This window comes from Cyprinus carpio, chromosome B22, assembly GCF_018340385.1.
Source record: "Cyprinus carpio isolate SPL01 chromosome B22, ASM1834038v1, whole genome shotgun sequence".
Lineage (NCBI taxonomy): Eukaryota > Metazoa > Chordata > Actinopteri > Cypriniformes > Cyprinidae > Cyprinus > Cyprinus carpio.
Window position 1 is genome coordinate 26,210,004 of NC_056618.1, and position 72,089 is coordinate 26,282,092.

Sequence of the window (72,089 nt, forward strand, 5' to 3'; positions counted from 1 at the left end):
GATAGTCTAGTATGTGTGCAAAGAGTAAACCATTTCAAATGCACTGAGCCTGTCACTCATCTCAGTTCATAGGTTCAATAGATGTGTCTGTGATTAGCTACACTGCTCAATGCTGAAAATGTAAACAGAAACATCTGATGCTCTCCAGAGCTCAAATGCAAATATGCACAGATGAGTTTGCCAAATATGTTATTATTACAGTTTCAACTAAGGGTTCTCTTATGGCTTTTCAGGGGAAAGTCATGGGCTAATGGTTAGAGAGTTTGACTCCTAACCCTAAGGTTGTCGGAGTCTTGGGCCGGCAATACCACGCCCTTGAGCAAGGCACCGAACCCCCAACCGCTCCCCAGGCGCCACAGCATAAATGGCTGCCCACTGCTCTGAGTGTGTGTTCACAGTGTGTGTGTGTTCACTGCTATGTGTGTGTACTTTGGATGGGTTAAATGCAGAGCACGAATTCTGAGTATAGGTCACCATACTTGGCTGTATGTCACGTCACTTTGTCTTTTCACTTTGTCACTTTTTTTATTTTATTTTTTATATTTATTTTTTTTTGTGAGAGTGATTAGCTCCCTAAACTGGGCGTGACATGATAAACTTTCATGTTTCAGTGTGGTGATATTTCCAACTGAAATGGAATATTGAATTGAGGACAGTGTTTTATTTTTGCACTCCTCCTCTCATCTCTCACTCACAGGAGACTAATGGTTGGATGTATGTGGTTAAGCATATTTTGCCCAAGCCGTCAAACTGATGTCATCAGAGAAGGCATGCCATTACAGAGAGGTAGCAAATGATCAGATTTTGATTAAAGATTACCAAAACAAATGTCTTGCACAGGTTAATTGTTGACTTTAAGACTAGCAATGCATCCTAACAAAATGAAAAATAATTTCATATGGACTTTAACATCTCAGGTAATGTCCGTGGTATGATGACAACGATGGTGTTTACATATACATACATTTTAATTGATAAAAATTATTGCTAGAAAACAATTTAGTTGCGCCCCTACTAAATTCTTTGCCCTTTGAATTGAAGGCATTTTTTTTTTTTTTTTCAAACAAATTTGAGAAAAGTTCACAAAGTCTAATGCAGGGGCGATTCTAGGAATTTTTCAACTGGGGGGCACAAAAGGGGCCACAGTTAATACAGAGGGGCCAATCTTATGTTGTGTATTTGGTCACACTATATTTTAAGGTACAAATCTCGCTATTAACAAATCATTAACTACGACTTTTGTCTCCATAAACTCCTAATATGATGCTTATAAATTGTAAGCAAGGAAGTTGTTAAGTTTATGTATTAGGTAGGATAAGGGAAGTAGATGGTCATGTAGAATAAATGCTTTATAACACACAATATGTTAGTAATAATAGGCATGCTAATAAGCACTAAAAGTGAGAACTTCTTTAAATATACTCTTTTTAATAATAATATGTAACAATAATTTAATTATTTTACAACAAATGTAGAACACCTGCTGAAAAAGCAAAATTGTGATGGATTATCAGTTTTATATTGCCATATCATGCTTATCATATAATAATAACAGAGAAAACAACCTTTCAAACGTGTTGACAGATTTAATTCATGTCAGTCATTGACATTGTTTAGGTAACTGGTTTACTCTCTCCTAGTTATCAAGCAACATGTTCATTATAAAATAAAATAAAATATAAAAAAAAGACAAATGAAAAAAATGTCAGTTAAATTAAAGTTTGACATTCGTCACAAAATTGAAAGTACAAAACATGGTATTAATGATTATAAAAAAGGTTAATAATAAATGGGGATCTAAAGACAATCACAAAACAAGCTGCATATACAAAATATCTCTATATATTAAAGTCAAATTATTATATATGTGGTGAATGAAGTTGGGGTTGCGGTGGTCATGTTCAGGTTGCGAATTGTGCAGTCCTACTACACCAAATTTCTTTTTATGAATATGGTCCATTTTGACATGTTTATATCCAAGCAAACAATATTCGTAGATTCTCTCTACCCCTGTATTGTTCTGCGCTTGCACAGCGCCAAGCAACCACAGAGACTCTGATCAGAGGCACCAGTGCCGCTGCTTCCGTGGCTTACAGTTTTGATAGGCTATTAGTAAACAATAACAATTATTTGATTATGTTAGGTAAAAAAATGTTAGCCTAAATGCACTGTAAGTTGCTTTGGATAAAAAGCATCTGCTAAATGCATTAAATGTACATTTAAATGTAAATGTATTAGTTAATGTCGCACTGATTTTTTTAAATTATAATTCTTTTTTTTTTTAGGTTTAATTACATAGATAAACATCGTACAATTTAATCAACCATCTTGCTTGCAATATCAATTGTGTGTTGTCAAAAAAAAAAAAAAAAAAAATGTATAGGAACCCCTAAAACATCTTTGCTGCCTTCAAAATTCGATCATAGGAAGGTACCTCTGGAGACAGGAAGTAAAGCAGAATTTGGATTCGGAAATGCCTTCCTGCATTTTAGAGCTTTCGGACGCAGCAGAAGAAAGGGCGCGGCTATTTGCACTAATGTTTAAATAAAGTTTAAATAAAGTTTAAATAGCAATAGATGCTATTTACAGTAAATGAAAATAGCATATTTTCTTAGTGATAGATGCTATTTACACTAAATGCCAATAGCTATAGATTCTAATACACTATGTTAAAAAAGCAGGATTTTCTGCTATTTATAGCCTACTACTTATTGCAGATAGTGGCAATATCCGCACCTCAGTATTGTAGTACTGTACATTATAAAAACAGTATGCAATAATAACTTGAGTTTAAATTTTAATTTTAATTCAAAATATTTAAATGGATGCCACCTTATTGTGACAATAATGCCCTCCCACACCTACCCTTATCCTACCCAATACTTTATTTTCAAATTTTTGATTTTTTCATCCTTCATTTTCATTGAAAATAAATACATATCTGATGTGTAATTTAAAAAGGGAGAAATAAGTTCACCATTAAGCAGATTCGAACCCAGGTTGATCGTGTCAAAACATGACACAGGTTTTACCATCTGCGACACTAAAGCTGACAATAATCGATTGTCTTCTGTAATCTTTAATAGCTGAATCACACATTGGTGTGCGGAGTTAGTGTAAATAGCCTCTGGAAACAAGGTTGATGCTCAATCCTGGTTTTTGAGAAGCATCACAGAATCATTAATTATTCAAATGCAAAAACAAATTATTTTGTATTTTTTATTTATTTTATTTTTTTTGAGTGACGGACACGTAGAAGGGTGGGGGCTGGGGGCCCAATCAGTTTTCGGGGGGTTGGGGGGGGGCATGGCCCTCCCCTGTCTAAGCCACTGGTCTAATGTAGTCTGAGATAGATCATGTTTATCTGCCTCAGGCAACGGCAGCATGGAGCACAAGTTAAATGAACAATTCTTCACTTTAATACAAGTTATAACATGAATGTACATCATAGGATATGTTGAAAAATTAAGTACAATTTACAATCACGCATAATTTCTGTGCCTATAAGTGGTTTTTAAACAGGGAAATCTTCAGTATAACAGCCTGTGAAGAATGTGTTAGTCACGTGACATTTACCTGAAGAAGATAAAAACCGTCTTTTATTGCCAAAATTATAAATACATTAGGCCTATACATTTGTGCAGAATATAAACAAGTTTTTATAACAACCATTTAAATGACTATCCCTGGTTTCACAGACAAGGCTTAAACCTAATGCCAGACTAAAGTCTGAGCTGTTGCAACTGAAAGAAACTTGCACTGACTGACCTTAAAAATTGGTGCCTTTATTTTGTCTCAAAATGCAAACCAGTAAGTTTTTTTTTTTTTTTTTTAATTTTTTTTAAGGTACGTTTAAAAAAATTACATAAATGTCCTAATTGAACTATGGCCTAAGACCTGTCTGGGAAAACCAGGCCGATATCTCAAAAAATGAAGCATGTCATAAAAAAATTAGTAAGCTTTTTAGAAAAAAAAAAAAAAAAAAAAAAAACCCATGTAGCCTAATCGCCTAATTATTATTATATAATGAGGTCAAGATATTATTACGTTTTTGAAAAAAAATTACTACATTATGAACATTTTATTACAATGATAATGTAATATTCATTACACGTAGCACGTAGCATTATATCACTTGTTGTTTGCGACAAACAGTTGTTCTGTCATGGTACGTTACAAGTCCTTGTGGAGATTGAAAAAATGCCATCTGGTGTTCCGTTGTCATCTCTATTTTTGTAGTTTTAAATAAATGAATGTTCTTTTGATATTAATTTGCTGCAGTCATGGCTGATGCTTCTCTGACAAGCTGCTGCTTCTTCTTCTTCAGCTTTAGTTGTGGTACTGCAGGTTTACACAAGCAACGGTGGAGGCGAGGGGAGCTAGGCAAGCCGAGGTGGTGGAGCCGCTGGGTCTACGGCCGAGGTGGAGTCCGGGCCTCAGAGGCTGGAGGAGGAGGTGAGGGAGACTCCGACCAGGGTGACGCTAGAGGATGGCAGTCCCGTGGGGCTCGCAGCCTCGCACCACAATGATGTGGCAGTTATTATTTTTATGATTTGCTACAGACAGGGCCATACACTTTTCTTTCCATTTGGACCCAAATTTTGTAAAAATGCTGTCTAACCACATCATGATGAAGAGCCTAAGCATATAATAATAAAGAGAGAAGAAGTGTGAAAGAGCCGTTCCACCTTTCAGATTTAGATTCACAAAAGTGGTTTTTTACATATACTATGAGTGTAATGTGTCCATGTGCTTAAAAATATTAGGCAAAAAAATATAAATTTTAAAAACATTAACCTTCCATACCAAGAAAAATACGGAGGGATTTCCAAAAACTGAATACTTTTTTTTGCACATTGGCCACTAGAGGGGGAAAGTTGGCATTTTTTTTTTATAATAACTGAACATTCTTTCTATCATCAATTCTTAAAATGTAAATGAGATGCCTGATTTTAAATGGAAAGTGTCAAAGAACTGAAAGGAAATGTATCTTTAAAGGCATTCATTAACCATTTTATTCTGTATGCTGAGAATGTACCAAAGTGAGAGATAGTTTCTATGATGCCTGAAATAGTAGCCTGAGCTTATTCTGTATAACAGGATATCATTGGCATATAGCCTAATGATATTATACTAACGATAACCGATATATAAAAAAGCCTCTGCATTCAGAATAACAATAACCATCTTCTGTATTTGTGTTGTGGGAGTATATTATCTTAAAAAGACATCTAAGATTTGAAAAGGAGTCCCTAATTTGAATAAATCCTGTCTTATCAGAGTAAATAAATGACCAAGTTTACAGAACTAAGCCTAATGGACAAAACTTTAGCCAAAATTTGTTGGTCTCCTGTCAGAAGTGAGAAGTGAAAATATTGAACCTATAGCTAGTTACTTCCTCGGATCTCTTTCTCTTTCTGCATTGAGGAAGTCACAGGTCTTCCTGAGAAAGAATAAGGAGGTCACGAGTATCCAATAAGTTTTTACAGCGAGGTCATCGATTACAGCCCTGGAGCAGAATAATACTTCATTGTTTAGTCTGTCATTGGTGTCTTGATGAGAATGTGTTTCTTAGTAAATTATTGTTAATAACCATGTATAGTTGGACTCTCAAAAAATCTAAATATTTACATTACTTTTTATGTAATTTTAAATAAAGGCACCATTTTTATTTTTTCTTTAGACATGCCTCTTGCAAATGCAATGTAATATTTAGCTATATCAAAGTGACAATACAAACTAGAATCTAACACAGAATTATTTTGAGATATGTTTTAATACTTGTTGAGTTACAGAACACTATCTTATAAAGGGAGACTCCGACCAGGGTGACGCTATAGGATAGGAAGTCCCGTGAGGGGCTCGCAGCCTCGCACCACAATGAGGGCAGTTATTATTTTTATGATTTGCTACAGACAGGCCATACACTTTTCTTTCCATTTGGACCCAAATTTTGTAAAAAATGCTGTCAACCACATCATGATGCAAGAGGCTAAGGATAATAATAAAGAGAGAAGTGTGAAAGAGCCGTTCCACCTTTCAGATTTAGATTCACCAAAAGTGGTTTTTTACATATACTATGAGTGTAATGTGTCCATGTGCTTAAAAATATTAGGCAAAAAAATAAATTTTAAAAACATTAACCTTCCATAACAAGAAAATACGGAGGGATTTCCAAAACTGAATACTTTTTTTTGCACATTGGCCACTAGAGGGGGAAAGTTGGCATTTTTTTTTATAATAAAGAACATTACTTTCTATCCTCATTCTTATTGTAAATTGAGATGCCTGATTTTAAATGGAAAGTGTCAAAGAACTGAAAGGAAATGTATCTTTAAAGGCATTCATTAACCATTTTATTCTGTATGCTGAGAATGTACCAAAGTGAGAAGATAGTTTCTATGATGCCTGAAATAGTAGCCTGAGCTTATTCTGTAACAGGATATCCATTGGCCATATAGCCTAAGGATATGATACTAACGATATAAAAGCCTTCTTCATTCAAAATAACATAACCATCTTCTGTATTTGTGTGTGGGAGTACAGTCTCTTAAAACGACATCTAAGATCTTTGAACAGGAGTCCAAAATTTGAAAAATCCTGTCTTATCAGCGTAAATAAAATGACCAAGTTACAGAAACTAAGCCTATATGGACAAAACTTTAGCCAAAATTGTTGGTCTCCTGTCAGACAGTGAAAAACTACCTATAGCTAGTTACTTCCTCTGGATCTTTCTCTTTCTGCATTTGAGGAAGTCACAGTCTTACTGAGCAAGAATAAAGAGGTCACGACTATCCAATAAGTTTTTACAGCGAGGTCATCGATTACAGCCCTGGAGCAGAATAATACTTCATTGTTTGAATCTGTCATTGGTGTCTTGATGAGAAATGTTTTCTTAGTAACATATGTTAATAACAATGTATATTTGGACTCCTCAAAAAAATCTAAATATTTACATTACTTTTATGTAATTTTAAATAAAGGCACATTTCTTATTTTTTCTTTAGACATTCCTCTTGAAATGCAATGTAAGTAATTAGCTATATGCAAAGCTGACCATACAAATAGAATCTTAACAGAATTTTGAGATATGTTTAATACTTGTTGAGTTTTTAAATTGTCATAATATATCACAATATTACATTTTTTTCTGTATTTTTGATCAAAATAAAATGCAGGCTGATGAGCAGGAGCAGAAGAAAATGCTTTCCCAAACATTTTAAAAATAGTACCGGTTTCCAAACTTTTGGAATTGTACTGTTATATATATATATTATATATATAATATTATATATATATATTAATATATATATATATATAATATACTATATATCTATATTATATATATATACACTTTGCTGCAGAATACATACAGGTCGGCTTCTCCCACAAAAATTAGCATATTGTGAAAAAAAAAGTTCATTATTTCCTCATAATGTAATGTTTAAAAAGTTAACTTTCTATGATATTTTAGATTCATTGGCACACCAACTGAGATTATGTTCAGAGACGTCTTTAGAAATTGTTTTAAAATACTGATGATATTGGCATAGCAGGTCATGAAAAAAACGCCAAAATTCCTACATCTCAAAAAATTTTGCATATCATGGGGAAAAAGGTTCTCTAAACGAGCTATTAACCTAATCATCTGAATCAAACTAATTAACTCTAAACACCTGCTAAAAGATTCCTGAGGCTTTTAAAAACTCCCAGCCTGGTTCATTACTCAAAACCGCAATCATGGGGTAATAGGACTGCCGAACCTGACTGCTGTCCAGAAGGCCCGGGGGCGGCGCCATCATTGGCACACCCTCAAGCAAGAGTGAGGGTAAGAGACCACCACAGAAAGAAATTTCCTGAACGAATGGGCTGTTCCGCAGAGTGCTGTATCAAGGCACCTCAGTGGGAAGTCTGTGGAACTGGAAAAAGGTGTGGCAAAAAACGAGCTGCACAACGAGCAAAGAGGTGACCGGACCGCTGAGGAAGATTGTGGAGAAGGACCGATTTCCAGGACCTTGGGGACGTATGCGGGGACAGCGGAACGGCAGTGGAGCTGAGTCTGGAGAGTAGAAAGACATCCAGAGCCCACCGTGCACAGGCGTGCGACGTGCTTTTGAAACCAGAAACAGCGGCAGAAGCCGCCTGACCTGGGCTACAGAGAAGCCAGAGACTGGACTGTTGCTCAGTGGTCCCAAGTACTTTTTTCGGATGAAAGCAAATTTTGCATGTCGATTCGGAAGATCAAGAGGTGCCAGAGTCTGGAGGAAGACCTGGGGAGAGACGGACAAAAGAAGCCAAAATGCCTGAAGCATCAGTCCAGCGTCAAGTACCCACTCAGGTCAGTGATGGTCTGGGGTGCCATGTCAGCTGCTGGTGTTGGTCCACTGTGTTTTATCAAGGGCAGGAGGGTCAATGCAGCTAGCTATCAGGAGGGATTTTTGGAGCACTCATGCTTCTCATTCTCTGCTGAAAAGCCTTTATGGAGATGAAGATTTCGTTTTTCAGCAGACGAAATCGGCACTACCTGCAGCATGGCACATGTTGCGATTGCCAAAACCACTGGGTAAATGCGTTTTACTGACCATGGTATTACGGTGCTCAATTGGCCTGCCTGCCAACTCTCCCTGACCTGAACACCTAGATGAGAATCTGTGGGATATTGTGCAGAAGGAAGTTGAGAGAAGCAAAAGACCCATACACTCTGGATGAGCTTGTAAGGCCGCTATAGCGAAGCATCCTGGGCCTCCATAAACACCTCAGCAGCGTGCCACAGGCTGATTTGCCTTTCCATGCCACGCCGTCATTGAAGCAGTCATTTCTGCACAAAGGATTCACCGACCAAGTATTGAGTGCATAAACTGAACATAATTATTTGAAGGTTGACTTTTTTTTGTATTAAAAACACTTTTCTTTTATTGGTCGGAGGAAATATGCTAATTTTTTTGAGGGATACGCGAATTTTGGCGTTTTCATGAGCTGTTATGCCAAAAAATCATCAGTATTAAAAAACAATAAAAGATCTGAAATTATTTCAGTTGGTGTGCAATGAATCTGTAAAATATATATGGAAAGTTTAATTTTTTATCATTACATTATGGAGGAAATAACTGAAGCTTTTTTCACAATATGCGGACGATTTTTTAGAGAAGGACCTGAGTATATACTTTTTGTTGTTTTTTTTCCAAATCCGATTATATCATTCAACACTTCTGACATCTAAATTTGTGTTACATGAAAGGAAAACAAAATAATGCAGTCTATATGAAATTATGCATGGTGAAATACATTCTGGTATAAATGATGCATGGTAAAATCTATTCCTATTGGTCATGTTTGAAATATAATTCACGACTGAAACTAATAAAAGTAATAGTATTTACTTCAGAAACTGATGTAAACAATAGATTTGGAAATAAGGTTTTACTGTCTTGGTCCTGCATCCAGAGGCTCTATTAATCCTGTACAGTTGTGTCAGTCCATTTAAGAGCATCTTTAGGACGAAGCGCAGAATGTCCCTGATATTTAAACAGGCACATTGCTGTAGTTGGATTGCATTTAATGGTTCCATCATGGTGTTTGTTTTACGTAATACTATGTAAAGTCTAAGCTTGTTGCAGTAAGCAATTATTTAAAAAAAAAAACTTTGTTTAACATTAATAATACATGACAGAAACTGGTAATAGCATTTACATGCGTTCTCGAATTGCTCTGTCCCAAAGAGTATTTGGATGCATTAAATCACATTTGAGGGACGACAATCATAACATAGGTGTTAACCAAAAATGTTTTATTTTTTTTTTAAGTGTGGTTAACAAACGGGAACTTATCAATAGTGTGACCCCAAGCCAAAAACAACCTACTGTGTGCTGGTACTGTAAAGACATGTGAAAAAGTCCATAAGTTGTATCTCCTCTGATATGCAGTCATCTATTCTGATGGTATTTACTGGTTTTAAATTGTTAAACCCGTATTTGTCCATAAAACCTGCAGCCATGTCATATTCAACCAACCCGCTGGTCTCGTGGTTTTGTCTCCATGTCTGGGTAGCATGCATAGGTGAACATTTTCACATACACAACAATCTCATCTTATTTCTTCTCATGCATCTGTCTCCAGTCGCATTTTTGGTTGGGTGGGGAAAATTCATTAAGAAAACATTGTATGAACATTTGATGAGACGTGTCACAGAAAAAAATTGTGTCTTAAGAGTTCAAAGGGCATACTGGGATTTTACTGTGAGCACTGAGTGACCCGCATTTCTTCCGTTTTTTTGAAAGGTAAATATTTGAGAGCAGGGGGCCAAATAGTGCAACACTAATGCCAACTGATTTGTCACAGCCAGTCATGAAAATCCAATGAATCCAACGGCAAGTTTTTATCATTATCTGAGAATAGGAACACATAAAACGTAGGATGAATAAACTGCTTCTAGAGAATGTTCGGTATGCATTTAAAGGAGCAAGCTTTAGTTGTTTTTCGTCATAAAGGGTTTTGGGGCAGCAAGAGAAATCAATGCCATATCATCAGGCTAATACTAAAGATTGGGTTTTTGTACCAAAATTGTTGAGATCATGCTGTAGATCGAGCCATTTACCAGGCCAGAATACTCAATTTTAATAATCTTTTATAATAGCTAGCATCCCCCCAAATGTTGTTTGAACACTTTTGCTTTTGCAGAATACACACACACACCAACACACGACACACACCCACCCACTTGGATTATGTGGTTTACGGGGACTCTCGGCATAGGCGTTATGGGTTTTATTTAATGTACAAACTAGTAATCTATGCCCCCTACACTTAAGCCTACGCCCTAAACCTACCAATGTCACAGAAAACTTTTCACATTTTTTTTTTCAAAAAACACCATTTAGTATGATTTTTTTAAGGGTAAGAAGCGCGTATGGTTTATGAGGCGACAACCAGGATGTCCTCATAAAACCTATAGTTTTCGTGTTGTCCATACCGTCATGTCATTGAGGCACATTTGTGTCCTCATCAAAACATATTACAAAACACACACCACGTTAACAGCAGGCCCGGAACAGGAGGGGCCAGAGGGGTTGAAAGGTTACCAGCAGGACGGCTGATACAGTTTCCACACTGTTTGATCGAGCCGCCGCTGGCTTTTTAATAAGTCCAGTGGACCGAACAATCCTAGTGTGTAATAATAACATGTGGTGTACAGTGTGTGGTCATTGAACAAAATGTGTTCCATATAGATGTTCTATTGCATAAATCTTGTATTTATTTGTAAGTCGCTTTGGACACAAAAGCGTCTGCCTACTAAATGATATAATAAATATCTATTTCTTCACATGGCAAAAGATGAGCCAAGTCCCAACAGTAAGTTGCTCTGAGTTTAAAAAAAAAAAAAAAAACAACAAATAATTAATAGGATATCATTTGTCGTTTTGATGAAAACAAATGGAAACGGGGTCCAACAGACCCCGAACACTCATACAAGGGTATTGTTTTTTAAATGTAACTGTCACAAAGAGTTGCCATCAGGTTTTTATTTGTGTGCTAACGTAGCAAGCGCTGCGGAGTAGGTCATGTGATGGACACGTGTGTTGCCCATATCACCGGAGGCACATGATGGTCAGCAGATTGACAAGGTGAGTGTGGGGGTGTTCCCATCATCTCGCATCTCTACCGCCACCCCGACACATTTCATACTGTACAGTCCTCAAAGGTAGGTTAATGAAATAGAACACCGTCATGTTAGTGATATCAACATATGGCTAACGGGAACCTGAATAATAAATGTTATTTAGCGCTGTTCTACACCATAATTCGGCTAATAATATTTATCCACCATGGTAATTTATTAGGGATGGTGTCCAATGAACATATGGGTTTCTTTATTCCATGGCATTATATTAGGTCCACCACCGGCATGTGTTAACATTAGCTGCAGTGGCAGGCAATGTGCTAAGCGTAAGTCAGAATGATACGTTGAAAACTTTTATTGATTCGCAAATTCACATTGCACTGCCAGTCATGAATTCAACAGACTTGTAGGCTATGTAAACAATGGCAGTCCGGGTGTAATTGTTGCCATAGTCTCTGTAGTGAGGGGCTTGTGGCATATGGTACCCCCTCAAACGTCTATATATAGATTTTTTTTCATTGGCGGCCGATAATTTTCATAAGTCTTTTATTAATGGGCCCGCGGTTTATCGGCACCTGCACTCAAGCCTGCCAGCGATCATTTCAAACTTACAAAATCACTCAAGCAATGTCAGCTGAGCACCAGCTGACACACAGGTCATATTAAAATGAAAATTGGCGGCCTCCAAGGCCGCGAAAGTATAGTATTTTATAACGCAAAATAAACTGAGCAAATTCGATATTAAGATATCTGCGTTGCCGTATCACGGCGTTTTTAAAAAATGAATAACTCATTAGAAGTATTGATATTCTGACACTAGCCTGATAAGTGCTGAAATAGTCCAAAATAACAAAACATTTGTTAATGTTAACACTTAAATAAGGCAGCTTCTTTGGTCGCTTTGGTTATGTATAATGTTGTCCTGTTTTATATTCTAGTTTAGATGCAGCGAGGGTCAACAATAAACAACCTGGTGTGGATCTCGAAATGCAGCTATTGGTGTGGCCACTCTAAAGACCTGGCTCAATAGTTGTCCTAGTCAGTACAGCGCAAGAAAGCAAAGACTGGGCAAAAAAAGACTAAGAAAATTTGAGAGGAGCAGGAAAAGGAGATCGTGGTTAAATACACCAAGACAAAAACCAAACCGACCTCTCATGTATTGATGTAGCATCTGTGCTTGTGTATGTGTTTAAGCGGTCATGTAGCGCCACAAACTGTTTAAGACATTTTCAATTGCTATATATTGCTGTCTACTATCATATACGATAATATATAGATATAATATATCTTTTTATTTTCAGGTCGAAAAGTTAAATCACAAATTGGGGTACAAAGGGCCAGAGTCTTCGATTGGAAAGAATACAAAGATATACAGAAAACCCTGGTCCGCAGTAAGTCCATCTTAGCCACGAAATGTCCCCGGGCAGCTTTTCAGTACCATTCTGAAAAATGCTTTGACAGAATGAAGGCATCTCTATTGAATACTGTTAACTAATGTAATGAAATGTGGCAATTATTTACAAATCTTACTCCACAGTCAACAACTGCGTCCGGCAGAGTCTCCAGCCAAAATGGCAGCCTGTCAGGACCATTCGGCAAACTGCCCCCTTTGACAGAAAATGAAGGGGCTCTCTATGAGACTGTTAATTAATGGAAGTGTGTGCAATTATTTAAAATCTTACTCCACAGTCCAACATAAAAATAAATAAAGGTGCAACAGCAATTACAGTGGGGATTTGTCTTGGTACCGCTGCACAGGGAACACCACAGTGGGCCACAAAACTAGCTATTCATCTGTGGTGCTCATCAAATTCAGTTTGTCGTTCTTTCAGTTTTGGGGGGTACGTTTGCCGTCCCCAACCAGGTCCTCCTCCAATCCAGTCCACACCAGTCTCCTCCCATCCAGTTACACCACCAGTCTCCTACATCACAGTCAGAGTCGCAGGGGTAAGTGTGTGCAATTTATTTAAATCTACCCACAGTCAACTAAAACATAAATGTGACAGCAATTACAGTTTGGGCGGATTTTCTTTAGGTACCGCTGTCACAGGGCAAACCACAGGGGGCCCAAAAAATAGCTATCATCTGTGCTTCATCAATTTGGTCTTGCTTTATCCCAAATAGGTGTTTCTTTTGAGCTGCGACAAGTAATTGATATTTGAGATGATTAATCAAATTATACAATTCATCACCAACAATGTTGATAATTGTTAAAAAAAAAATCTTGCTTTTCAGGGTTCGTACATATGATTATATATAGATATATATATATATATCTAATATAATATATACTATATATATATATATATAATATATAATCTTTGACTTGGAAACATGGTCAGCCTTTTTTTTATTTTCTGAGGGTTTATGGACCAAAAACTAATCGATCTCCATTCAGCAGACAGATTATGAAAATAACCGTTGTTTCAGACCTCGGTTCATTTTACTAGCGGGAGCCCCATAGCTCATGATTTTCGGCACACATAGCAAAAGAGTCAAAACAGCAAGAGGCGCATTGCTCAAATCACTTCAAAAAATATTAAACACATATCTCACATTCTCTGAGATAATGAGATCCTACATTTGCACAGAGTTACAAAATCAGCCTCGGCTCAGTTTTCTTCAAAGAGCATTAGATTCCTAGGCAGCATTATAGACAGAAGCATACAAACAAAGACAAAAAGTTTACTGGACGTTTCCTTATGGAGCACAGTCCCTGCTAGAAAAAAAGGGGACATTTGTTCTTAGTACGGAGTGGTGAATAATTTCCTCTTTTTGTTACCATCCAGTCCACCACCAGGTCCTGTCCTCCTCCCCCCATCCAGTCCACCACCAGTCCTCCGCTTCCTCCCATCCAGTAACCCACCAGTCCTCCTCCCTCCTCCACCATCAGTCAACCATCCAGCCGACGACCAGTCTCCTCCCATCCATCCCCATCCAGCCCACCACCATTCCTCTCCATCAGTCCACCACCAAGTCCTCACCAGTCCTCCACCCCCGGCCCATCCAGCTCCACCCATCCAGCCCACAACCATCCCCTCCTCGCCCAGCCAGTCCACAATCCAGCCCAACCACCATGCCCATTCTGCTCCCCTCCCACTCCAAGCCCACCATCCCAGCCCAGCATCCAGGCTCCTCCTCCCATCCAATACCACCACACAGTCCTCCTCACCATCCAGCCACCATCCCGCCCAGCACCAATCCTTCCTCCCATCCAGGCCACCCACCAGTCCGCCATCCCTATCCCATTCCCACCATCTCCGCCCCACTCACCAGTCTTCCTTTCCCATCCAGTCCAACTTTCACCAGTCCTCCTCAGTGGGTTAAAAAGTGTACGTTTATTGATATTTTAAAACGTGTTTAATTGTGTTTTCATTAAAGAAACACCGTTGTCCCCAGGCCTTCCGTACTGTTTTTCATGCGCCACAGTGTGTTATACTTAGCCAGATGATCTGTTATCAAGAAATAACAGACGCGCATTATACAGTAGAATTTAACCAAGCCATGTAATAATAAATGATAATCAACTCAAAATATGGTGTAGCTTAGCGAGGCGCTTCATATCTGGTGTGGACTAGAGTCGTGGATTGTCTGTCATCGTAATCCAGTTTCTTATTTCTCAGTTTGTTTTATCTGTGTTTTATACACTTATAAATTAGGCCCCTGATGATCATACAAACCCCTATTCAGTGAAGTTCCTATGTTCAATGAATATACAATGAAGACAGATATTTAATGTTCAAACTGAAAAGCTTTATTGTTTTGTTTTGCAAAGATTCACATCATTTGAATGTCATGGGGCATGGGTATGCTCATGGACACTAACACACCACAATGGCTTTTGAACTAGTGCTGATAACATCTGGGTGGTCCTTTTCCTCTTTATCCCGAGGAACGTGACATCCATGATTTCCAAAAACTATTTCAAATGTGGACAGCACTCGTAGCACTTGTAGTAGCGACAAACTGTGTTAACTGACAATTGTCTTTCCAAGGTGTTCCTGAGCCCACGTTAATATCCTTTTACAGTAGTGATTCCCACCGTCCACATAGCATCCCCAGAAGGCTCAGTCATTCACAACCAAAAAGGATGACTTGCTTGTGAATGAATTCCGGGGATGTCCCCTTTTCTGCCTAATCATGACACTCACTGTTTTCCACTAAACCTGTTCACTGGGAAGTTCCCAAACTTCCAGTCCTTGATCTGGGCCCAGGTTTTTAGGAGTGTGCAGGCCTGCCAAATTCAAATGAGTTAATATTAGCTAAAAAACAATAACGTTTTTCAGCTTGGCTTGTAGAGTATCATTTAATATAGGTTGAAATGATTTGCAAATCGTGTGTATTTGGTTTTGATTTGTCGTTTTTCCCAGTTGACCCAGCTTCATGAAATTGGGGTTTGTAAACCCAGGAATCAGATTGACAAAATCGTCATACTAGGCTAAATACAGTCTGTGAGACACTGTGCTCTGTGATTGAATCTGGAAAACACATCCTCCCATCAATATTGAGGTATAGGATAAAGTAATATGTAGAGGAACTACATTCAGTGTTTTTTCCCCCTCATCTCCCAGCTTTTCCTTCAATTGGTCCCTGGTTACTCTTGTAGTCTATAAAAAACCCCCTTGGTAGAGCCGCAGGCAGTGACCATACAGCATATGGTTAACAAGTTCCAATGCATTTCAATTAGTGCCCTGCAAGATTACATCTATATCTTTCCATTGTAATGTGATATTAATATTTGTTATTGGAATAAGTATTTAGACCATATTCGCTTGTAATCAGCTCTTCACAGATACATTTCCTTAATCTCACAGATAGTCTTGCAAGACAATAAAAGGAAGCGAAAGAATTTGCAGCCTCAGACATGTCTACAAGGAAGAAACTGAGGGGGAAAAAAAATCACCCAAGTTTAGATTAAGCTGTCCTTTCCTAGATTTACTTCAACCATTTTAATCAAACTCAGACTTCAAATCGTGATTCTTTGCTAAGCCCAGATATACTTAAGTCATAAATATATCATGTGTTGCCTGTCAAAATCATTTTTTAATTAATTGATGAAGATGTATGAAGGTCAAACTCATGTACTTTTTTTGCTCTTTTAGAATGTAACCATGGGATCCTAGAAGGGGAACCTTACTACCCAGTGAAGAGGTGCATCTGCAAAAGTTGTTTTCAATTCCTCTAGGCAGATAAGTCATGACTGCTTGGTTATGAGGCGAACTTATTCTGTGTGGAAAGAGAGAAGTGTGTCATTAAATACATTTAAAAGGAATATGTAAAACCCCATAAACAGCATGGCCCACAAAGGCTAAATAAACATAGCAGAAAAACAGCAGTCTTGCCCAGTTTGTGGATCATATTTATGTGGGTTGTTTTCCGAATTGTGAAGGCGCCTTACAGCTTCCTGTAACATTGAATGAAAAACGCCTTAATACATGCACACATAACGTTACATTGGCTGGAAACAAAAGTTTTCAAACGACGTTGTGTAACTTACAGACGTGACAAAACTGTTAAAAGGCCAGACAACTACAACAACGAAAGGGTAAAAAATAATTGATTAGTCAAGGTGATGTATAATTTAACTGTTACTAATAGATATGTATAATAAAGGATAGATGTCTTACGATGGAGTCTCTAACCTCATCACCTGGCGGCCATCTTACCACGGGGAGCTCGCTCGCTCACTCGTAGCATTGTGTTTTAATGGTGCATGTACATTTAAATGACCATAACTTGCTCAATTTTCTACACAATACTACGAGTGAGCTCCCCGTGGTAAGATGGCTGCCAAATGCGGTGCGGGCCAAACATCTAGCCTTTATTATACATATCTTTACTACTATATTGTCCGCTAAAATAAAACTCAACTTAACGCAATGCCACGTTGTGCGCCCTCTTTATCCTTGTATGTAATGTCTCTTCCCGCGGCTCTTTGTTCCTCTTGCGGTCTATGCTTGTCAAACTTTCGCTCAAGAGCACAAAGACGCTGGATAGCATCTTCGAGAAGAACAGTGTTTGCAGCTTGCTTCTCCATCAAACCCTCAAGCTGACGAGACAAAGCGTTCTGACCGGAGATCAGCTGTTTCATTATATCATTTATGCTCAGTGGGCTTGCTGCTGGTTGCAAAGCCCTATTACTCACGGGAGTACTAAAACTCAGGTTTCTTTTACACGCCATCACAACAATAGTCAGTTTCACCAAGTCGCAATTCGCAAAAAAAAATGACTTCCGTACACAATGCCGACAATTTAAATTGTGTCCGCGCGAATGATACTGTAATGTCATTGGTTGCATTCCCTTACGTCACCGACATAATGGCCGGAACTCTGTTATGAGTGATACTTTACAAACACAACCTTCCCCATTGGATGCTTTCTGCGACGACACCCCGCCCACCGCTTCCATATGGTTTGTATTTATATCTGGTAGGAAAATGATACTGTCTGATATGTTTCATGTCATCATGGAAGAGCGTTTTGAGGTCGTCAGTGGATTTAGTGAGAAGAAAGAGAGCACGGCAGTTTTTTGTGATCACTGCAACGATTTTGTTTCACATGCCAATTTTTATCGTCACAAAAAATGTTGCTTGGCTTGTGTCGCTTGATATGATATACCATAAGTTATTTTGATATAGCAATTAAACTTACAATAAAATTAATAATATGTGTCCCTGGACCACATAACCAGTCATACGGTACAATTTTTTTTTTTTTTTTTTTTTTTTGAGTTTTACTTTATAAATACTTGGCAGAGATACAACAATAAAAAACTAAAAAATAAAAAATATTGAGAAAATCCCCAGTTGTCCAAATGAAGTCCTTAGCAACAAATATTAGGCTACTAATGATAAATATATTTTTGATAAATGTAGTGATCTTCACACAAACACCAATAAATATATTTACATTACTATTATTTTTATGGAACTTTTTTAATATCCTAATATTTTTTAACAACAGAAAAATCAATTATTTTGATCCATTTAATGTATTGTTGGCTATTGCTAATGCTACAAATATACCCTACATGTGCTACTTATGAGTTTACTTATGTTTTGTGGCCCAGGGTCAATGTGACACGGATATATTATAAAAGACCAACTTTGGCCTGCGTGCCCTAGTTTCGGCACCTCTGGACTAGAAGTACAGTAGCTGACAGGTATCTGCAGATATCTTTTACCCGAGTTTGTCAGTCTGTATCACCCAACATGTTTTGCATACACATGTGAAAGACTTTTAGATTATGACCTGTCTATTGATTTTCTTTTTTCTATTTTAAAAGAATTAATGAAATGTTAGGGTAGAATCATAATAACAATAGAAACAGTGAACTTCAAATCATGAGACATCAGCAAAAACAAGCAGCTTTAAATTTCACTGACTTATGAATATGGTACTGAATTTATCAACATCCTAGCTAGCAATATGTGTTACATGATGTTTTTGAAACAAAATGTCTCATTTTGAACTGCTTCTTTTATACAATGAATGCAGCATTGAGAGATACGTCCACACCATACTGACATAGGGCAGTTGGAGACATGTTTTCAAAGTGTTGAAAATATATATTCTGAAATAACATTTGTTGCATTCCTCTAGACCACATTAAAAATGAAAAGTCAGAGACATAATTTTCACATATTAAAATGGTAATTGTGTCCATTGAATTTCAGTTAATTTGAATGATGCTAAGTTTCTTAAATAGACTAATTAAATTATATTAATAATAAACGTATTTAGCAAACACAGTTTTTATGTTCCACAATACTGTATGTGCTGTCTTTACGAGACATTGTCCCCCCCCCACCCAGCTCTGAAAACAGAGAAGGCACCTCTACCTGGGGGTCATTAACATATAAAAAGCCCTTCACACCTCACACCCACCCCTCCTCACAACCAGCTGTAAGGATTCCTGGAAACTTCCACCAGTTCCTATATACATCCACATACGTAAGGTTTCTGGATGTTTCACGAGTTTACTTCGTGTATTACCTTTCCAAGCACTCTGCCTCATTTATCTGGCAAACCTACAGTTTAGCAGAGATTTTCCCATCCCGTATTTGTCTACGTGGTTGCCAGGGGTGGCACCGATTATAAGGGCACCCCAGGAAACATTATAAAATAATCAGAGGCATGTCTACGTGGTTGCCAGGGGTGGCACCGCCCCCCCCCCAAAAATTGGCTGGCCACCCCAGGTGCCCCCCCGCTCCCCCCAGAAGTCTTGCGATAGACTTGTTTTTAGTAAATTTCTAACTGCATCTGGCAGTGGTGGATCAAGGCATGTGTAGCTGCCTAGGGCCGCTTTGTTCTCCTCTTTATACTTAATTTTAGGCAGTTTCTATAGCGTGATATTTGACATATCGAGAGCGCATATTTTCACATATTTTCTCCTGTCTATTGCTTTGGTCAATCATTGTGTCAATCACTGCTACTTCGAGAGTGAATCCCACATAAATATGCAGATGTCATTCCCGAAACTTTGCAACGTGTGTGTGGCTGAAAACAAAGTTCTACATTTTAAATGGATCATAGACTAGAAAGCTTGCAAAGAGTGCTCATAACCACTAAAAATGCTGTCACTCTTTGTTTAGTGAGTGTATACACAATGTATTTTAACATACATCATGCTACAAACCATAACAATTCATGGCTGATGTAAAGACCTAAATTAATAACAATCTCTTTTTTCCTATTGTTTTGCATCCAAGTCACGTGACTTTCAAGATTCCGGCCGTGAGAACAAAAAACATGGCGGACATTTCTCTCATTTTTAGTGAAAAAATCAGTTTTATAGCCAAACACAAATTATGTGTCCTACTATAATGTATTTTTCAAGCTATTCATGATCAGATCGCTGTATTTATGTGAAACAATTCATTAAATTAAACTGTTTTCTTTGTGAAAATTCCAAAATTGTCAATTTGTGAAAATTCCACCACCTACTACGCAAAAACGTCTGCGGCGCCCAAACTTTCATTCCTCACATGTAGCCTATTTAATTAATAAAAAGTTCTTAAAGTTGAAGTGGGCTCCAACTCGTTAACATAGGCTAAGTTATATTGTTTTATTTTCTGAGGGAGCCTGTAGGCTATAACATGTAAGTGACTATTCACAAGCTGTATTATTCATGGTATAATACAGTAAATGATTGGACATAATATTTAACATCTTCCATTCATTATTTGTAGCACGCCAGCCACCCAGTAATCACAATAATTTTGTGCCTTGTTGCTTTTAAAATAACACAGCTCAGCTTTCTAATTCTGTCAGTTTTATCACGAAATACAAATTATAAATGTGTTTTTCCTCTTTATTTCAAGTTTATAGCAAGATACAAAAGTGAAGGAACATCAGAAGGCATGAAAAAACAGTAGCCTATATATCTAAATTTATAATGAAAATAATGTCTTATTATTGTAAATGGAAAGACACATGCCGCTTAAACTGAAGCAATCTGTCACGCCACATTAAAGAGCTTGAAAAACACATATTATTGTAATATATTGTTTGTATTTCACTATAAAACTGACAGATTTTGAAAGCTGAGTTTTTGGAATATCTCCCGGTGCTTCTAATCCGGGCCATCTGCATGTGCAAAAAGCCAGAATATACTCTCAAAATATGTTAACTTTAATCTTTTATTCTCGTAACATTTCGACTTTATTCTCGTAATATTTCGACTTTATTCTCGTAATATTTTGACTTTATTCTCGTAATATTTTGACTTTATTCTCGAAACATTTCGACTTTATTCTCATAGTATTTCGACTTTATTCTGGAAATATGACTTTAATCTCATAATATCAGAATTTTTTTTTTTTTTTTTTTTTTTTTTTTTTTTTTTTTAACATGGCACTAGAACGCTGTCATAGTTTTCAGACATTGCTCTTTAAAAGAAAAAAATATCAAAGTGACCCACATTTGGTTATAATTTAAGTTTACTCATGGAGCCACACTGAGAACCTCGTATCTCTGGAAACAAACCATATAGAGCCTTTAGAATGAAAATACCAAAGAAAAGTTTAAGTACCAAAATCTAAACAGATATTAAGATACAATTATTACTTCTAGATACAGGCATGCACATTTTGAAAAAAAATAAAATAAATAAAAGAAAAAACATTTTTTTTAAAATAATTTTTTTCTAATCCAATTATATTATTAGACACTCTGACATCTACATTTTTGTTACATGAAAGAAAACAAATAATGCAGGTCTATATGAAATGATGCATGGCAAATAATTTAGTAAATGATGCATGGTAATCTATTAATTTTTTGCAATTCCAATTTTGAATATATTCACTACTGAACTAATAAAAGTAAGTAATTAGTATTACTTCAGAACTGTTGTAAACATTTATGTGGAATAAGGTTGTAATGTCTTGTCTGCATCCATAGGCTCTTAATTCCTGTACTTGTGTCAGTCCATAACACATCTTTAGACAAGCGAAGATGTCCTGATATTTAAACCTCAGTGCTGTACTGCTTTGCATTTATGGTCCAATCATTTGTTTACATAATACTGTAAAGCAAGCTTGTGACAAACAATTAATTTAAACAAAACTTTAACATTAACTGCTGACAGAAAAGGTACATTTACACGCGTTCTCTCTTCTGTCCCCAAAGAGTATTTGAATGCATTTAATCACATTTAAAGATAACTATTATTTTATTTATTTATTTATTTATTTATTTATGTGTTAACAAACTGGAAATTTTCAAATGTGACTTAAGCATAAAAATACTTTTTGTGGTCACTGTAAAGAATGTCCAAAAGTTGTGCTTCCTCTGGATATGCAGTCATCTATTCTGATGATATACTGGTTTTAATTTTAACACAGTATTTGTCCATAAAACTGCAGCCATTCATGTTCACCCCCCGGTCTGTTGTTTTGTCTCCATTCTGTGTACATGCATAGGAACATTCACATAATTACAATCTTCATCTTCTCCATCTTCTCCATCACTGTGGTGAGAAATTCCATTAGAAACATTGATGAACATTTGATGAACGTTCACAGAAAACATTGTGTCTTAAGAGTTCAGAGGGCAGCTGTGATTTACTGTGACACTGACCGCTTTCTTTTGTGAAGGTAGAATTTGAAGAATACAAAGAGCAGCACAATTGATATCACAACACTCAGGAAATTCCGGAATCCAAAGACAGCCTTATCGTTGTCTGAGGAAGTAACACATGAAACTAGGCTGAATAAACTGCTTCCAGTATGTTGGTACATTTAAAGGTGCAATCTTCAGTTTTTTTCTTCATTAAAAAGGTTTTGCACAAAGAAATAAATGCCATATCAGCAGATATATTTACCAAAATTGTTGAGATCATGCTGAGATCCCATGACCAGCCAAATACTCAATTTATCTTTATCCTAGCACCCCCCATGTTTTTGAACACTTTTGCTTGCAGAATACACACACACACACACACACACACACACATATATATAGGCCAGCTTAAAAACTAATACAAAGTGCAACTTTAAAGCACTTTGGGAGAGATGGTATATTGAACAGATAAAAATGATAGAACTTAATTGAAATATTACACATCTCCTCTTGTTGCGCTGGAATGAGAAAAGGTTGCTCTTACATTTAGTAGCAGCTTCAGAAGTAATGAAAGCTGAATATCCTTCTTTATTCTCGGCTGTAATCTGAAATGAATAAATGTGAACTGTGAAACACTGCAATTCCAACCCATGTGACTCTTTGGCTTTAATGAATGACAGATGCTCAAAGACATTAGGTGGGATTCAAATACCTTAACATCATATGTTGCAAGGTAGTAAAGATCTGAAAATGTAAACAAGCATTTGTTCTGTGGACCTGCAGTGATAGTTTCTCCATTGTATGTGATTTCAGCTGTAAATGTTCCCTTTCCTCCATTCCAGACTATATCTGTTTCCATTTTTTCACAATTTATTTCAAAAGAATTGTGAGTAGGGTTATGTACTTTAATGTTTGGTCTAAAAATGGGTTCTATCAAACAGAATGAAACAAAACAAAACAAAACAAAACAAAACATATTTTAGTCAAACAATACACATTATAGACAGAAAATGCATGGGGGTAAAAAGTTCCAAAGCTGATAAGGACAATATCTTAATATTCAGAAAATAACCACAAAATGAAGAATGGCAGCGAGACAAGAGATATGAAAAAATAAAATAAAATAAAATATTAATACATAAACTTACTGTCAGAAAGTGTTACACTGTTACCAGTGTAAATTACATAATCTTTTTGGTTGACTGTTCCAATAATATTGCAGTCATATTTTTTATATGGCAATAATCCAGTAACATTACAGACTGTACTAGTACCACTGTCTTGTGAACAGCTCCCCTCTGAAAAGACAAACCATAACTGAATTAGACACTGAACATCTTTTACCTCTACTAATATCATAAAAGACCCTGGAGTATTATTACAGATAATGTGCTGATGATAATTTCAGTGATGCTGTATTGGTAAAACAACAGGAAAGTTTGAGCTCTTACTCTTTTGACTGTTTCCATCACTGCAGCTGACTGAATAACTTTCCCATTTAATCCCTGAGCATTTATCTCCCTCGAGTGAATTCCAGGAGATTTCCAATGAGGTGCTGGATAGGGGCTGAAACCGCCCATTCTTTTGCCAATCTGTAAGAAAGACAAATAGAAATCACAAATAATGCAAAACAAATCTTCACAATTCATGTTCGAGTGTACACAAGGCTCTCAATAACACACACCAAAAATTAACAGTGGTCCTATTTGGATTCCTCAGTCACACTTAAATACGTCTGAAGTATTAGATAACATATTAAATAACAAGTATCATATATTAAATAACAAATATAATTTTTTATTAAAATGCAAACAAACAAACAGAACACCAAAATATTTAGTTTAATCAGTGCCTTGAGGTTAAAGTGAAATCAAAGTGATACACGTTAGAGCGATACATTTCTTAATGAAAAGAACCGAGGTACAATGTAAGTCCATTTATAAATAGTTGTGACAAATTAAAGGGATGAAAACAAAGATGTTGTTACAATATAACAATGAAAACATTTAATCAGCATTCAGCATTTAATATTATACAGTTTTAAGTGCACCTTAAGAATCTAAATACTTTTTAGTGTCAATGTATTGTACATTTAACTACATGTAAACAACATGTTTTTTTTGTTTTGTTAGTCATCATGACATCATTGGAAAATATTCCCAGGTGTGCAGGAGAGAAAGAAAGAAAAACTTTGAACCAGTGCTGTCTGTATAACAGGAGCTCACCACATTTTATTTTGAAGGACAGCTCATTACTCTTGATGTGTTGTGTCTCATAAGGATATTCTCCAGTGCAGGTGTACTCTGTGTCTGGTAATAATGACACTGGGGTATTTAAACCATAAATTATGCTGTTTTCTGACAAATAAAGAAGAGAAAACTCATTCATCATCTGCTTGTCTGTTTAATCATCAATGAAAATATAGCATGATTACAATAATAATAAAAAAAATATATATATATATATATGATTATGGATTCACATACCCATCAAAACATTTCCAGTACTTACTGTTCTCATTATTAATGCAGTTGATGATAAGCAGTGCAGCATTACATTGTGCTGGTTTATTCGTCCATTCAAACTGAGAGGGAATAGTTTTGCTGAAGTTTATGTGAGGCTTGACTGAAACATAAACATTCAGTTGATAAAAAAAAATAAAAAAATACAGATCAAACTTTTCAAATAAAATAAAATTTGAATTAAGGTAGCAAACAAAATGTAGGATTAAAATTCAAGTAAAATTTAAATTATAACATTTGTTTTTTTTTAATTTTGTTCTGACATACAAAATATGTTGGATACTTGTACGCAAGGAAACAGATATTAAACAGATATTAATAATCAGTTTTTGAAATGCCATCTACAGAAATGTATAATGTATATCATTATATTTAATTCAGTCATTTTGCAATTAATGCCAATAAAATTCCAACTGGGAACATTCCTGTGTGTTGTGACCAATTCAAATTCACACTCATGAACTGAAAAACAGTCAATTCAACACCAAAGACATTCATCATTATTTCTAAAAAAATCAAAATTATTCTAAACACAATTAAAAATTAAACAAAAAAAAGATAAAATTGAGCATGTTTTTCACGTTGAAAACTAAACTGAATAATGATACATCTGTTTAGTTTATTAAATACCAACCTGGGGGCAGAGCAACATTCATTGTGTAGTTACATGTGTCCAGTACAACGGTGTGTGTGGAGGCACAAGAGTTTTGCTCCGTTATTTCAACACATTCAGTCAGATTCCATTGAATATCAGTGAATACTCCTTTCAAACACACTTCATTATCTGTCACGCTTCTCACAACAGTTTTTGAAACAGTTTCTCCATTTTCTGTACAAGAAATAAGAGACAAATATAAATAGATATTATTCACAATATCTATTCAGCAACATAATACAAATACACATTTCAAAAACCTCACATATAAGAATTGCCGTTGCTCTCTGTGCTGCCAAAAAAAAAAAATAATACAAAAATCACATTTAAAAATAACTATCATTGCATTATGTAACAAAATATCAATCTGTTACGTGTAAACAAACCACACAAAAATAACTGTAACACCACACAAAAATTTTGTAAAAACTAAACAAAAATAATGCAATAATTAAAATTAACTTTTTGTGGCAAGTAAAATTAACTAACAATGAACAACGCATCTGTTCAGTATTAATTAATCTTTGTTCATGTTAACTTATTCATATACTAATGTATTAGTTAATAGATTAGTTAACATGAACTAACAATGAACAACTCCACTCTTCAGGATTACTTAATGTTTTGTTAATATTAACTTACACATTTACTAATGCATCTCTTCACATTAACAGATTAACTAGTTAATGATGTGGTTAATGCATAAGTTAAAATGAACTAAAAATTAACAACACACGTTCAGCATTATTTTATCTTTGCTCATGTTAACATATTCATATGTTTCTCTTCACATTAACAACCTAATTAGTTAACGCTGGTTAATGCATTAGTAACCATGAACTAACAATGAACTATACCTGTAGACAGCTTTATTTAATAAGCTTTATTTAATTACACTACATACAGTATAAACACAAGTTTATTTAGCAGCTAACACACAATGGATAAACAATACTAACTCCCCATTTGGGAATTGATTTGGGCTATTGGTAAACTTGGAAACTATCTAAACTGATAACAACTGATAAAGCTTCTCATGTTTGTAGACTGTTTATTAACATGACTTACCATTAACTAAACATTTACTAAGGGGATTTGTGAACCTTATTGTAAAGTGTGCACTAGTCAAACATTAACTAACGTTTAACTAACATTTGTAGACTGTTTATTAACATGACTTAACATTACCATTACCATTAACTAACTATTAACTCACAAAGCAGTGATTATTGATTTTACTGGACCTTAAATGAGTGAAAGCCATTCATGCATCTTTTACATTTCCAGAAACTGCATTACATATTATATTATTACATAACAGTGGTATACATTGTATACATTTATATTATAATCAGTGTATTACATATATAAAGAAACAAACTTAGAGAAGAAGAATTCGATTCTCCTAACGTCAACTGTGGGAAGTCGTGGCCTAATGGTTAGAGAGTCGGACTCCCAATCGAAGGGTTGTGAGTTCGAGTCTCGGGCCGGCAGGAATTGTGGGTGGGGGGAGTGCATGTACAGTTCTCTCTCCACCTTCAATACCATGACTTAGGTGCCCTTGAGCAAGGCATCGAACCCCCAACTGCTCCCCGGGCGCCGCGCAGCATAAAATCGGCTGCCCACTGCTCCGGGTGTGTGTTCACAGTGTGTGTGTGCACTTCGGATGGGTTAAATGCAGAGCACGAATTCTGAGTATGGGTCATCATACTTGGCTGAATGTCACGTCACTTTCACTTTCACTTTCAACTGGAAGTGAGCAGGTCAGGATGATGGACAAACAGCTGGTAATCACCTTTGCGTTTTAAAGCTGCTATTTACGATGAATGTCACTGAAAAGTCTTCCAAGAGGACCACTTCTATCCCGCTTTCCAAGTCAGTTAATCCACTCCATCAAACGATGTTTTTGTAGGTCCAGTCCATCCTGTTCCAGCGAGCGTTTTAACCGCCGAACCCCGAGAAGAGAACTAATGCGCGCGCGCTCAGTAGATCGTCACGTGGAACGAAGCGATTTCCAAAAGGAAAACGGAAGCATTACTCTCCTCCAGCTCTTAATATATAAAGTTCATGTACACACTGTTTCCCCGACATCATCCAGACCCCCCCAACCCCCCCGCCCCCCACGAACTTTCGGTAAAAAGATATTCAAATATTACAATCGCCATTTCTTCTTCCAAGTCGTCATTTGTTTACTCTAAAGTCACGTTTGTCCGACAGTAATATTGTGAAATATTATTACAACTTAAAATAATAGTTTTCTATTTGAATATACTTTAAAAAAAAAATATTCCTGTGATGCAAAGCTGAATTTTCAGCATCATTACTCCAGCCTTCAGTGTCACATGTAACATCCAGTCTATCACATGATCATTAAGAAATCATTCTAATATTCTGATTTATTATGAGTGTTGGAAACAGTTCTGCTGTCTAATATATTTGATGAATAAAAGGTTAAAAAAAAAAGCATTTATTAAAAAAAAAAAAAAAAAAAAATTCTAATAATATGTGAGCGCAACAAGCCGACTCACTAGCTTAGGACTTCAAAGTTCTTTTGTACTCAACACAAAACGTCAGTGAATAAAAGTCTTGAATCCAAAGTTCTTCGTTTGACTGTTTAATAAATCTTAAAACATAAAAAAACTTAGGATATTTACTTTTCTTACAAATTAACTGTGCAGTTTTGCATAGGTCAAAAGACTGTGCTGCTCCAAAGTCCAGTGGCTTCTGACTGTTTTCGCAGGGTTCTATTTCTTTCATACTAAATCTAACAGCCAATCAAATTACCTTATGCTACATCACTGACTAACTGTTTACATTCCAATTTTTACCTTTCATTTGCAACACAGGTTTTTTCTCAGATTTTACAAAATAAACTCAAAATATTATTACTTCCATAGAAATGGCTTCAACATATCCCGGTCCCTAATTGACTAGGCCATAACATATCAATTACCAACTTAAATTTAAACTGAAGACATTTACACTCTTACATTTAACACTTTCTAAATTCCTTTTAGCAAGAACTTTCTTCTCTTCACAGGAAAGTATTTAAAGGTAAACATTAACTGGAAAGTATTAACAACTAAATACTTTTCACAGACTATTCAACTGATAGTTTCTATTCTATTCAAGTCTTTCTCTTCTATCTTCAGTCTTCTCCCTGCAACAAACAAAGTTTAGTTATGGGTCTTTGAATGATGCTGGTCTTTGTCTGAACTTCAGCACTTCTGACAATGCCTTTGGAGTCGGGCATCACTCTCTTAATTCTGCCTAACATCCAGGAGTTTCTTGGCAGGAATGAATCTGCGACAAGGACAACATCTCCAACCTTGAAACTTCTCTTTAAGCCGAGCCATTTTTGTCGTTCTTGCAGAAGTGGTAGGTATTCGTGAGTCCATCTTCGCCAGAACAGATCCGCCATATATTGTATTTGTCTCCAGCGCCTGCGGGCGTAGACATCATCCTTAGTGAACACACCAGGTGGAAAAACTAGGCTGTGTTTTCAATGCGAGCAGATGGTTCGGCGTCAGCGGTTCGAGGTCATTGGGGTGATCTGTGTTCGTGGTTAAAGGTCTCCCATTGATGATGCTCTCAACTTCACATAAGAGAGTGTGTAGTCCTTCATCTTCTAAGAGCTGTTGCTTCACAACAGAGCTCAGAACTTTTCTCACTGTACGAATTTGACGCTCCCAGATACCGCCGTGGTGAGATGCAGCAGGCGGGTTAAAAATCCATTGCACACCCTTTCTCATCATGACTTCATTGATACGAGACTGATCCAGGTCTGCCAATGCTTCACGCAGCTCTCGTTCAGCACCAACAAAGTTGGTGCCATTGTCGGAACGAATAATTGACACTTGACCTCTTCTGGCTTGAAAACGCCGTATGGCATTAATACATGAATCAGTGTCAAGAGAATGGGCTACTTCTATATGCACTGCCCTGACAGTTAAACATGTGAAGAGCACTCCATAACGCTTAACCTTTGCACGTCCTCTTTTGACCTCGAAAGGTCCAAAATAGTCTACACCCGTGTTGGTGAAGGGTGGTTTGTCAGGGAGCAGACGGTCTTGAGGCAGATCCGCCATTTTCTGCTCTCCTGCCTTGGCATGCAGTCTTCTGCAGAGGTTGCACTCTGAAATCACTTTTCTTGCTGCTGCATTGGCTCTTGGTATCCAATACCGTTGTCGCAATATGGCTAAGACATGGTTCCTACCTCCATGTCCACACTCTTGATGAATGTGGTGGAGAATAAGGTGAGCTATTCTGTGCTGTTTATGCAGAATGGCAGGATGCTTGGCCTCCTCAGGCATCGCCGATCTGTTCAAACGTCCTCCTACTCTCAACACATCCTCTTGCAAGTATGGATCCAGCTTAAAGATAGAACTGCTCTTTTTCACACGGGAGCCTGCCGGCTGCAAAGCTTGAATCTCCTCCATGTAAGTTTGTCTCTGACTGTATTTAACCAGTTCAATTTCAGCTCTGGACAGACCTTCCACGTTAAGTATTCTTTTTTCAAGGTTTTTCTTGTACATCACCATTTGCTGTTCAACTATAGATCTGCATTTCTCTGGATCATTCTCATTCTGCTGTACGTTCTGCTCAAACTCTTTTCTCTTCTCACTCAGGTGCTGCAACGTCCTTCTCAATTGCAAAATCCAGGCTGCTGCCTTTTTTAGCTTATGCCAACTGGAGTAATACTCAAAGAGCCGATTCAGTGGATGTGTGCACTCGTTTGAGTTTGTGTATGACACTGCAGCGGATGTCTTCACCTCAACATCATCTTCCGTCAGGTAAAGCCACTGTTCAGGTTGTTTTGGCCATTCAACTTCTTTTCACAGGAAACTAGGCCCCTGAAAGCAGCTCTTACTTTCCATGAAGCTCTGGATCTTCAAACCTCTGGAAGCCTGATCTGCTGGATTTTGTGAGGTGTTGACATACTTCCACTGAGAAGATGTAGTAACTTCTCTAATGAAAGAGACACGGTTGGCTACAAACGTCTTGAAACGAAGGGCATCGTTTTTAATGTACTTTAGTACTGTTGTACTATCCGTCCAGAAGACCGAATCCATCAGGGGAACTTCAAGTTCTTTTTTCAACATCCGATCGATCTTGACTGCAACCATTGCTGCTGTCAACTCCATTCTTGGAATCGTGATCTGTTTGAGTGGAGCGACTCTGGACTTTCCCATCAAGAATGATACATGTTTCTCACCCCGGTCATTTGTCAGCAAGAGATACGACACAACGCCATATCCATCTTGACTAGCGTCTGAGAAATTGTGTATTTGAGCAGCATTTGTGCGCCCAAATTCAGGGGGTTTAAAACATCTGTTCAGACGGAGTTCTGAAAGCTTGTCTAAGTCTGTCAGCCACTTCATCCATGTCCGACATTCCTTTTCATGGATCTCTTCATCCCAACCTTTCTTCTCTTGGCAGAGATCTCTTAAAATGAGCTTGATGGGTAATAGGAGTGGTGCCAAAAAACCCATTGGGTCATACACCAAACTGACTACAGATAAAATGCCCCGTCTTGTGCATGGCTTGTCCGGCAGATGTATTTTGAACCTGAAGCTGTCAGAACTTGTACACCACTGCATGCCTAATGCCCGTTCCACTGGTAACTCCTCATGCTCCAAAACGAGATCTTTGACTTCAGCCGCTCGTTCGTGGTCAGGAATGGAGCCCAGCAGGGCTCTGCTGTTGCTGACCCACTTGGTTAAAATGGAAACCACCACTGGCGCACAACGTCATCAGCTCCCTCACAAGAGCAACGGCTTTATCTTCTGTGGCTACTGACTTCAAACAGTCGTCCACATAGAAGTTCTTGAGGACTGTCTGTGTGGCTTCTAGCGTACTCTTTGATGCTGCATCTTCCGCTGTTCTTCTTAATGCATACGACGCACAACTAGGAGATGATGTAGCACCAAACAAATGCACACACATTCTGTACTCTTCAGCTTCCACATTCAGATTACCACCTGGCCACCAGAGAAAGCGTAGCATATCCGCGTCCGTGTCTGGAATCCGCACCTTGTAAAACATGGACTCTATATCTGCCATCATGGCTACAGGCTCCTGTCTGAATCTCAACAATACTCCGATGAGGGTGTTAGTTAAGTCAGGCCCTTGCAACAACTGGTCATTTAGAGACACACCTTGGTAAGTTGCCGCACAATCAAAGACGACTCTGAGTTTTCTCTTTTTTGGATGGTAAACCCCATGGTGTGGAATGAACCATACTCTTCCATCACTGCGAATCAACTGTTCTTCTGGAATCCTTACTGCATAGCCTTTTTCCAGTATGTTTTCCATAAAAGCCTTGTACTCTTGAAAGAAATCTGTATTCCTACTGAACTTCCTCTTCAAAGAGTTAAGCCTCTGTTCAGCAATACCACGGTTGCATGGCATCTTCACCTTGTTATCCTTCAAAGGCAACTTAATGCAGAAGTGACCATCCACGAGCTGAGCTGATGTTGTCACCGTATGCATGAACTGTTTGTCATGTTGCGACTGTTCTCGTCTGTCGTCACATCTTCTTTCTGGAAAATCTGCATTGTAGTGTTTCATCAGCATGTCTTCGACGCTTATCACAGAAATACGATTGACAAGGAAACTTTGTCTTTTGTCACCATCTGATTCCTTTTCTTGGCATCTGCTAATTGGCCCATTGACGACCCAGCCAAGAGCTGTCTTCACAGCATATGGTCCGTCGTTCTGGCTATTAATAATCTCCCATGGTTCCATGGCTTTGTACGCGTTGACACCAATGAGCAGACCAACTTCTGCTTCAAGTTTTGGGAGATGGACTCGACTCAGGTAAGACCACTTCTCCAAATCTTTCTTCTGTGGGATGTTGGCCTTTTTTGCAGGTATATCTGGCTGAGTAAACACATTGGGAAGTTGAATGTAATCTTGCTCCTCTAAGCCACAAACCTCCAGATCGGTGAGTTCATAGCTATTCACTTTCTGTTCTTGCGCTATAGTACGAAGCAGGAACTCTGTCTTTCTGCCCCGCATATTCAACTTCTTCGCCAATTCTTCAGTGCAGAAAGTCGCTGTACTTCCTTGATCCAGGAAAGCATAGGTCTTAATTATCTTTGTGTCTTTCTTGTGTTTTATCTGCACAGGTACGATGGGAAGAATACACTCACTGTTCACGGCCCCAGTATGGTCACCTTTTTTGCACCCTGCAGACACGAGAGCGCTTGTGACTTCACTCGTGCTTTGTGACGTGTTGTCTGCACTGTTGTTCTTTGATGAAGCATCTTCCTTAACAACATGCAAGATAGCTGGGTGTTTGAATGAACAATCTGGACAAGAGGCCCTTTTTTTACAGTCCTTGGACATATGACCTGCCGTCAGACACCCAAAACAAAGTCCGTTCGTTTTCAAGAACTGAATTCTTTCTTTCAGAGGCTGTTCTCGAATCTTGTTGCACGCATTCAGTGCATGGTTCTTCTGGCAGTAAAGACAGGGACTTTGAAAAACACTTGCTGACTTGGCTGCAAAAGGTTTCTTCTCAGGTTGGCTGTTACTGACATTATTTTCGGTAGCAGACACACTCACAGCAAAGCTGCTTCTTTTAGACTCACTTTTTCTAATGCTTGGTTGCTTTTTTAAACTGTTCCGATTACTTGAAGTGGAGTCCAGGATATCTCCAAACAGCGGGTCATTGGCAACCTTTGCTTGTCGGTACACATATTCCACTAAATCAGGAAACCTGGCTCTTTTTCTTGTTCTTTCTTGAATGTCATAAGCATAACTTCTCCATCTTTCTTTCAGTTTTAAGGGAAGTTTGGATAAAATGGACTTCATGTTGGTAGGATTGTTCATTTCGTCCATGTAGTCCACATCATTTATCGATTTACAACATCCAACCAAGAACAAAGCAAAAGCATTCAATCCTTTTCTATCTTCCGGCCTTATCTGAGGCCATTCCATAGCCTTCTTGATATAAGCTGTAGCGATGGTCATTTCATCTCCATAGTGACGATCAAGCAGTTCTCTGGCTTCTTTATAAGCTCTGTCAGGTTTCATGTGCTCACAGCTCCGAATGAGATCAAGTGGCTCTCCATTTGTGAACTGTTCGAGGTAGTACAGCCGGTCCTGATGACTGTCTGTTTTACTGTCGATAGCATGCTCGAATGCCCTTATGAAAGATCTGTAAGTCAGAGGATCTCCTGTAAATGTGGATATGTCTCTTTGAGGGAGTTGAGACAAACTCTGTTGTTTAATGAGCATCTCAGTGACTTCGTTTTGACGCTGTAACACTTCGTGCAGGCTATCTGTAGAAAAATCAGTGTGATCATGATAATTAAGATGTGGCGTACTGCTGATAGCATCAAACCTTGACGATGACTTTTTTCTATCTGAAGCACCAACTTGAGTGGCTGGCTTTGGATTGAATGTAAGGGATGTCTTACCAGCTCCACGATGCACATAACCGTCTACACTGTGTTTTTCTTGTCTACACATCAGGGGTTCAAATCTGGGTCCTGAAGGTAGCTTTGATAAATCACATTTAAATTAATGAACATCTTCAAATTCTTCGTACACCTTCAGTTTGGCGTCTGAAGCAGCAAGCTCAGTTTCAAGCTGCAATTGCTCTTTTCTAATTCTCAAGCGAATTTCTTCCTGTTCTATTGCTTCTCTCTTTTTCATTGCTGCAGCTCTTGCCAACAGTGCTTCACGTTCAGCTTTAATTCTCAGCATGGCAGAAGTAGTACTGGAAGTTTGGCTTACCACGGAGTTAGCTTTGGATACACTATCATGTGGCCTAATATCCTCTTCCTCATCTTTAAGGACATCTGCAATCCATTTGTTTGTGTCTTCTATAAACCGCTGAAATTCCGAAAATCTGTTCTCATAAGCATCTTGATCCACTTTCTTCTCATCTTCATCTATTAACTCACACAAACTCTTCATTAATCCGTTCATACTGTCTTAAGCATCTTTCCAACCGTAGCAATTCTTCATCTTTAATGAAATTAACATTGTGTTCATTTTCCTTCAATTTGGCTAAATCATTCTTCTGTTTGGTTATTTGTGCCAACTTTCCCTTGCGTTCTCCTTTCAGCCTGTGTATTTTCTCCTCTACAGCCTTTTCTGTGGGCTTTGGCGCCCTCTTTTGGTCAACACACGCAGCTGCGCTTTCATCTGCCATGTCATGTCACTTTAAAATCTTCACACAAAACTGTCACAATTCTTAATATTGTCCACAGCTTCCGATCTTCTTATGAACACTCGTTTAAAAGAGTCACTGATGTGCAGGATTTATTTATGCCAAGCTCTATGACTTTCAGGATGAAATATGCAGTGAATACTGTCACTTTTAGACGATGGCTAATAGAGTCATGAAGAAAATATCAGACCTGTTCCAGGGAATGTCTCATTCAGCCGACGACTCACTCTCTAGGTAGGCTACCTCTGGCTTCCTTTCTGTATTATTTTACTGCAACGTCGTTTTCGAACCTACTGGTCTGTTGTATTTGTTAGCAGCCGCTAGCAGGTTTCCCTCAGATCCGCCTGGTCAATTAGCTCGCCGTCATCAAGAGTGTCTTTTTTCTTTAGCGATTTTCTCACGCGGCTCGTCTTTCAGCTTCGTCGAGCAATCTTCTGAATTTGCTCGATATTATGACCATGTCGAGCAGTCTTTGACTTTGGATGTGAGAGCAACAAGCCGACTCACTAGCTTAGGACTTCAAAGTTCTTTTGTACTCAACACAAAACGTCAGTGAATAAAAGTCTTGAATCCAAAGTTCTTCGTTTGACTGTTTAATAAATCTTAAAACATAAAAAACTTAGGATATTTACTTTTCTTACAAATTAACTGTGCAGTTTTGCATAGGTCAAAAGACTGTGCTGCTCCAAAGTCCAGTGGCTTCTGACTGTTTCGCAGGGTTCTATTTCTTTCATACTAAATCTAACAGCCAATCAAATTACGTTATGCTACATAACTGACTAACTGTTTACATTCCAATTTTTACCTTTCATTTGCAACACAGGTTTTTTCTCAGATTTTACAAAATAAACTCAAAATATTATTACTTCCATAGAAATGGCTTCAACATAATATATATTCTAATAATATTTTCTTTACTATCACTTTTTATCAATTTAACACATCCTTGCTGAATAAAAGTATTGATTTTATTTAAAGAAAAGAAAGAAAAAAAATACTGACCCCAAATTACTGACCAGTAGTGTATATTGTTATTACAAAATATTAATATTTTAAAAACATAGCTTTTTTTTTTTTTTTTTTTTTTTTATTCATCAAAGTATCCTAAAAAGTATCACGTCTTCTGAAAAAATATTAAGCAGCAGAACTGTTTCCAACTTTGATAATGAATCATCATATTAGAATGATTTCTAAAGGATCATGTGATAATGATCCTAAAAATTCAGCTTTGCATCACAGAAATAAATGATTATTTATAGTATAATACATTTAAAAACAATTATTTTAAATTGTAATAATATATCACAATATTACTTTTTTTTCTGTATTTTTGATCAAATAAATGCAGGCTTGATGAGCAGAAGAAACTTCTTTCAAAAACATTAAAAATCGTAATGTTTCCAAACTTTTGACCTGTACTCTATATATATTTTTTTTTTCTTGTATGCCTTAATCGTGTTAATAAACATGATGTGTTACTAACAAATATTAGTAACACATCATGTTGGACTAGTGTAAACTTTACAATAAGTTTCACAAATTCCCTTAAATAACCCTTTGATAGTAGTAAGTCATGTTAATAAACAGTCTAAAAACATGAGAAGCATTATCAGTTGATGTTTAGATAGTTTCCAAGTTTACCAATAGCCCAAATCAGTGTCCAAATGGGGAGTTAGTATTGTTTATCCATTGTGTGTGTGTTATCTGCTAAATAAATGTATATGTACATACAGTATTATAATTAAATAAAGCTTATTAAATAAAGCTATCGACAAGCATAGTTCATTGTTAGTTCATGTTAACTAATACATGAACTAATGCATTAGTATACGAATAATTAAACATGAGCAAAGATAAAGTAATGCTGAACAGATGCGTTGTTCATTTTTAGTTCATTTTAACTAATGCTTTAACCACAGCGTTAACTAGTTAATGTGAAGAGATGAATTAGTAAATGTGTAAGTTAACATTAACAAAACATTAAGTAATCCTGAAGAGTGGAGTTGTTCATTTGTTAGTTCATGTTAACTAATGCATTAACTAACGTTAACTAATACAACCTTATTGTAAAGTGTTACCAAATAGGTCCCATCTGAGTCTGTTTCAGTATGTTTTAATTCATGCAGAAATCTTCTTTTTCACACTTACTACTGGAAGTAAAGGTGTTTCTTCCACTGAGTCCACAGTCATCCACACTGACGGTGTACACAGTGCATGGTTTTAACCATTCAAATGGAATTTTAAAGGGAGTTTGGTTAGATATTTGCTCAGCACGGATCTCATTGTGCTTATCCTTTATCCTGATTGTGTAAATTTGGTCCTCAGAGCCCTTGATATTCACCACATGAGCTGCTTTTTCTTTCACACTCTCCAAAACGCTGTACTGACCTGTGTGTAAGTGCATATGAACAGTCACAAATTCATAAGAAGCAAACTGTGTCTTGAACAACACAATTAAAGTTGACGTCACACAACAGACGCAATATAAGCAAATACTCACATGGGCTTCCTGTGGTACCTGAGAAAAGCACATATTAAAAAGTTAATCAGCATAAATCAAGCAATTTTGTCTCAATAAACACTAATAATTATATCAGAGAGCACAAGGGTTGTGGTGTTACCCGTGATGCTGGTGAATGTGTGTAAGGTTGAGGGTGGTTGTGTGGAGGTGAGAGGTGTGATGGTCATGATTGGAGGAGAGGTGATGGTGTTATTACTTGCACTTGGTTGAGTTGCTAGTTAATAAAATTGAATAGATAAAACTATCTGACCAGACTACAGATGTACTGCAAAGTTAAATTAACGTAGAAATAACACATTTCAAGAAGCAAATTATTACCTTGATCTGGTGATAGTGGGGTTTGTGTAGGAGTGTGTGAGGGTGAGGGGCCTGTTTCTAAAGGAAATGCAAGTTCATGATATTGAGCATCACTTTATGTAATTCACAAATATATTAAATATTGTACTAGTATTAGCATTAGCCATGATAAATTACACAATTACAAATTTTCACTAAACTGAAGCTGCACAATCTTTGACGTCAACAATAACATTTCCGGGAGGTATAACTTAAAAAAAACTGTATAATAATAGTGAAATATTTTTAATGTTTAAATACAAATATATAAAAAATATGTTACAAATTAACCTTAAAATTAACAATATAATTATCAACATAATAATGAACATACTTCATGGTACACTTTAATTATTATTATTTTTTTTAATGTGAAAACTTACTATAAACGCTACAGTTCTACAAACTTGCCACGTGTTTTTAAATGAGACTGTAAAAAGATTTAGTTCATTACAGAATAAATGATTGTTGGAAGACTACTATATATTCACCTACAAGCTTCATTATCTGACTGTGTGCTGGAAATGTTTTGTGGTGCAAAGAATAGTTACGAAAAAAAAAGTTATAACATTTTGATGTATATATATATATACACACACATCTTATATATATATATATATATATATATATATATATATACACACACACATCTTGTTATCTTTGTAGTCTTACATCAGAATGTTATAACCTTTTTTTTAAAACAATTCTCTGCATATATATATATATATTTTTTTTTTTTTTTTTTTTTTTTGACAAATGGTGTAATAAAGTATCATCGTCTGTTTATACATGTCTATTTATACATGTATAAGTACAAAGGGTCCAGTCTGATTTCATGTTCATGTCTTTAAATGTTGCAACTGAAGAAAAAAAATATTGTAAAAATATAAACAAGTCTGCAACAGATATTAACATTATTATTATTACAGGTATTAACATATTTCAACACAGGATAAAGTTTTCTTTTTGATTAACAAAAATGTTTAATATTATTAACAATATTGCAGTCTAAAACAGTTCTAGGAACAATTTTCTGAGTTAATCACTATACCATACATGTAGTTGCACAAATGGATTATTGCAGCTAAACATAAAAACAGCTTGTGTGACTGTTGAACGGTCATCTAAAAAAATGTAGATGGGCACACAGGTGTGAGGGACTCTACAGTATTTAAATGAAATATATAAAGCTCTCTCACTATAACTTGTGTGTTATTACACCTCTCTATGTGTCATAGGTTGTCTAAAATGTGAAATTTGTTTGGATCTCTCTCAGGCTTAAAAATTAAATAAATAAATAAATAAAAAATAAGTTCAGAGTGTGTGAAGTAATAATGCAGGAGTGTGAGTTTGATGCCAGCTTTATCTTTAGTGATATTTGTGTTTGGTGAAGTGGTGGGAGTGGAGGAGTCTCAAGATGCCACCAAAATGCAGTCTTCTCCTTGTCACTACCAAATACAAAGTACACCTCCTGATAAAGGAGATTCCTTGTCCATTACCTATGACCTCGCAAAGTATCTAGCTCGTACTAAGCTTGTGTCAGCAGGGCTTGCCTATTTTGATGATAAGCCCATTAATTACTGGGCTTGGAAATCATCTTTCCAGGGAACAATTTCCGGTCTGGTTCTTTCACCTGCAGAAGAACTAGATCTCTTAATTAAATACCTGGGTAAAGAATCTTCTGAACATGCATGGAGACCTAAAGCAGTTCATAACAGAAACCCAGCAGCTGCACTGATAATGACATGGCAGAGACTTGAGGAAATATACATCGTTCTCCAGAAGCAATTGAACATGCTCTTTATACTAAACTGGTAAACTTCCCAAGAGTAACAAGCAAAGACCCACAAAAGCTTCGAGATTTAGGAGACATCCTCTCTGAACTAAAAGCTGCAAAGCTTGAGGGATACTTACCAGGTCTGGCATACTTGGACACTTCTAAGGGAGTGAACCCTATTGTTGAGAAACTTCCATATAACATTCAAGAAAAATGGATGTCGTTTGGATCTAAATATAAACAAGAGTATCGTGTTGCTTTCCCACCTTTCCCAGTGTTTGCGAATTTTGTCTGCTCAGAAGCAAAAGCATGTACAGATCCAAGTTTCAGTAAGTTTCCTCATGCGAAATATGAGAAAGGAGAAAGATTTGAGAGACAAAGACAAATTCCAATATCTGTTCACAAGACTCAAATTAGTCCCTCAACTAAAGTACAATCTGAACACAAAAAGAGATCAGTTAGCCCGAACCAGATTTGCCCAATGCATGGAAAACCTCATCCTTTAAGAAGATGCAGAGGGTTTAGAGAGAAACCTCTACAAGAGAGAATGCAGTTCCTGAAAGAGCAGTCTGTGTTACCGTTACTGTTCTTCTACAGGCCATCTCGCCAAAAACTGCACCGTGGAAATTCAATGCAAAGAATGCAGTAGTAAACATAACCATTCAGATCTTCATCCAGGTCCCGCCCTCTGGAAATCTCAGGCATTTACCCCTACCTCAGAGCATGGTGGGAAGAGAGACCAATCAGATAGTCATGAGGTTACATCTGAATGCACAGAAGTCTGTGGAGAAGGTCTGAGTGCACCGTGTTCAAAAATTTGTATAGTTTCTGTTTATCTAGCTGGACACAAAGAGAAAGCGAAGAGGATGTACGCTATCCTATAGATGAGCAAAGCAATCTGTACGACCTACAATAATGTACAGTATTTGAAAAATAATGTGTTTTTTGAACATTAAGGCATGTCAACATATTCTGTTACACCAAATACACAAAATAATGATCTTTAAAAAAGCATCATATGGCCCCTTTAAGGAAAAATAGAGAAAGCAGTGTAACATTAGATTTCATACATACTGCTAAAGACACCTTGTGGTCGCGTTTGGTACCGCATAAATATAATAAAATGTAAACAGACTACAAAAAAGGAATGAATACTAAAATTCTTATTTTGTCGGGATTTATTTTTATTACCAAAAATAGATGCTTATCATTATTAACTCTATTACAGATCCTTAAACACGAAGCCTATAGCCTAAAAGTGCTTGCTTGGGGCAATCAATCAATACCTCTTGTTCAGTGATATTATGTTCGTGTGCACGGCATGATGGGATGGTTAGATGTGTGATGGATGATGATCAGTGTGTGTGTGTGTGTGCGTGAGAAAGTACAGTACTGTAGGAGTGTGAGTTTGATGTCAGCTTTATCTTCAGTGGTATTTGCAGGTGTGTATGATGCTTTGATCGGAATGGAGGAGTCTGAGTGCGAGATAAAACGTTTTTAACTTAGAATGTTTTGCAACCAAACTTTTAAATATTTAGTTTAATTATTTCTAGGAATTAAAAGGGTGAACAGCTTTTGTGGAGATTAGACTGACATTACTGCATGACACGCTGTACTTTACTGTCCTTTAAAACATCTGTTAGCATTACTATTTATGATTCATGTCTTCAACAGACTTCATAGGGAAAAAAAAAACTTTTAATATATTAAGATTAGCAACATTATAATAATATAACACTACTCATGACACAACTAATCCATTGAGCGCAGCACTGATGATACTGATACAGTATTTTCTGTGCGCTTACCCTAAACCTTAAAACCTAAAAAAATAAATAATAATAATAATAATAATAATAATAATAATAATAATAATAATATAAAGGCCCCACAAGGTTAAAATTTACTAGTATTACATCAGTGGGATTAGTTAGCTACATTCAGTTAACTTAAACTAACAATGAAATACTTTGAAAGTATTTATTAATCTTAGTTATTAATGTTAATTTCAACATTTTCTAATTCACTGTTTAAAGTTAAAAATTAGATAATATTATTACTGTTAATATTATTTAATATACCTGAGCTAACATGAACTGATAATCTTTTATTAAGATTAACCAAGATGAATAAAAATTGTAACAAATTTAATGCTCATTGTTAAAGTCAGTTAATGCATTAACCAACTTTAATTAATATAACGTTATTGTAAAATGTTAATAAAATTATGCTTTTATTCATCATGAAAATGTGAATATGCACAAAAACAAGGTTTGATTGGGTGCACAACCTTTGATGTCAACAATAAAGGACAAAAGGTTTAAAAGAATTACATTAAAAGAAATACACACACACACACACACACACACACACACAAAGATTTACATTAATTTATAAATTAATTTATAAAGCAATCTTAAAGTAACGTAAAAAAATATATATATGGTAAAGAAATAGTACAAAAGTTTTTAGCAAATTTCTGAGAACATTTCACGTTTTAAACTACATTTTGTAAAGATCTCGAACATCTTTACAGTGCTTTTCACTGACTGCTGCAAAAGAGCATGTCAAAACTTTTTTTCTGGGTTTGTGTCTGGGTTAGAAGTGAGTGTGGGTGAGGGGCTTGTGGTTATAAACAAGTTCATTTTATGTAGCCCAGTACAGGAAACAACTACAAACACATAAAAAATACAAACTCATACAAAAGACCCAAGAAGCTTCTTCTAGCAAGTCGAACACTTTAAAATTAAATCTCTTTAATTACCTCTCTATTTTACATGATAAAAGGCAGAAGTATTCAAGCCAGTCTCAGATTTATTACCTACTGAATTAGTTTTAACATTAAGATTTTAAATGAGAGAAGTATTTGCACCAAAACAACAAGTCAACAATAAAAGACATGGGGTGATAACATTGAAAAACTGTTAAATAACTGTATTAAAAGTATTTCATATTTGCATAGTAATGTGTAAAAACAATTAAAGATAGATAGATAGATAGATAGATAGATAGATAGATATGTAAAAAAAATGTATAAACATGTAAATCTCTTTCATTATACTGTATCACACATTCTTACTGACTATCCTATCCTTCAAGGTCTGCTGCAAGAGAGCTTGTCAAAAGAGGACAACTATTACCTGCTTCTTTTTGTGTCTTGTTTAGAAGTCCACATTTGCAACTACAAATTTATATGAAAGCAAATAACTTTCTTCTAGCAAGTTGTGCAATTTCAAATTAAAGCTATTTTGATGAACCCAATGTCTTGCATGTTAAAAGGTAGAAGTACTGAAGCCAATCTCAAATGTATTAACTTTTGCATTAGTATTACCATATTAAATGACAGATGAATTTGCACCAAAATATCAACAACAACACAAAACAATGTCAACAATACGGGCAGCAAATGTTGAAAAAGTTACCAAATAAAATTTATTTATAAAAATCTCTTTATCTAAAAATTTTTAATCTTCAGTTTTTTTAGTCAGTTAAAATACAAGTAGAATATACGTTTTAAATGATGGTTTTCCATTCTTTGATTTTTTTTTTTTTTTTTTTTTTAGTCAATAATAGTTTATACTCTTATAAGTGTCCGCTTGCTTGACATACATACATACATATATATACATATATATATACACACACACACAGTCACAAATTCATCTGTAAAATAAAATAAAACAAAATACCTGTTAATCTTTTTTTTTTAGGTTACATTTTTGTACTTACATAAGACCAAGCATAGGATCAAAACTAAGGGTCCGAGTGCAAACAATCTTGCCATATCCAAAGGTTCAAACATCTCTTCAAAGACACTCAGAGACACTCTCCCCTTTAGCTTTGCATTAATGTCCTTTCTTACCAGGAAGTTGCATTTTAAACTATGACACATAGTACTATGTCATGTCCCCAAATGGTTACTGAGATCAAATCCACTTGAAAGTGTGAACATTTCAAGTCAAATGTCATCAAAGACACTAACTGTTACATCATACATCAATTTCATGGATTAATGCATCACCAAAACGACTACTATATATTCACCTATAAGCTTTATTACCTGACTGTGTTGGAAATGTTTTGTGGTGCAGTGAATGGTTACAAAAAAGTAACCATAGCAAAAAAGGTTATAACATTTTGATGAAAGACTGCAAAGATATATATATATATTTTATTCTGACAAATGGTGTAATAAAATATCACCAGGAATGTCTATTTATACATTTCATGTTCATGTCTTTAAATGTTGCAACTGAAGAAAAAAATATTGTAAAAATGTAAACAAATAATCAACACCTAAAAGTCTCAGATGCATTACAGGTATTAATACATTATTTTAACACAGGATAAAGTTTTCTTTTTGATTAACAAAAATGTTTAATATTATTAACATTATTATGATCCGCAACCTTATCATGGTGGAGGGGTTTGATTACTCAAATGATCCTAAGAGCTATGTTGTCCGGGGCTATATGCCCCCGGTAGGGTCTCCCAAGGCAAAAAGGTCCTAGGTGACGGGTCAAACTAAGAGGAGTTCAGAAGCCCTTTATGAATTCTCTAAAAACGAGGACCATGACGAGCCCGGCCAGGCTTAGCCCGAAAAAGCAATGTGGGGCCGACCTCCCGTGGACCCACCATTTGCGGGAGGAATCGTAAGGGGCTGGTGCAGTGTGGATCAGGTAGCGGTCAAAGGCAGGGGCCCCAACGACCTGATCTCTGGACACGGAAACTGGCCTTAGGGACTTGGAATGTCACCTCGCTGGCGGGAAAGAAGCCTGAGCTTGTGTGGGAGGTTGAGAGGTACCGACTGGAGGGACTCACCTCCACGCACAGCTTGGGTTCTGGAACCACGCCCCTTGAGAGAGGCTGGACTTTCTACCATTCTGGATTTGCCCGCAGTGAGAGGCGGCGGGTTGGTGTGGGGTTGCTCATAGCTCCCCAGCTATGGAATTCTGTGCAATTCACAGTTTGTCCATAACGAACACCATGTTCAAGCATAAGGGTGTACATCAGTGCACGTGGCACCAGGACACCCTAGACCGGAGGTCGATTCGTCTGAACTCTGGCCATATGTCTTGGACACACGGGTAAAGAGAGGGGTGGAGCTGTCAACTGATGGAGGTCAGATTGTGTGAGTAATGCAGGAGTGTGAGTTTGATGTCAGCTTTCCATTCAAAGGTATTTCTTTGGTGAAGTGGTTAGAGTGGAAGAGTTTGACTGATTGCCTATAATGATGGATTGACAGCATGAAACAATATGTAAGCATGTCAAGTTTTACAAGTTGATACTGTATATACTTTCTGTCCCATATGTTTAATCAGGAACAGCATAACAGAAACAGAGCAATACTTACCTGCATCACTTTTTCCTGCAACTGTGGAAAGTGTGAGATAAAAAGACATATAAAACGCGATCATTATTTAATCATTTAATTTTATGATTAAGGCTGAGGCTCAATGAAAAGTGTTCCCTTTCACTCGGTCACTCTCAACGTCATGTCGGTGACTGACGAATTGGGATCTTGCTTCGAGAGACCAATCTACTTTGAGTGTAAACTAAACGAGCCAGTGCACATTGCCATTTGATTATTGATCACAGTGTGAGCATAAAAAGGCAGCATAAAAAATCAACACCAGCAATTCATACCAGATTTTAACTACAACATCATTCTGCTCCATCCAAGTCTCTTCAGTGAGCTACGAGTTCAACGAGCTCTTGGAAGCTTTTGGTGTTGCCAGCACGGTGCTTCAGCGGTGGTCATTCCTGTGTCAAGTGGGTTGCGCACTTCAGGTTGCACTACCCCCTGCTGTGTTGCAAGCGGCCATCCCCTGTCCGCTGAGAGAGCAATTTCTCTAAAAGAGCTTACACAGGTGCATCTTTGTAAAGACGACGGATCATCTTTTTAAAGATGCCGTTTCACCCCTGCATTTCTGGATGTGGTCATTACCTGGCACCGGGTGATGGTCATGATCACTGCCTCATGGGTTCTGGGCACTAAACATGCTGAGGTGGCGTTCGAAGATGAGTCATGTTCCCATTGCGGGAAGATGACCATCTCGGAGCTGTGGGCCAGGCTCCGTTTCCTCTGAAAAAAAAGGGGGGGTGGAGCTCCGTTGCCTCTGCCGTGATCAAGTGCTCGTCCTAGCAGCTGGTGAGGGCTGTTTCCAGCAGTAGCACGGGTGGTTTGAGGGTTACAGTGGTGGCAAACTCCTCAGGGAACCAACCCTCGGAGGACCATCGCTCCTCAAGTGCTTCACAACCAGTAGAGCCGCCAAAGGAACGCACTGGGCCCTCTTCAAAGAGCATGCCAACGGTATCCTTTGGGGCTCCTCCCGACAACTGGATGTCGATCACTGCATCGGAGGGAGAGCTCTCTGGAGAGGAAGATTCGGCTGTGCTGCTGTCCAGTGGCAAGGCCTGAATCGGATCCAGAGATATCGGCTATGCTTTCCCAGGCTGCTGAGATGGTAGGGGACGAGTGGAAATCGCTACCACGTCCCGAGCCCTTGAGGCTGGACGATGGGTTTCTTGGGGTGCCTCGCGCTGGTTCTCAGCATCCTGGCTCAGTGCCTTTCTTCCCGGGGGTGCATGAGGATTTCGCCAGGTCATGGACGGCACCTTTTACTGCCGGAAACCGATCTGCTGGTTCCTTCTACCTCAATACCCTTGACGGTGGTGCAGCTATGGGGTATACAGGGGTCCCCTTGGTGGAGCGGTCGGTTGCGATGCAGTTGTGTCCTAATACTGCCTCCATCCGGCAGGGCGAACCGTGTCTCCCCTTCCTGGTCTGTAGGTACTCGTCTGGCAAGCGATGCTTATGTGGCCTGTGGAGAAACTGCCACCGCCTTACATGCTATAACGTTACTGCAGGTTCATCAGGCCAAGGCACTGAAGGACCTGCACTCTGACCAACGAAGGTCACTGCGAGTTCTCTGAGTCACGCGATGTCCACACTTGTGGTCCAGGACAGCCATCTCTGGCTGTGTCTGGCTGATATGAGGGACACTGACAAGTTCAGTTCCTTAATGCCCCTGTGTCCCAGACCGGCCTCTTCGGTGACGCGGTCGAGAGCCTGGCGCAGCAGCTCTTGGCTGCACAGAAGCAGACTGAGGCACACACCCTGCCCCGGTGAGCAGCTGCTGCCTCCACCCATCTGCCGGCTGCAGCACCCCAGCCTGCTTGTCACCGAGGGCAGCCCCAAGCATCCGCCCCCAACACCATGCCGCATCTGCAGCAGCATCCATCAACCGGCGCCGTGGAGCTGGGCGTAGGCAGACTGCCCCACCCATCCTGGCCCCCGTCACACCTGGTGGTGAGCTGAAGAGCAAGAGGCCCTGGGACCGGTGAACCAGAGAGGAAGGAAGCTGCTCTTTGGGGGATGGTGAATGCACCTCTCCCTCCTCCGGAGAGATCTCAAAAGAGAGTGGTTTTCTCTATCTCTGGGTCCCAGGAGGGCATGGAGAGTCGCGGACGGCCCAACACTGGACCTCACTCATCCTCCTCCTCCACCAGCTGGCATCAGTGGGTGGTTCAAGAGCATCAACAAAGGCCCTACTCATGCACTCTCTGCCAACCTGTGGAACCAGGTAAGCGTTTTACCACACACTCAGACCCTTCTCCGGTCAGCTTACAAGCCGCCTGAGTTGGGTCCCTGCGTTCCACCTTGCTGCCCCACTGCAGGTACGGCGGTGGTTCTGTTGGTCCCGTTTTCACAGTGTCTGGGTGCCTGGTACCCAGCCCGTCTCGCTAGCTTCTGCAGACCATCTGCCTCGGCTATGCAATTCAGTTTGCCCGGCATCTCGCCCAAGCTCAGCAGCATCTGCTTCACTACAGTGAAGGCAGCCGATACTCCTGTCTTGCATGTGGAGATCACAGTCCTACTGGTGAAGGATGTGATGGGGCCGGTCCCTCCAGTCGATATGAGGACGGGGTTTTACAGCCCTTACTTCATTGTACCCAAGAAAGGCGGTGGGTTACGACCAATCTTAGATCTGCGTGTCTTGAACCGGGCCCTTCATCGGTTACCGTTCAAGATGTTAACACAGAGTGTGCCGAGTCTGTCCATTCCTGAGATTTGTTTGCATCAATCGACCTCATTGTCACCTTGCGCCACAGCTGCTGTACCACCGCTGAGTTGCCGGGTCACTTGGCTCCTCAGCGAAAACCTGGTATGCATTGCACCTGCTGCCTTTTTATGCTCACGCTGTGATCAGCTGCAGCTGGATGCAATAATCGCATGTGCATTGGCTCGTTTAGTTTACCCACTCGAAGTAGTTTGGTCTCTCGAAGCGAGATTCCAATTCGTCAGTCACCGACATGACATCTCAGTTCCGTTCCCTCCTCCGTTCCCTTACATACGTAACCCAGATGTCTCTTCTGTTTTTTATAGACTTTTCTACACCAACTATGCACTATTATAAGTAAGTGACGTGACATACAGCCAAGTATGGTGACCCATACTCAGAATTCGTGCACTGCATTTAACCCATCCAAAGTGCACACACACAGCAGTGAACACACACACACACACACACACACACACACACCATGAACACACACCCGGAGCAGTGGGCAGCCATTTATGCTGCGGTGCCCGGGGAGCAGTTGGGGCTTCGGTGCCTTGCTCAAAGGCACCTCAGTCATGGTACTGCCGGCCCAAGACTCGGGCCAACAACCTTAGGGTTAGGAATTAAACTCTCTAACCACTAGGCCATGACTTCCAACATTATGTGGCTAAATTAATTTGGTGTGATGTGACTCATTGCTTGAAAATTACTGTTACAGAGAAGAATGTAGATATTAGAAACGATTAGTCATTAGTGGTTCATCCGCAATTACAGGTCCTTCTCAAAAAATTTGCATATTGTGATAAAAGTTAATTCTTTTCCATAATGTAATGATAAAATTAAACTTTCATATATTTTAGATTCATTGCACACCAACTGAAATATTTCAGGTCTTTTATTGTTTTAATACTGATGATTTTGGCATACAGCTCATGAAAACCCAAATTTCCTATCTCAAAAAATTGGCATATTTCATCCGACCAATAAAAGAAAAGTGTTTTTAATACAAAAAAAGTCAACCTTCAAATAATTATGTTCAGTTATGCACTCAATACTTGGTCGGGAATCCTTTTGCAGAAATGACTGCTTCAATGCGGCGTGGCATGGAGGCAATCAGCCTGTGGCACTGCTGAGATGTTATGGAGGCCCAGGATGCTTCGATAGCGACCTTAAGCTCACCCAGAGTGTTGGGTCTTGCGTCTCTCAACTTTCTCTTCACAATATCCCACAGATTCTCTATGGGGTTCAGGTCAGGAGAGTTGGCAGGCCAATTGAGCACAGTAATACCATGGTCAGTAAACCATTTACCAGTGGTTTTGGCACTGTGAGCAGGTGCCAGGTCGTGCTGAAAAACGAAATCTTCATCTCCATAAAGCTTTTCAGCAGATGGAAGCATGAAGTGCTCCAAAATCTCCTGATAGCTAGCTGCATTGACCCTGCCCTTGATAAAACACAGTGGACCAACACCAGCAGCTGACATGGCACCCCAGACCATCACTGACTGTGGGTACTTGACACTGGACTTCAGGCATTTTGGCATTTCCTTCTCCCCAGTCTTCCTCCAGAGATTTCCGAATGACATGCAAAATTTGCTTTCATCCGAAAAAAGTACTTTGGACCACTGAGCAACAGTCCAGTGCTGCTTCTCTGTAGCCCAGGTCAGGCACTTCTGCCGCTGTTTCTGGTTCAAAAGCACACGCCTGTGCACGGTGGCTCTGGATGTTTCTACTCCAGACTCAGTCCACTGCTTCCGCAGGTCCCCAAGGTCTGGAATCGTTCCTTCTCCACAATCTTCCTCAGGGTCCGGTCACCTCTTCTCGTTGTGCAGCGTTTTTTGCCACACTTTTTCCTTCCCACAGACTTCCCACTGAGGTGCCTTGATACAGCACTCTGGGAACAGCCTATTCGTTCAGAAATTTCTTTCTGTGTCTTACCCTCTCGCTTGAGGGTGTCAATGATGGCCTTCTGGACAGCAGTCAGGTCGGCAGTCTTACCCATGATTGCGGTTTTTGAGTAATGAACCAGGCTGGGAGTTTTTAAAAGCCTCAGGAATCTTTTGCAGGTGTTTAGAGTTAATTAGTTGATTCAGATTATTAGGTTAATAGGTCGTTTAGAGAACCTTTTCATGATATGCTAATTTTTTGAGATAGGAATTTTGGGTTTTCATGACCTGTATGCCAAAATCATAAGTATTAAAACAATAAAAGACCTGAAATATTTCAGTTGGTGTGCAATGAATCTAAAATATATGAAAGTTTAATTTTATCATTACATTATGGAAAATAATGAACTTTTATCACAATATGCTAATTTTTTGAGAAGGACCTGTATATGAAGCTACGAGAATACTTTTTGTGCGCAAGAGAAAAAAAATGCTGGTATTACATCAGTTGTACTACAATTTGTTGAAAAAAGTCGTTCTTTTTTTTTTGCCCACAAAAAGTATTCTCGTAGCTTCATATAATTGCTGATGAACCACTGATGTCACATGGATTAATTCTCAGATCTCCTTGCTACGTTTCTGGACTTGGGAACATTTCAGTTGCATGCTGTCCATGCAGGGTCAGACAGCTCCAGATTCCATCGAAAATATCTTAATTTGTGTTCCGAAGATGAACGAAGGTCTTACAATATGAGGGTTTGTAATTAATGACAGAATTTTCCTATTTGTGTGAACTTACCCTTTAAAACCTAACATATATATATATATATATATATATATATAAGGCCCCACAAGGTCAACATTTTCTGGTATTACATCAGTTGTACTACATTTGGTCCTTGAAATGTACTGAGGTAACACTTTACAATAAGTTCAATAAATTAATTTGTTAACATTAGTTAACTACATTCAGTTAAGTTAAACTAATAATGGAATACTTCTAAAGCATTTATTAATCTTAGTTTGTTCATTTCAACATTTTCTAATACACTGTTTAAAGTTAAAAAATTAAAATTAGATGTTTATAATATTAACATTATTGTTAAATAATATAACTGTTAATATTATTTAATGGACCTCTGCTAACATGAACTGATAATCTTTTATTAAGATTAACCAAGATATGCTCATTGTTAGTTTAAGTCAGTTAATGCATTAACCAACTTTAATAGTACGTTATTGTAAAATGTTAATGAAATTGATGCTTTTATTCATCAAGAAAAGATGGATATACACAAAAACAAGGTTTGATTGGGTGCACAACCTTCACTTTCAGCAATAAAGGACAAAATGTTTAAAAGATTTACATTAAGTGAAAGTGAAAGTTGTGACATTTGCCAAGTATGGTAACCCATACTTGGAATTGGTGCTTTGCATTTAACCCATCCAAGTGCACACACACAGCAGTGAGAAGTGAACACACCGTGGACACACACCCGGAGCAGTGGGCAGCTATATATCCAGCACCCGGGGAGCAACTGGGGGTTCAGTGCCTTGCTCAAGGGTATTTTAGCCATGGGTATTGAGGGTGGAAGAAAGCGCTGTTCATTCACTCCCCCCCACCACCTACAACTCCTTCCAGCACCGAAACTCGAACCTGCGACCTTCGGGTTACAAGTCCAAATCTCTAACCATTAGGCCACAGCTGCCCCATTAAAAGAAAAAAAAAAGATTTACATTAATTTATAAAGCAATCTTAAAGTAACTTTAAAAAAAACAGGTAAATAAATAGTACAAACGTTTTTTAGCAAATTTCTAATAACATTTCACGTTTTAAACTACATTTTGTAAAGATCTCGAACATCTTTACAGTGCTTTTCACTGACTGCTGCAAAAGAGCATGTGAAAACTTTTTTTCTGGGCTTGTGTCTGGGTTAGAAGTGAGTGTGGGTGAGGGGCTTGTGGTTATAAACAAGTTCATTTTATGTAGCCCAGTAACGGAAACAACTATACAAACATAAAAAATACAAACTCATACAAAAGACCCAAGAAGCTTCTTCTAGCAAGTAGAACACTTTCAAATTAAATATCTTTAATTACCCCTCTATTTTACATGATAAAAGGCAGAAGTATTCCAGCCAATCTCAGATTTATTAACTACTGAATTAGTATTAACATTGGATATTGTAAATGAGAGAATTATTTGCACCAAAACAACAAAGTTGGGTGCACAACCTTCATTGTCAACAATGAAAGACATCCCAGATAGCATGTAGTAATCGGCCCGAGCTCGGCTGGCCCTCGGCACCCTCGTCTCAGACTCAGGATTGGTGAGTGTTATCCGGGCCGAGTGTGGCCCGCAGCTCGCTCTCGTGCGTGTGTTTGTGATGCGGCTGTAAAGCACTGGCCAGATTCCTGTTCACCGTAACTGGCCCAAGTCTGGCTGTAGAGTCCGGGTCACTTCTGGCAATGACTCGGCTCGGTTCAGTCATAGATAGTTACATCAACATATCAATAATTACCATAAAACTGTTTTAAAAATGACTTAAGACCTTTACAATATCTTATAATGTTAACTACACGTTTAATGTCGTGAATTTGTCAAAAACATAATATCTGCGATAAAAAAAATAAAAAAAAACAATATTAAAAGTGCTTTATAGGACAGAACATTCTCTAATATTTATAACAATAGCAAATTTTTATTTATGCAACGCAGCAGGTCAATCTTATATACATGTGCTTGCATGTATTCTGAACTCGCTTCATTGCGCTCTCAGGTGATTCATTCACCTTCAAATCGCGCAGCGTGGGTGGAGTCTCGTACCTGTGCTGTCTGCCATGTTTGTGCGGGTTGGATGCAAACAAATCAATGGATAATTTACCAAGAGATATGGATGTATGGACTCATTTCAATAAAACACTTCTGGTAAGTATCGTTGAGCATTTATTTTTAGTATTTTACTAGTCCAGGCTCATAAGCTCATAAAGGAATTCGCAAAAGTTCACCTCACGTGTGAGACAGCAGCGAACGCAACTTACTTGCTTTGTGCGAAACGTAAGTTAAAAATAAAAGACTGATATCTTTTTTATCTTTAATCTTAGTATTGTTGTGTGGGTCTAGAGTGTTTATGCTGCAGAAAACTGACAAGCAACAGTACAGTCTGCCAACAAACAGATGAGGAAGAGGAGGGTGATGGTGGTCCAGCATATACATAGAGAAATGTTTGTTTGTATTTTTAGCTTCCACATTCTTATTTTTGTAAATGCAGTTGGAACAAGCAAACGTTGTTTTTCCCATATTTCTTAAAGTAGGTGAGAGTGAAGATTTGTTTTAGTGTGTATAAGGTCGTTGTTTTCAAATAACCTCAACTAAATACATAATCTAGTTTCAGTTATTGTTATGATGAGAACGTACTGCAGTCATATATGCATCAGTATTTCTGAGATCATCTGCAATATCTCTGTTCTGCTTTTACAGATGCTAAATGCAAGCAGACTGTACATGTACAGATGCTCATCTCTGCCAAAACACACGTGACTACAACACAAACACAGCATCACAGTTCATCACTTCTGTTGCTTCTTCACTCAGGATGTAGAGACACACAGGAGTAACTGATTATTTCTCTTAACATGCTACAAATCTCTTTTAATATTTCTATGTTTTGTAGTTACCAAGAGAAGTGTCATCGCTGAAGGAATGGCAGACATTACTCAGACACTTGTGAACGCTGAACAGTGCTTTGAGTCCAAGACAGTGGACATCATCTTTACTATACTTCTGACTGAACTAGCAAGGAGCATTAGAGCCAATGAGAAAGTAAGTTCAAGTAAAATGTCTGCATTGACCATTTCACCATGTTATTTTCTGCAGTAACTGCAGGGAATATTAACTGATGAGACCTGATCAACAGCAAGCTTTGGATCTACTTAATGGCTATTTTTCAAGCTTTTTATTGCAGGGTTCAATTTTATATTTCTGCATAGCGATGACTGGTGAAAAGTGTTTATTCATTAACTTCAATGTATAGTTAACCAGAATTCTGTCATTTACGTTTTACCAAACCTCTGACTTTTGTTTTTCTGCATAACTCAAAAGAATATACTTTGAAGAATGCTGGTAATTAAACCCAACAAGTTTGACAGGTATGGACAGTATGAAGGGAACTAAATGATTTTAATTTTTTGGGTGAACTCTCTTTAATTAGCATGCTACACACTAAATATTAATCATGCTGGACACAGCCACTTATTGTACTGTCATTGTAGTTAGTGCTGTAAATAGTCTGTTAAATAACAGGTACATTGCTACAACATAAATTTAATGTAGTTCACACTGACGCATTACGTTACACCTTTACTAATACTTGCATATTATTTGCTCTTTACAGGTGCAGAAATAAAAGCTCCCAAACAAAGATGTCACCGGATTAAGAAGTGGAAAAACATGTTACACCACCGCAACCATAAATCCTGAGTGATTTGAAAATGGGCAACAACCAAGGAAAAGTACTCATTGTTTCTCTCAAAAATTATCCATGGTAATAGTTGTAAATGATTAGATAAATAAATAAAAGTACAAAATGTGTTTAATTTTAAAACTTTGCCATTTACTAATGTGTTGTTCAAAACACCAAGTTTTGGTGTCTCTTTACAATAAGGTATCTTTAGTTAACATTAGTAAATGCTGAAATTAACATTAAATAACAATGAGCAATACATTTGTTACAATATGCATTAATCTTTGATACTTTTAAAAAACAGCAACTGTTCTTTGTTAGTTCATGTTAGCTCTGATCAATTAAATAATGTCAACAGGCACAACTTTTGTTCTTAATAATGTATTAGTAAATGTTGAAATTAACTAGGTTAATATATTAACTACAGTTAACTAAGGTTAATGTTAAGTATTTGTAATGTTAGTTTAAATAAATGCAAGGGTAATTTCGCTAAATGTTATGTTTTATATATAGTCTGTATTACTTTTTTTTTCTTTTTTGCTGTAATTGCATAGATTTGTAAATAAATTGTTGTTGTGTAAATTAATTTTTATCATGCCAACTTAATCAAGTTTAATGCTTGATTTATTTGTAACACATTAACCTCAAAACCTTTTCAGCTTTCTCTTTCTTCAAGTTGCATGGTGTAGCGATACGACAGCACCCAAAATACTACCAAAAGCCCTATTTGCACAGGATTATAAAAATGACGGAGTTTGTCTGTGATCTTAATCCCGTGCGATTTGGTCATGTCTGTAATTTGTAAAGTAAAAATTCCCCCGCAAATGACCTACCATTTTTCACCGAACACCGACGTCTTTAAAAATATTAGTCCCGTGCGAATTGACATCTCTGTGATCTGGCCAGCATTTGGCGGGTCGTAGCCTAGTACTCAAATGTTATAACTATGCAATACAAGTTTAGTATAACACCCTTAACTATAAGTAAAACATTTTATTATTATTATTATTATTATTATTATTATTATTATTATTTATTATTATGGACTGAGCCCCCCCTAAATTTCCTGATTCATATATTCTTTTCTGCTCATAAGTTTAATTGCAAGGAGCAGAGATGGCTTACAATGGCCACGTAAAAACACACAGCAAAATACAAGTGACAAATGCATTTCTATTGAATATAAAGCGATTAGAGCTGATACTAAACAAATCGAAGTCTCTTTCTGTTTTTAGCCTATATCTCGGCTGAATGAGAAACTCTTACCATAGTCGAGTAAACACCAAAGCAAGGGCAAACTAAAGAGAGGCCTCATTTTTTAAATTTTTCCCCCCTTAAATCAATTCAGATTTTGATTTTTGGGCTTTTCTCTGCCTCGATGTTGACGTGGCTGAAGGGGCGGTTGCAATGAGGGGTGGAGTGAAATGGGCTAAGTGCGGTCAAAAACTGGACAGGAAAACTGCTTCTCTCTAGCCAGTGGTGTAGGTTTGCTTTTGACATTGAACAATGTGTTGATATTTCAGCTGACAGTTTGCTTTGTACATAGTTAAATACTGTACGCAGAGACTCACGACACTGTTCATAATCCTGCCGCACCAGAATACCACTCACATAGTTTTGCATAAAATCGAATTATATCAAAAGTATATACACTTTTGATGTTAGTTCTAGTGAGAAATCAGTATTACAGTAATTAAATATTCATTTAGTTATCACAAAACTGATGTAGTGGCCAGGATTTCTATATTGCCTAAAATATCCATTTTTTTTTTTGCTCCATAAAGATACTGTTTGGATTCCATTTCTACCACAATTTGACTTTAATCGCTCTATATTTCTTTCAATTCCAACATCTGAACCAACAAAATCTGCACACAAAATCTGAACTTTAACTAGAAAAGTTTTCAGATAAACTTTTTCTTTATTTTCCTTAAATGACAAATAACATTAAGTTTGCTGTGCCTGTTTGTAGATCTGCACAATTTGGGCACAAAATTGTCAGGAAATTTATGCACACTGAGAAAAAACCTCCTCTACACTGGAGAAAAACTTAGAAAGAAGTATTATTTCCCCTTTTTTATTGAAAAAAAAGAAAAGAAATCCTTATCCTTATTATCCCTATTGTAATTGTAGTTTTACTTGATTAGTAAATAATAAAGTAGCCCCTAATAAAACTGTACATTTACTTTATTAGGGGCCCCAAACATCACATGTTTGGTAAGAATACTGGCCTGAAAACGTCTACATGCCAATATTCAATTATAATCATAGCACCACCTTTTGGCAATAAGATATAACGTGCTTACACTAACTCAAACATACTGTACCATGTTCAAACTGAACCAAACTTAACATTTTTGATAAAAGTTCTGGGTTGAAGACATCTATACATCTATATTCATGTATAATCATAGTGCCACCTGTTGGCCACAGGATATGTCATATTGCCCACCGCTCTTTGTTTTCCTATAGCCACTAGGTGGCAGTGAGCCCATTTGCGAGGGCCCTTTCATCGCTGCTTGCAGCTTTAATTCTCCTCCTCCTCCTCCAATGGTGGTCTATGGCAGCCCTATGAACGGAACATTGGAAAATGATGAAATTTGGCACACTTGTAGTGTTTACCATGAATAGTGATCTGACCAATTTTGGGGTCTCTAGGACCAACTCTATAGTGCCACCACCAGTTCAAAACTCGGTAATAACTTTTGAACCCTTAATTCTAGAAAAATTGAACATAGTACACCTGATTACTCTACTCATGCTGATCACATTGAATATCTTACATTAAGTCTGCACCCATTACAGTAGCAGCCACTCTGAAAAGTACAGTTTTAAAATTTTTGGCTACTCCACCTTCCAATTTTGTCAATTTTTTTTCCGAAACTTGGCAGAGAAAATCTTTGGACCGAGCCATATGGAAATGGCTGAACAAAATTTTTTGACCTACTTATTAATAAGAAAAATATGATCTTGGTGTCTATGGATTCCTCAGGGCATGCAGAATGCCAAGGATATCAATTGTGTATTGTCTGAACCATGTGTCCGCCATTTTGAAATTTGACATATATATTGCAATATCTTTTGAATCATTTGACATATATGCACAAAAACCGGTAGGGATCGTGAACACCATGTCCTGGAGGTACTTCATAAGTTTAAAGACAGTTCCACCTAGTGTTCCAGAGACATAACTTATTGCAAAAATGCTTATGTTATTTAAAAAATAAATAAAAAATACATTGTCCAAATGATGTTTTAATATTTAATTCCCTGCTTTATGCCAATTCTGATGATGTCTCATTTGTCATTTTCCATGAATATGCCTGTCAGCCATATAGAATTGAATTAAAAATAGTTTTTGCTACTCTTCCTACAAATTTTGTTCAATTTGATCCAAAATCTGATTAGAGGATCTTAGGACCGAGCTGCACAGAAATGACTGAACAGAGTTTTGATATTCACTTCCATTCCTGAGAAATACATCTCTAAAGAAGACCGTGCCTGTGCTTGTTGATTTATATTAGTTATACTGCGTTCCAGGCAGGTTTTTGAGCCTGTAAATCATGACTTCATACCACGACTTTGTAGTGTTCCAGGCAAGTCACGCCAAACTGCCTGAGCACAAGGAATTGTAGCTAGATTATTAAATTTACTGCAACGTTATATTGTCCTAAAGTCTATTTCTCATCGTGTACCACTTGCATAAACACCAAATCCGTAGGCAATATTATCTGTGGGGGCTGCCATTGTTGTTTCGCGGGCTATGTGACGTCTGAGCTCTGAACTGGGAGTACATCAATCTAGTATGCGTTCATGGGTGGGAAGTCACGGGTTTGACTGCCCTTCAGGTGCACTTTCACAGGTAGAAGGTTGGAAAAACACAGGTTACGGGCTGCCTGGAACGCAGCATAAGCTAACTGGTTAGCATGCTAACTTGTTGCCATTCATTCTAATGTGACTCTTCAACTATCAGGTTAACCAGGTTAACTATCAGGTTATGAGGTGGCTAATTCGTATGAATTTGTACGACCACACTCAACAAATTCATAAAATTCTTGCCAAATCGTAGCCTACGTATTTTACGAGATGCACAATTCTTATGAATTTGTACGAATCACCTACACCTAACCCCGCCCCTAAACCTCCCCGACACTGGGGTTTAGACAAATCATATAAAATCGTATGAGTGAGCTCATACAAATTTGTACGAATGAGCCACCTCGTAAAATATGTACGAAATTGGTCGTGAGATCCCAGATAGCAAAATACACTCGGGCCAGATCCGTCTAAATTCTCACCTGGCGGAGACTCACCACTCGGCTTGACTCCGTCTGCCGCACGCGTCAATCGGGCCAGATGCAGTGGCCATCATCGAGCCGACACTGCCGCATCCGAGCCAGAATCGGCCCGACGCTGAAGTGCACAGCGCGCCGGACGTGGCCCGGATTGATTTTTAATATCTACTTTACTGTTTACTAATCTTTCATTTAAAATTGATATGCAGCCAAAATGTTTACTTTCATTGTAATTATAAATATATAAACATCTCATTATGATGAATGCATTTTAAAAGTAAAGAACTCACTTGATTAAGTTGGCATGAGAAAAAATTATTTACACAACAGTTTATTTACAAATCTATGCAATTACAGCAAAAAAAAAAGAATTAAATAAAACAAGTTACAAAGAAAAAAAATTATATATATATATAAACATAACATTTAGCGAAATTACCCTTGCATTTTTTTATACTTTAAATAAATGATGCTTAAATTTAACATATATAAACAAACACTCAGGTGACACTTACAATTAACAATAAGGTTTTATTTGTTTACATTAGTAACCTACCCAACATGGACTAACATGGCAAATACTTAACATTAACCTTAAGCCCAATTTATACTTCTGCATCGAACCTACACCGCTACGCCATAGGCTATGTGTAGTACGGCGTAGCCTGACACGCACCTCTCCAAAAATCTAACAGTGGGTCAATTCTATGCGGACCGCAAGCCTTGTGATTGGTCTGCTAGAACCCCTCCCTACGTATGTACTTGAGTTTTGTGTGTGTTTATGTGCACTTTAATATATTTTAAATGTTACACCTTCTTATATAAAATAAAACAAAGCAAAGAACAAGTGTCTTATCATTTATTATACTACACAGCATTATACATCACTCGTTGTCTGCGACCAACAATGTTGATCTGCCGTGGTACAAGTCTTTGTGGAGATTGAAAGAATGCTGTCTTCTCTTGTTCCATTGTTGTCTCCTTTTTGTAGTTTTAAATATTAATTTAATGATTTGATATTTATTTGCCGCCATCACGGCTATAATGCTTCTCTGACGAGCCACTTCTTCTTCGACTTTTGTCGTGGTACTGCGGGTTACACCAGCAACATTCTCGTGGACACTGTAGACTAGTGGTCTGCATGTGTACTCCACGTCAATGCGGACAGTGATGCAGAAGTATAAATGAAAACTGACGCATAGCCTATGGCATAGGTGTCACAGACACGCCAGGCTCCAACCCCGTCCAATCACAGCGCAGTCCCTCACCTGAGTACTGATCACACACACCTGCCCCTCGTCAGCACCCAATCAACTAGCACTTAAAAGACACTCTCACGCACACAGTCACTGTCCGGTCTCGTTCGCACTTAGGATTACATACCTGCCGACCTAAAGGACTTCCATTGGATACTTACCTGTCTTCCTCGTTCTCAAGTTACCTCCTGTGTCAACCGTGAGTGTGTGTGTGTGTGTGTGTGTGTGTGTCTCCTTCCCGCAACGTCTCTTCTACTCGGATTCTTCTAGGACCTTCATCATATATCATCTCAAGGACAGTATTCAGTTTACTCTCTCTCATCCCTCACCTCAAGAACACTCGCTACCATATTTACTCTGCTTTTGTCAATAAATACCACCTTACCTGTTATCTTCTGTCTCCGTCCCTTCTGTACTGTAACAGAAGACCGGACCTTAAAGAGACGGACTGACATTAGCATGAGCCATCCAGATCCCTTCCAGGACCTCGTGGACGCTTTGCGGCGCACACTCAATGTCCTATCACCTTCACCACCGGCGGGCACTTCCAGGAATGACACCACCACCACTTCACCTTCCGTACCTTCCAGTCCCATGGCTAAACCAGCGCCCTTCTCTGGTTCGGCGGAGGAATGCAGCAGATTTCTCCTGCAATGTTCGCTGGTCCTGGAGATGCAACCGCACGTATTTCCCACTGAGCGATCCAAAGTGGCCTTCGTCATCTCACAGTTGAAAGGGAAAGCACTTCAATTGGCCTATTCCATTTGGACCCAGAATTATCCTGTCATTCAATCATATACCAGCTTTGCTGACCACTTCAGGGAAGTTTTTGGTAAACCCACCTGGGATTCATCCATCGGTGAAAAACTTTACAATTTAAAACAAGGCAAGATGTCTGTGAATGAATATGCTCTGCAGTTTCGAATGCTTGCGGCCACAAGTGGGTGGAACGAACAAGCTCTGATAACAACCTATCGACAAGGATTGGATCCCCATGTGCGGTTGCATCTCGCTGCATACGAGGATACCATCGGGCTCGAACGCTTCATCCAACTCTCCATCCGTTTTGCCACTCATATGCAGTCGTGTCTCGAAGAGCACCAGGGCCAGCCGCAGCACAACATCTCACTCTGCCGACCAGAGCCCGTCAGCCCTCCAGAACCAGCCCACGAACCCATGCAGATGGATTCGACTCACCTGACTGGGGCTGAACAGCATAGAAGGCTGACCCAGAATCTGTCTGTACTGCTGATCTCCGGGGCATATCCTCTCCACATGCCCCATCCGTCCTCCTCGTTCTCTGGTGAGTGCCATCTTTCCTACCACTAATCAGATGAAACCACTCACCACTTTTGTGATTTCTCTTCCAGTCAATGCACTCTCGGTCTGTACAATGTCCATTGAGAGCCCCCTGGAGAAACGCTCTGTGGACATACCGCCTTGTTACGCCCCCTTCAGTGACGTTTTCTGCCCAAAGCGAGCCTCCAAGCTGCCCCCACCTTGGCCATGGTACTGTGCCATTGATCTGCTACCGGGTGAGTCAGTGCCAAGGGGAAGGATCTATCCCCTTTCCATCCCGGAGGAGAAGGCCATGGAGGAATACATTGAGGAGGCTCTGGCTCAAGGCTACATCCATCCATCCACTCCCCCTGCTGCTTCGAGCTTCTTCTTCGTGGAGAAAAAGGACGGAGGCTTGCGGCCCCGCATTGACTACCGAAACCTCAACCAGATTACTGTAAAGTTCAGATATCCCCTTCCTCTCGTCCCAGCAGCCCTGGAACAACTCCGTGGTGCCACTGTCTTCACCAAGTTGGACCTCCGCAGCGTGTATAACCTCATCCGGATACGCGAGGGGGACGAGTGGAAGACAGCCTTCATCACACCCACTGGACACTACGAGTACCTCGTGATGCTGTATGGACTAGTCAACGCCCCCTCCGTATTCCAGGACTTCATACACGAGGTGCTCCGGGAGTTTCTCCATAAGTTCTAGGCAGAACATCAACGCCACGTTGCGGAGGTCCTGCAACGCCTGACCTTCGAAACACCGTCACCACGTTGCGGAGGTCCTGAAACGCCTGAGGGAGTACCAGCTCTACCTGAAAGTGGAGAAGTGCTCCTTCCATCAGCCCTCAGTGCAGTTCCTTGGTTATAACATCGATAGCAGTGGCATCTGGATGGACGAGGGGAAGGTGGATGCCATTAGGAACTGGCCAATCCCTACAACCATCAAAGAACTCCAAAGACTCCTCGGATTCTCCAACTTCTACCACCACTTCATACAGGATTATAGCTCCATCACCAGTCCACTCACAAGCCTGCTCCGTAACAAGCCCAAGTCTCTGTCCTGGACCCCTTCTGCCACGGAGGCATTAGCCACCCTCAAGGAAGCCTTCACTACCGCTCCTCTCCTGGTACACCCCTGATCCCGACAAACCCTTCATCGTGGAAGTGGACGCATCCACCACCGGAGTAGGAGCGGTCCTATCTCAGCAGCAGGGGAATCCCAGCAGACTCCATCCATGTGCCTTCTTCTCCCGCAAGCTCAACCCGGCGGAGGTAAATTATGACATCGGCAACGGCGAACTCCTGGCTATTAAGCTAGCATTAGAGGAATGGAGGCATTGGTTGGAGGGAGCAAGGCACCCATTCCAGGTCATCACGGACCACAAGAACCTGGAATACCTGAAAATGGCCAAGAGACTCAATCCCCGACAAGCCCGGTGGGCTTTATTCTTTACCCGTTTCCACTTTACCATTTCCTACCGACCCGGATCCTAAAATGTCAAGGCAGACGCCCTCTCCTGTTGTCATGCCCCTGAAACAATCTCTGAGGAACCGGAACCCATACTTCCAGAGGGACTGTTGGTCAGCCCTATAACCTGGTCCGCTGAGACAATACCCTCCTCCAATGCCTCAGCCAATACTCCGCCGGGTTGCCCCCCTGACCAACAGTACATCACCAGGACACGGCGCACTCCACTCATCCACGCTGCTCACACCTCACTAGGCACTGGCCACCCGGGGGGTCAATGAAACCCTCTCGTTGCTAAAAGAATGCTTCTGGTGGCCCAACATGGCATCCGAGGTCAGAAGGTATGTGCAAGGATGTAAGGAATGCGCCATCTCGAAGAGCCCCCGTCATCTACCATCTGGCAAGCTCCTACAAGCTCCTACCTGCCCGTTCCCAACCGACCATGGTCACACCTAGGAGTGGACTTTGTAACCGACCTTCCCATGTCAGGTAACTGCACCTGTATATTCGTGGTAGTGGATAGATTCTCTAAATCCTGTCGTTTGATTCCTCTCAAGGGACTACCGACTGCCATGGAAAACTGCCGAAATCATGTTCAATCACATCTTCCAGTACTTTGGCATCCCCGAAGATATCGTATCAGACAGAGGACCTCAATTCAAGGCCTGGAAGGCCTTTCACTCTCGCCTAGGTGTGGCCGTCAGCCTATCATCGGGGTACCATCCACAGTCGAACGGGCAGATGGAAAGAAAGATCCAAGAGATCGGTCACTTCCTCTGTAACTTCTGTCACGGCCACCAGGACTCTTGGAACCAGTTCCTTGGGTGGGCCGAGTATGCACAGAATTCCCTGCGAAAACCATCCACCGGACTTACCCCGTTTCAGTGCGTACTCGGTAACCAACCTCCACTAATCCCCTGGTCAGGAGAGCCCTCGGACGTACCAGCGGTCGACTACTGGTTCCGAGAGAGCGAGAGGGTCTGGGACTCAGCCCATCACCAGTTACAACGGGCCCTTCGGAGACGCAGAATGACAGCCGACCTTCGCCACTCTGAAGCTCCTACATATCAACTTGGACAGAAGGTCTGGCTGTCAACCAGGGACATGCGCCTGCGTCTCCCATGCCGGAAGCTGAGTCCCAGATTCATTGGCCCGTTCACCATCATGGAGCAGATCAACCCCGTCACTTACAGACTTCAACTCCCACCGGAGTATCGCATTCACCCCACATTCCATGTGTCACTTCTGAAGCCTCACCATCCTTCTGTTCCTCTCTCCACAGAGCCTGGCGTAGCCGCAGCTGAAGCCCCCCTTCCACTCATCCTGGACAACGGTACGGCTTACGAGGTCCGAGAAATCCTGACACAGACACGCCAGGCTCCAACCCCGTCCAATCACAGCGCACTCCCTCACCTGAGTACTGATCACACACACCTGCCCCTCGTCAGCACCCAATCAACAAGCACTTAAAAGACACTCTCACGCACACAGTCACTGTCCGGTCTCGTTCGCACTTAGGATTACCTACCTGCCAACCTAAAGGACTTCCATTGGATACTTACCTGTCTTCCTCATTCTCAAGTTACCTCCTGTGTCAACCGTGAGTTTGCGTGTCTCCTTCCCGCAACGTCTCTTCTACTCGGATTCTTCTAGGACCTTCATCATATATCATCTCAAGGACAGTATTCAGTTTACTCTCTCTCATCCCTCACCCCAAGAACACTCGCTACTATATTTACTCTGCTTTTGTCAATAAATACCACCTTACCTGTTATCTTCTGTCTCCGTCCCTTCTGTACTGTAACAGTAGGTCCGATGCAGAAGTATAAATCAGCCTTTAGTTAACTGTAGTTAATATATTAACCTAGTTAATTTCAACATTTACTAATACATTAAGAACAAAAGTTGTGCCTGTTGACATTTACTAATGTTAACTAAAGATACCTTATTGTAAAAAGACACCAAAACTTGGTGTTTTGAACAACACATTAGTAAATGGCAAAGTTTTAAAATTAAACACATTTTGTACTTTTATTTATTTATCTAATCATTTACAACTATTACCATGGATAATTTTTGAGTGAAACAATGAGTATTTTTCCTTGTAACATGCCAATTTTCAAATCACTCAGGATTTATCTTTGCTTTGGAGCAACATAACTTCACCACATACCAATACAACTACATCATCCCAAAAGACATTTTATTTCTGCACCTGTAAAGAGAAAATAATATACAAATATCTATTAGTAAAGGTCCAATGTACTGTAATGCGTCAGTGTGAACTACATTAAATGTATGTTGTAGCAATGTACCTGTTATTTAACAGACTATTTACAGCACTAACTACAATGACAGCACAATAAGTGGCTGTGCCCATCATGATTAATATTTAGTGTGTAGCATGCCAATTAAACAGAGTTCACCCAAAAAATTAAAATCATTAATCCCCTTCGTACTGTCCATACCTGACAAACTTGTTGGGTTAGATTACCAGCATTCTTCAAAGTATCTTCTTTTGAGTTATGCATAAAAACAAAAGTTAGAAGTTTGGTAAAACATAAATGACAGAATTCTGGTTAACTATACATTGAAGTTAATGAATAAACACTTTTCACGAGTCATCGCTATGCAGAAATATAACATTGAACACTGCAATAAAATGCTTGAAAAATACCCATTAAGTAGATCCAAAGCTTGCTGTTGATCAGGTCTCATCAGTTAATATTCCCTGCAGTTACTGCAGAAAATAACATGGTGAAATGGTCAATGCAGACATTTTACTTAAACTTACTTTCTCATTGGCTCTAATGCTCCTTGCTAGTTCAGTCAGAAGTACAATAAAGATGATGTCCACTGTCTTGGACTCAAAGCACTGTTCAGCGTTCACAAGTGTCTGAGTAATGTCTGCCATTCCTTCAGCGATGACACTTCTCTTGGTTACTACAAAACATGGAAATATTAAAAGAAATATGTAGCATGTTAAGAGAAATAATCACTTACCCCTGTGTGTCTCTACATCCTGAATGAAGAAGCAATTAAAGTAGCAACAAAAGTGATGAACTGTGATGCTGTGTTTGTGTTGTAGTCACATGTGTTTTGACAGAGATGAGCATCTGTACATGTACAGTCTGCTTGCATTCCGCATCTGTAAAAGCAGGACAGAGATATTGCAGATGATCTTAGACATACTGATGCATATATGACTGCAGTACATTCTCATCATAAAAATAACTGAAACTAGCTTATGTAATTAATTTATTTACAAACCCGATTCCAAAAAAGTTGGGACACTGTACAAATTGTGAATAAAAACAGAATGCAATGATGCGGAAGTTTCAAATTTAAATATTTTATTCAGAATACAACATAGATGACATATCAAATGTTTAAACAGAAAATGTATAATTTTAAGGGAAAAAATAGGTTGATTTTAAATTTCATGGAATCAACACATCTCAAAAAGTTGGGACAAGGCCATGTTTACCACTGTGTGGCATCCCCTCTTCTTTTTATAACAGTCTGCAAACGTCTGGGGACTGAGGAGACAACTTGCTCAAGTTTAGGAATAGGAATGTTGTCCCATTCTTGTCTAATATAGGCTTCTAGTTGCTCAACTGTCTTCGGTCTTCTTTGTCGCATCTTCCTCTTTATGGTGCACCAAATGTTTTCTATGGGTGAAAGATCTGGACTGCAGACTGGCCATTTCAGTACCCGGATCCTTCTTCTACGTAGCCATGATGTTGTAATTGATGCAGTATGTGGTCTGGCATTGTCATGTTGGAAAATGCAAGGTCTTCCCTGAAAGAAACGATGTCTGGATGGGAGCATATGTTGTTTTAGAACTTGAATATATCTTTCAGCATTGATAGTGCCTTTCCAGATGTGTAAGCTGCCCATGCCACACGCGCTCATGCAACCCCATACCATCAGAGATGCAGGCTTCTGAACTGAGCGCTGATAACAACTTGGGTTGTCCTTGTCCTCTTTAGTCCGGATGACATGGCATCCCAGTTTTCCAAAAAGAACTTCAAATTTTGATTCATCTGAACACAGAACAGTTTTCCACTTTGCCACAGTCCATTTTAAATGACTGCCCAGAGTCCAGAGAAAACGCCTGCTAAAAACAAATGCTCAAAGATACTTACCAGAAGTGTTTTATCGAAATGAGTACATACATCTATATCTCTTGGTAAATAATCCATTAATTTGATTGCATGCAACCCGCACAAACATGGCGGACAGCACTCATGAGCACAGGTACGAAACTCTGCCCACACTGCACAAGTAGAAGGTGAATGAATCACTTGATAGCGCAATGAAGCAAGTTCAGAATACATGCAAGCATACGTATATAAGAATGACCTGCTGCGTTGCATAAATAAAAATTTGCTATTGTTATAAATATTAGAGAATGTTCTGTCCTATAAAGCACTTTTAATATTGATTTTTGTTTGTTTTCAAATCTTTTCACAGATATTTTGTTTTTGACAAATTCACGACATTAAACATGTAGTTAACATTATAAGATACGTTGAAAGTCATAATTAAATTTTAAAAAATTCTATTTAATTATTGCTATGTTAATGTAACCATCTATGACTGAACCGAGCCGAGTCATTGCCAGAAGTGGCCCAGACTCTACAGCCAGACTCAAGCCAGTTACGATGAACAAGAATCGGGCCAGTGCTTTACAGCCGCGTCACAAACACACGCACGAGAGTGAGCTGTGGGATAATACTCGCCGATGCCGAGTCTTAGCCGAGAGCGCCGAGGGCCAGCCGAGCTCGGGTCGATTAGTACATGCAATCTCGGATAGCGTTAGGTTAACCGTAAGCTTTGTTAGTATTAAGTTAGCTTAGCATGCTAATCTGTCTAAAATTCAAAGTCATATTTTTGTGCGCTCAATCTCACACCTAAACCTCTCTTCTGCAGCCTGTTGAATGCGTGTCAGCTGAGTGACACACTTTGTTAAGCCATAAGCCCTGAAGCCTTTCATTTTGTGGGTTCAAGTCCCGTGTGTTGTAACATTAAAAAAAAATTGTGTGGTGTTGTGCTGTTTTGATTTAGCCTGGGTGCCAGCCCGAACCCCGCCCACAACATTTTTTGGACGGGAAGTTCGGTCTGGACTCGATCCATTGAGGAGTAATTATGCTCGGCTCCCAGAAGGCCGAGCCAATCAAATTGCCAGGGCGGGCTTTAATCGATGATGGACAGGCTATCTGCGGTTACGTAAGATAGGGCATCTTGGAAGGTAGGCTCACGATCTCTTTTCTCTGAAGCCTCAGATGAACACGCTTTTTCAGCCTTGTCTCTTTCGTCGTCTTTCCATTTTTTAAAGTTAGTCAAGTCGCGTTGCAACCGTGTAATAAAGTTGAGACAGGGCCAACAAATGCGATAAGATTTATTTTCATTATTGTCGAGATCTAATCCTAAACAGAGAACTTGTTCGTATATACATGCACCTTTTGTGTTTCTCTCAAAAATGTTATTCGTGCTTGTAAGTACTCCGTGAATTCTTTTTACAACAGCGGCAAAGATCATTTACACTCATTACTTTCCTACTTCTTCCAGTTCCAGCGTGCGTGCGTGCAGTTGAACTCTGTTGACAACTATGCGTTGCTGAACATACGTCACTTACTGCGTTGTTCTGATTGGTTGTAGGTCTATCCAATTGAGTGCAGAGTTTTTTTTTTACTGGTTCGGTTAAGACACGCCCCATAATTCAAGTGCAATGGAGCAGTATCAGACTCACATTCTGCCTAGAATATGAGTATGACGAAGTCAGGCTAGTTTTGATTCATTTATTATCCAGATCAGCATTGTACAAATCTTTTTTGCTCCTGGATTTGAAATATATGGTTTTGTCCATGCCGAGTACATTTTCATTTGAACTTCTGTTCATTCTAAATTCATTCTCATGGATAATTCAGCTGTTTTTCACGTTCATTCAATTATTATTATTATTTTTTCCCACTCTGCACTACACTACAGGGCTTGGCCCTGTATCACTGCTTGCAGCTATACTTAAACAGTGCTTTTGTAGGGTTCAATAACTACCCAAAGTTAAGTTAGATAGTAAGGCGTTGTTGTCAATTAAAAGTGTTCTTATCCTTCTGCAAGGGTAATATACCACAAGGTTTAACAATCTTCCTTTCTTGTTCCAAGCATTCTTAGTATTTCTCTAACTTATGAGTCATGCTTCCCTTGGTTGGTTCTGGCACTTGATGGAGATCAAGTGTGTGCAGGAGTCTAGCCTAAGAATATTTATTTATTAGATTTTTGTATTTAAGCTCTTTCTTAGTCACTGCAAGAAAAACTACATTCTATCATTTTACTTTTTAAAGGGGTCATATGATGCGATTTCAAATTTTCCTTTCTCTTTGGAGTGTTACAAGCGCTTGGTGAATAAAGAAGATCTGTAAAGTTGCAAAGACTGAAGTCTCAAATCCAAAGAGATATTCTTTATAAAAGTTGAGACTTGTCCACGCCCCCCTGAAATGGCTCGTTCTAACATGCCCCTACATATCTACGTCAGTATGTGGGAAGATTTGCATAACACCGCCCAGATGTTCACGCAAAGAAAGAAGGTGTACCTTTTATTCTTGTTGTAGTATTATTGTATAGACACAGTGTCTCGTATAGACACTGTGTGTTTCACTGTGAAAGCGAAACTAGTTTGTTTGGCCTTCCAAAAGAGGACAATATTCACTTCATCATGCCTGGGGCTGATCCATGCTGGTCACTGAGGAAATACATCAACTTTGCACTGTGGATCGCCGAATCAGCTTTAACCGTGGACGAAGTGGAGTCCAGCCCGGGGTCGTCACATGTGGTTGCCGCAAGCACAAGTTACACTCCTTCGCAGAATCCACCTCAAGCCGCCCGCCTCTCCTAACTCAAGCCGACCGCGGCTCACTCTAGGCCTCAGGCCTCTGCTCACTCAAGACCGCGGTGTGTGACACTGTTTCATTGAGAAAGCGAAACTACTTTGTTTTTGCCTTCCAAAAGAAGAGACAACCAGAAATCATGTTTATATCATGTTTATAATGGGTTTATGTTTATGTCTCGTCACTCCGGCCGCACAAGACATCACAATATGTTAAGAGGTGTAACATTTCCGTCACTTGAGACATTCGGCCAATCACAATGCGCTGGATAGCTGGCCAAACACAGCACACCTTGCTTTTCAGAGTGATGAGCCTTGTAAAAATCTACGTGTTTCAGAAGGCGGGGCATAGAGGAGAAACAATAATGTACAGTATGTGGAAAATAATGTGTTTTTTTTTAACCTTAAACCACATAAACACATTTCATTACATTAAATGCACAAAATAATGTTCTTTTTAGCAGCATCATATGACCCCTTTAAACGAATGGCCTTCCTAACTCTTTTTTTTTTTTTTTCAAACTTATTTCAGTTTGAAATCAAGCTTCCTTGTGCTGTTAGCCATTGTCAAGGGCTGCACAATAAAACGCAATGATATCACAATAGCGATTAGGCAAAAGCTGCGATAAGTCATGCGCATCTTGTCAGTGAAGCATGGTTCTGTGAACAGCAGTAAATCTCCATCTGAAGGCCAAGAGGGCTCTCTCGCATGGAAAATTCTAATACGCCCCACACAAAAAAATGTGTAGTGGTAGCTGAATAAACAGAAGATTTAACCGCTTCTTTGATTCAAGGTGACTAATAAACACACAACTACGACAATATATGATTTAGAGTTCTTATTATAATTATTATTATCATTTTCATCATAATAAAGTATATAATAATGCAATGTTAATTGACATAGCCTTTGTCACTGCTTAGAATAATGTTGTGTGCCTTATTTTGTGTAAGAAGCCACATCATCTCATCATTGCTGCAAAGGTAATTTCATTTTTGTTTCTTTTCCATTTTATATTCATCATTTACACCTTGTTATTCCTTTGTTGTTAATAAAACCTTCTGTGCTAGCATCAAAATGTGCCATGGATTTATTTCCACTACTCAGACTCTCAGCGGAAACTGGCCACCACTTCTATAGACTTGAATCATCACAGCTGTTATTATCATTAGCTCTACATTTCTGCCATATAGACATCAACCTTTGTTAATTCTCAGTGAGAAATTTTGTCAATAAACTGGGCTTCCATCAGAACTTATGAATTTAACTTACTGTCACTGCGCTGAGACTGCACAGGTTGGAGATTCAAATGCAGCTAATGATGAGACAATTACTACCGAGGCTCCGATGCTCAGACGCAGTTTACAAAGCACTACTGTATCACACACTGTGCTGATGCTTAGAATAATTAGAATAGTTTAGAATAACCTCAACACCAGACAGAAACTTCAAACTTCATGTCACACCTCTATTGCATTTTATCATGTTCTATAGCTGGGGTTTCAGAAGCCCCGAACACCTCACACAAATTATTTTTCCTACTGCTCTGACTATAAATCACACACTTTTATATTTTAAATTAATCAATTTGTGAATCCATTGACTGGACTACGCATGACACGAGTTGGCACAGATTAAAAACTTTTTCAAACCATCCTTTGCTCCGCGATGTTTGGTGGAGAAACCAAGTCGGACCACCAAATGACCACAATAAACACCTAATTCACAATCTTCCAAAAACTTATATTAATAAACTGTTTTTCAGCACAATTTCATGAAAGCCTCAAACGGTTCAGAAAGCCTCGATTTCCCATCCGTAAATGCAGCTTTATTGGGACAAAGATGTGATCCAAAATACAGGCAACTGGTCAAAACACAGACAGGAAATTTAAACAATAAACAAGGCAGGAAACTCAGGCAAAGGGTAAATCCAAAAAAAAACAGGCAAGAGATCAAAAAACCAAGAAACATTAATCCAGGGAGAATGCTCAGAAATGCAGTATAACAGCTTAGTAGACTTTGCAAAGAATGACAAACTAAACCATGCTTATATAAGGTGAGCAGTAAGTGTAAATGTAAATTTTTGGTTCAATCAGACAGAATTCATTCTGATGGATGAATCTGAATGTAATGTATACATGAACTCTAAATAAAGTGATCTGGTTGATGTGCAAGGAATTGATGTCATGCACACACTGCTCAAATATAAAGTTTCTCACTGTTTGCACAAAATAACCACTCTCCTACAAGGTTTCTCTATTTGTTTTAACAGCAAAATTAATATTTATCCATTTATCCATATCCATTTATGGAAAATTTACATATAAACCGCTGTGCCGTGGTGCTCATATTTATCACACAGTAAAAATGTCCCTCCCTGTGCCCAAAACGGGTTGCCTGTGGATGAGTAACCAAAACAAGGACTGGTGGGAGGTTTTCCTGCTCCACTTCACAGTTGCCAAGTGAAAGGAGAGTTTTATAAAGACAGGACATGCATTTATACAACACTTCATTCAAAAAGAAAGAGCTGTTCGTTCCGCACGTCATATGCCATTACGCTATTTCTGCGTCTTTTCACATGTGCATTCCTTTTGGTTTCGGGGTTCAATCCGATCGAGTGTTTACATGCACTTTCAATTGTATTAGAAAAGGAATAAACCACCCCCTTCAATCCAAGCCCAATCGAATCAATTTAAAAATGGATGATTTGGTTGCATGTAAATGTAGCCACTGTTGTTAAGTTTAATTTTCGAAGCAAATGTCCTGGAAAAAAAAAGTCCTATATGATTGTGCCAATCATTTTTAT

At 38.6% G+C, this 72,089-nt stretch overlaps 1 protein-coding gene and 1 long non-coding RNA gene across 3 annotated transcripts; both read right to left on the bottom strand.

Moving 5' to 3' along the window:
• Positions 1 to 21,552: 21,552 nt before the first annotated feature.
• LOC109071410 lies at positions 21,553 to 23,469 on the bottom strand. Of its 2 annotated transcripts, XR_006157958.1 has the most exons (4): positions 23,394 to 23,469; positions 23,226 to 23,286; positions 22,700 to 22,802; positions 21,553 to 22,589 (listed from the first exon to the last, which is right to left on the bottom strand). It is a non-coding gene; the product is annotated as an uncharacterized LOC109071410 (long non-coding RNA). The 2 variants fall into 2 exon arrangements; XR_006157959.1 differs by lacking the exons at positions 23,226 to 23,286; positions 23,394 to 23,469 and adding an exon at positions 22,944 to 23,209.
• A 616-nt stretch (positions 23,470 to 24,085) lies between these two features.
• On the bottom strand, positions 24,086 to 43,725 carry LOC109078303 (receptor-type tyrosine-protein phosphatase C-like). Its single transcript, XM_042749557.1, has 7 exons — positions 43,406 to 43,725; positions 37,543 to 37,560; positions 37,191 to 37,430; positions 25,838 to 26,032; positions 25,193 to 25,306; positions 24,907 to 25,038; positions 24,086 to 24,273 (listed from the first exon to the last, which is right to left on the bottom strand). The coding sequence occupies exons 1-7, from the start codon at positions 43,566 to 43,568 to the stop codon at positions 24,086 to 24,088; spliced, it is 1,050 nt and encodes a 349-aa protein (XP_042605491.1). The 5' UTR covers positions 43,569 to 43,725.
• Between the last annotated feature and the right edge of the window lie 28,364 nt (positions 43,726 to 72,089).

What these genes read in the sequence shown, in the direction of transcription:
- LOC109078303 (XM_042749557.1), bottom strand. Translation starts at nt 43,568, where the DNA reads ATGTGTCATAGTTTAAAATGCAACTTCCTGGTAAGAAAGGACATTAAT. An exon ending in AAACACCTTTACTTCCAGTA is followed by an intron (nt 26,033 to 37,190) that starts GTAAGTGTGAAA and finishes TTTCTTGTACAG; the next exon opens with AAAATGGAGAAACTGTTTCA. An exon ending in CTGCATTAATAATGAGAACA is followed by an intron (nt 25,039 to 25,192) that starts GTAAGTACTGGA and finishes TTTATTTGTCAG; the next exon opens with AAAACAGCATAATTTATGGT.